The sequence below is a fragment of the Cyanistes caeruleus genome, chromosome 1 (assembly GCF_971803275.1).
Source record: "Cyanistes caeruleus chromosome 1, bCyaCae1.hap1.1, whole genome shotgun sequence".
Lineage (NCBI taxonomy): Eukaryota > Metazoa > Chordata > Aves > Passeriformes > Paridae > Cyanistes > Cyanistes caeruleus.
Genome location: NC_141701.1, coordinates 119,797,955 through 119,870,043, shown reverse-complemented (window position 1 = coordinate 119,870,043; position 72,089 = coordinate 119,797,955). Strand labels below are relative to the sequence as shown.

At 43.6% G+C, this 72,089-nt stretch overlaps 2 long non-coding RNA genes across 5 annotated transcripts; both read left to right on the top strand.

Annotated features, from left to right (window-relative positions):
• Positions 1 to 21,559: 21,559 nt before the first annotated feature.
• On the top strand, positions 21,560 to 26,356 carry LOC111924325 (uncharacterized). Of its 4 annotated transcripts, XR_002861602.2 has the most exons (5): positions 21,574 to 21,841; positions 22,530 to 22,753; positions 22,845 to 22,897; positions 24,688 to 24,865; positions 25,844 to 26,356. It is a non-coding gene; the product is annotated as an uncharacterized LOC111924325 (long non-coding RNA). The 4 variants fall into 4 exon arrangements; XR_002861600.2 differs by lacking the exon at positions 22,845 to 22,897 and having other exon boundaries at positions 21,560 to 21,841; XR_002861601.2 differs by lacking the exons at positions 21,574 to 21,841; positions 22,845 to 22,897 and adding an exon at positions 21,851 to 22,005.
• A 22,377-nt stretch (positions 26,357 to 48,733) lies between these two features.
• Positions 48,734 to 50,245, top strand: LOC111924445 (uncharacterized). The gene is made up of 2 exons (XR_002861649.2): positions 48,734 to 48,909; positions 50,069 to 50,245. It is a non-coding gene; the product is annotated as an uncharacterized LOC111924445 (long non-coding RNA).
• Positions 50,246 to 72,089: the final 21,844 nt, after the last annotated feature.

The following is a 72,089-nucleotide window of genomic DNA, read 5'->3' as shown; positions in this document are numbered from 1 at the left end:
TTTTTCCTGTTGTTATTTTTTGGGGTTGGTTTATTCTTTCCCTCTTGAACACATCAGCACACTCTGGGTCTGTTGATTAGTTTTATTTTGAATCTTACTTTTGGTTTGGTGCTGATTTGAATATTTTCTTCACACTTTGCAAAGACTTTGAACACACGAACAGCATCGCGTTCAATTTTAAAGCTGTGGTTTCCTTCCCCTTTCTAACTGCAAATCATGCTGTGATTTACAGTGGCATATATTCAGAAAACTGGGCCAGGGTTTTTATAACTGGATGCTCCTAAAACCCTCTTTAAATTTTCTGCAGGGGAATGCTGGGGCAGTGAGGGTTTCTTAAAATTAGGATTTATTTAAGAGACTGAGGAGAAACCCAGGAGTTTAACTTTATGCCCTGGTGCTGGAAATCTTAGCCTAGATTTACATTTTAATTCATCTGTCAGCACAAGCTCTGGGTAATGCAGAATTTCACTTTTTCTTTCCCTCCCACCTTCTCATGAAACCTCAACTAGCAATTCCACCTCCTTTTCATTAGGAGCCTGGCACTTCTCAAAGGACTCAAGCTGCATGGAATTGTCCCTGTGAAAGCTGAAACCAGGAGAAAATTCCTGGGCTTTCAGATTTCATTGCAGAGCCAAAAAGTAGAGTTCATTTTGCTGCAATTCAGCATGTCTCAGGAGCCAAGGCGAAGATTTTTTGTGAAACTGCGCTCAATTTAAAGTGAAAGTGGATGGAGGTGGTAACAGGGAGTAGGCACAGGCAATTCTGTTTTCCTGGGAAGTCTCAAAGTTTAACATAAATATGAAGAGAGCTCTAATATAGTTGAACTGTAAGCTGCAAAATGTTGTATGTATCAGCATTTTGAACTGCACCTAAAAATAAGTGGAAGCAAAACAAAATGTTGAACTATGATAAATATTTTCAAGGAAGAATAGATTTTTCTTCTGTCCTGATTGGATGTGCCTTTAGTCTTCATTCAAACTGAGCATTTCTGCTTTATCTTTGCTGGGGAGGAAAAAGCTATTGCATGTGTGAGAATGCAGTGGAAATCATTTGTGTGAAATGCCAGAGATCAACTCATAAAACCTTCTCAAAATAAAATAAACTCAATGTCTCCTTTAGCTCTGGCACCAGAATTGCTGCCTTAAGCCCCAGGAAATTCTGGCTCCCTTCATCAAGGGGTTAAAAGCCACCATGCTGGGAATAATATATATTCTTCTCTTTCTTTCCTTTTCATACTCCCTGATGGTTAACTACATCCAGTCCCATCTGGATCACAAGCACCATAAACAAACATATCCACCAAAAAACGTTGCCCAGATAATTGTCTTTGATGAAAATCCATTTCATGACGTTCACATTACAGGCCTTTTTAAGCGGGTCACTCATTTCTGGAGGTTTAGGCTTCAGTGGTTTGAAGACAAGAGTACATAAACACGCTTGCTGGTGCAACACTTCTGCTACAGTGTCACTGGTGTTTGCCACCTTTCTGACACAATTTCAACAGATGCAAAACCTTTCCAAGCATTGGAAGGCCGGCCACATTCACAGGCCTTTCACAACAGTGCATTCCTTGAGAGTTTTGGATAACAACCAGCCTGTCACTGATGGCACACAAGGATAGAAAATGGTGGGCTGGAGGATGTGGGGACAGCTGGGACAGATGGGAGCTCCACAAACCTTCATTTCTGCCCCAACTCTGGTTATCATATCTTTTTGCATTTTCCTTGATGGAGTCTATACAGGTAAATATTTCTGCATATTTTTTGAGTATTTCCCCTTGAACAAAATACAAATGTACGCAAAAATTATCCTCAAACTGAACCAGTCCTATATCCCTGTTTTCCATCTTCTGTTTCCTTTTTCCTTTCTTTCACTTAACCTTGATATTTGACTGTCCTGACAATACCACCAGGGTATATATGGAATATATCATACATATGAAGGACTCACAGGCCAAAAGCTTTTTTTTTTTCTATGCAAGGATTCAAACATCATCCTGGACCTCCTGCTCAGAGGTTGTTTTTTTGTAGGTTTTGTTTCACTGCAGGAAGAGCTAATGTGTATTTGTGAATGGATTGATTTTTTTTTCTTATTTTACTAAGGTTTGAATGCTTGTGGTATACTGGTGTTGAAAAATCTCTATGCTTGGTCATATTTTGATACTTAAAAGTGCCTACCCTGTGTCTCCTATTTCCCTGTTTGCTTACATCCAAGCCCCCAGTAAGGTTTATACTAAGGCCAAGAAATCAGTAGTCCAGAAGAACCAGCTACTTTACTTCTAAAGTAGCCATCAGGTGGTGTCTGATTCTAGAAATGTTCTTTTTTTTCATATTTGGGAAAAAGTCACTGTGAGTAAAGTAATACAAAATATCAGGAAACTATTATAATTTTCCATATATTTAAACTTCTTATTACAAAAAATACATTTTTATCCAGAATGTGATCACAGTCTGTGATTTCATCAAGGAGAACTAAATCTTCTGTTTTGTAGCATGACTCCCTTATCTCTGCACCATGTATTCTCTGCTCCCAATGGCCAAGTTCCCAGACTGTCCCATGTGACAGCACAGTGCCCAGAGATTCTTGGACTTCCCTTGGACTTCCCTGACCATTCCTATAAGCACCCTGTGGACTTGGTGGCAGCAATTCCATCCAGGCAGAAGACCCAAAAATAAATGACGCTCACAGATCAAGCTGAGTAGGAAGCTTGCATTAGTCAGTGACCAAAAACAATAGCCAAAAGGAAAAAGTATTAAAACCAGATGAATTTTGCTTTTCAGGCCACTGGCTACTGAACAGCATTTTCCCTTCCCATTATTTCCCAGAGTCAGGTGTCAGTGTGGAGAAACTGAGGGCTGGATCTCATTGTGAGGATGTTGAGGGAAGAGTGTAAAAAGCCAGGGTTTCAGCACACTGCTGAAAGGAAAGCAGTAAGAGAAGGGCCACTAATTTTCCATAATGCTCTGGAGACATTTTGAAGGATGTTACATTGAGACTAGTATCAGCACTATATAGATGAAGGCCCTGGGCAGCACCTGGTTAATTTTCATTGTAACTTATATTATTCAAGCCCTCTTTTCTCCTAACATCCATTCCTGCTCAGGAGCCACACATATGGACTTGATTTCTCTTCTCTGGCAAAGAGCAAATTTTTTGTGACTGTCAGGACCATGGACTCAGAGATGAGGCAGGGCTGAAGGAGAACTTCAGGGTATATGGGCAGACAGTGAAAAGATTTAGCAAATGCTAGGCAGTATCAGAGTTCTGTCTTTGGCTCCCTTTGAAACACCTGGACATCTGCAATATTTTCCACTACAAAGCAAATCAGCTTCTGCAAAAACCCACAAGGCTGGAGAGGAACTGAGAATTCCTGAGGTTTTTTTTTGGAAAGATGTGTTGCACAAGGTGAGTCACCTCGTCATATGTTGCACTGGCTCAGAGTTGAAGACATCAAGGAAACTGGGAGCCAGAATAACTCCAGTGCTTGATTCTTTCTATATCTGCCCCTCCAGTTAAAATATCTTCCTAAAATTTTAGTTAGTAACACTTGTGGAGCCACCACTGAGTTAGGCAGTGAGGTAGGGGGAAAGACAGAACTCGGTCAGACAGGGTAGAGAAAATATTCAAGGATGAAATAGGGAAGGACACAGAGTAGAAGCGTCCTTTTGCTCTGGGGTTATGCATTTGAGTGGTGAGATATCCACTTATTGTTTCCAAACTCTCAGGTATACCATTTTGAGCAGTATGATAGAGAGGCATGAGGAGCTACGCTGACATGGCAGCACTTTTCCAGGACCTGGGAAGCTATTTGAAAGCCTGACCATGATGATCTGTACCCAGCTCATGTTTACTTTTGAGTGTTGTTTGGGAAGCAAACAGTCTTCTTGTTCCTCTGTAATGAATTTGTCTCAAGATTCCCATATGCTGAACAGTTCTCAGTGTGCTGATTCAGAAGGCTGTGGAAGAACGTCAGTGTGCTACTTACAACAGAGGACCACTGTAACATGCTCACAGGCCAGTCAGACCTCTGAGGGCCTGGATGAGGTCCATCTGTTTACTCTATCCACCCTGGACTCTCCTAGAAGATCTCTCGTACCACAGTGAAGTACCAGCCTTAACTGTGGGTCAGGCAGGGGAACAGCAGACTTTAACAGAGACACCAAGTCACACTAGGCAGCACAGAAAAAAATTGAATAACCAAGGTCTGGGAAAACAAAGAGCCATTTTTTGGGTGTTGAGAAACACCCCACTCAAGATATTACAGAGCAAGACGTCTCTCACCTTAGCAAGCTCTTGAAGGGGCTGCATCTGGTGGATAGATGATACCAGTTCAACAAACAATAGTGCAAAAGGGAGGGAATGGAATATAATGGCCATGGGTACTGGGACATCTTATCCCAAAAACTGTTGCAGGAACTCTGGCAGCTGAAAAAATCCTTAGTTTTCCAGCGTCCTTCAAAGATCTCCATGAAGCATTTAGTTTGTTACTCTGTTTATCCACACTGGCAAGATGAGAAACTGATTTTACCCTGCTAGAATGTGTAGAAAACCAATATCCTGTGGTAAAGCTTTGGCCTTATGCTTCTCTTTTAATACAAGCTGTCATTACTGAACCCCAGTATTACCCAGATCTGTTTTACATGAGTCCTTGGCAAGACAATGTCAGCTGTACTTAATAAACAAGGCCTGCATTTATCGATTCAACAATATTGTAAAGGGTAAAGTGTCATCTGGTGTTACTAGAACATCAAACCTGCACATCAGATGCAAGACAACCACCAGTTGCTGGAGGGATGCATTACCAGCTAACCCAGAAGGAAAAACAGCATGTAAAATTTCCATGAAAAACCCAGCTCCCAACTTTTAAGTTAGAAATTGATTTCCTCTGTGACCAATCTTCCATCCCCCAGGCTGGAAAGACATCATGGACTTATGCTTCCTTCATGACAGCATCTAGTGTAGGCTGGTTGTCCAATTCTGTCTTGGCTGCAGTTGCCTGGGGCACCCCTCTGCATCCCAGAGCCATTGAATGAAGTGTCTGTTGTTCCCGTGGTGCTTCTGTGCAGGAGTCACAGGAGTGCTTCTCATTGGATTTATTTTATTTCTATCTCCTTTTTCCAGCAAACAATGCTGAAATTCACTTGATATAATACTTTGTTCTTTACTTTTCCTGAAAAATGTATCAGAGACAGAATTCTCTATGGCATCAAGGAAGCATGATGATAGAGCTGATGGGAAATTCCTTCATATTCAGGGTGTTTCATCCAAAGCATCTGTTTGCACTGATGTTCTTCCAAACCAAAGTTCTTTCAGCCTCTCCCTCAATTCCTCAGAATGTTCCTGAAATAGAAGGCTTTTATCTCCAGTCTTACCCAGACAGAAAGTCTGTTCACAAGCAGGGTACAGACAAACCCAGGACAATCCATGAAAATAAATGTCAAAGCAAGTATATGTACCACAGAGCTCACACCAGCTCTCCATAACCAGACACTTAATCCCCAGTGAAACTCCTGAGAACACCTTCAAATAAAGGACATGGGAAACCCCCAGCTTCGAGGAGTGTCCAGTTTCCCCCAAAAATGTTGGTTTGGTTAATGTCTGGTTCAAGATGAAGCCGGTACCCTGCACACACACATACAAATCCCCACGAAAAAGAAATGTCACACTTTTGGCCAGGTATCCTAGTGAGATAAATCAGAAATAAAACAGCACTGATGCTTGACATGGAGAGAGGTGTGTTACTCCTGTAACACCATAAAAGCATCTTGACTTGGAGCTCCATGTCTAGCCTGCCCTGGCATCTTTGGGGAAGAGTCTATTTGTCCTTACATTCCTGACCTACCCTGTTACAGACCTCAGCCTGCTTCTTTTGCAGAGACCTTTTTAAGGGGCTGAGTCAAATTGTCCAGAGATGTCAACAAGTTGTGAGAGGCAGGCTCACACTGGCAGCAATTACCAGAGGGCAATGATCAATGGGGGTCTTTTGTTAGCATTATAGGATCACTATTGACTCAGGAAGGAAGTGCCCCCATGGTTTAGGCTGAGCTGAAATGGACAGACAGCCTTGCCCTTGGCTGCTCACAAGCCACTAACCTACACTTATCTCATTAATTATTCCTGTCCAAATGGCAGCGATCGTTATGATCCACAATCAGCTGAGGAAGAAGAGGTCACAGCAAACACAGAGGCTCCATTTACCAATCCAAGGCATGCATCCTTTCTCTTATTTGCATCCAGAGTGTTGTACGACACCGCTGCTGTTCCTTTGACAAACAGGTAACAACACATGACAGCCACACCAGCTCTCTGCAAAAAAAAAGGGTAGAGCTTACATGTTTTTTCACTTATAGAAGTAAAACTACAAGGCACAGTGACCTTGCTAATTGCATAGATGGGGAGGGGGGAATAGCGCTCACATTCCAGTGCACCCAGATTGCCTTGATCTTCACATACTCTTATCCCATACTATGGCCAGAGCCATCAATGGTTTACAAGGCACTTGATGCACAATCCCATTGCTTCAAAAGTATAGTTTGTGCAAGGGAATTTATAGGAAGAAAATACATTTGACAGGAATAAAAGACATTTGAGGGATGAGGGCTTCTGGATGGAAGGATGGAGTCTCCTATTAAAGTCACCTTGCACTGCTGAGGGATAAATCACTCCCTTGAACATATTGCAGTCTGTTGTAAAGGCAGATGATTAGTATGACTGAGAATGAAACCACGCTCTGTTCTTACCCCCCACTGTGTTATTTTTCTCCCTTGCACTGAATTGTTCAAGCCACAGCATTTTAAATCAAGCTCTGATTTAAGAAAGGGAAGAATATACAAAAGGAGCAGTATATTCCGAACACACCCTGCCCTTCAAGCTTATTGCTCCCCAGCCACTTCAGAAAGAGGAAAATCACGAGTCCCAGAGGAAACCTTACAAATGTGCACTTGCAAAGTGGAGTTTGCCACGTGTACTCAGCTGGGAAGGGAAAAGTCCCCAGCACCTCTGTTCAACACCCTGAGCCCTGGGGGGAAATACATTTGCAGCATTTGGTTGCTGTGCCCCAGTCTATCCTGATAACTAACCAGGGAACAGCAGACAGCCTCAGGAGTTCCAGGACATATAGAAAGGCCTCACCAGGAAGCCATTTCCTTTTCCAAAATGCATTTGTGCAGAAGGGGTTTCTTTCCCCTCTCTTTCTCCCCTCAGGGGGGATAAAATATGGAAAGAAGGGACTTTCAACATCTGCTCTGGATTTTTATTTTAATTCCACTGATTTTTTTCAAGATTCTTATCCAGTGCCTACAGCTTAAGCAGTCTGTATTTTCCTGACAAACAACTGTCAGACTCTGTACTGTCTGTTGAACAGAAATTCCATCAGCCTTTGACTGAAGCATTTGCAGTGAGAAAGATCAAGCATTTACAGACTGGGTTTATGCCAGACTCTACTGCAGCAAAAGCATCTTACAGCCATCTTCCACAGCCTTGAGAAGCGACTGAGAGATGTAAATGGTTCTTTCCTACAGCAGTCTGCAATAGCAATTGGGCAGGAGATGGCAGAAGGAGAGGTGATGACCTCTGAGGAGCTGCATTGGTTTTCAAACACTCCTCACTCTGTGTTCTCCTAGCAAACAGCAAGGGAGTTTAGCAATTGCTGTATCAGTACAAAAACTGGTGCTAAAAACACCACTCGGGGTTTGTATTTGCCTGCAAAATGAGATCCCGTTTTCAAAAGGCACAGATGGGAATTTACCATTCCCTGCTGGGTCAGGGATAATGCTGACCAAACTCTCTTACCTCTGTTTAAGGGACTCATTCTCCCACAGCCCAAATTAGGAGTTTTTGTTCAGGGCACAAGAGATCAGGGATTTGTTAATCATTACATGCACACATGTTCAGCAAGACTCTCCCAGCTATCTTCCAAACACAGACCTCTTTGTGGGGGTCCATCTCTTCTCCCAACGAATGAGCAGAAAGACAAGAGGGAAAAACCTCAAGTCGAGCCAGGTAGGGTTTAGATAGTATATCAGGGAAAATTTCTTCACTGAAAGGGTGGTCAAGCATTGGGATAGGCTGTCTAAGAAAGTGATGGAGTCTCCATCCCCGGAAATGTTCAAAAGGGACATGGTTTAGTGATGGGACTTGACAGTGTTGGGTTAATGGTTGAACCCAATGATCTTACTTAAGGTCTTTTCTAACCTTAATGAAGGGGAGCAGGAATGGGAAGCAGGGAGGGCACTTCCCTGAGACTAAGGATGTCTTCTGCCATGTTGCTTCATCAAGACTTTTCTCAGCCCATTTCCACGGGCTGTGAGTGCCATCATCTCAACAGACAGGGTAAACAGCCACCACTGGGCAGCACTTCAAGCTGATGGTGGCTAAAGGACAAGTTACATGGATGTGTATCCACAGAAATCATGTTAATAATGACAGGCTGGCTGGGGCAGCCATGGGAGCCGTGGGGTGACCATGCTTTCAGTCAGGGCAGCCACCGTGGCTTGGCCAACTCCTCTACCCTGGCAGAGGGCAGCCAGCAGAGCAGGACCACTGCCACAGCTGGGCCAGCCACAGCCCCCACCAAAGCCCTGTCAGCAAGTGGCCACTTCCCCATCAGTGAGAGCCCAGTGGCTGGAGGGGAAAAAGCTCAGCCCTGCTCCCAAAGCCGTGCTGTGCTACACTCCGCACACCGCTGAGCCTGTTTACATAAAGCCATTTCTTGTTTTCCTTTCCAGAAAGAGCACTGCCAATGGCTGGAGGCAGATGTGTTTATCAAGAAGTGTATCTCAAAGCCTGACATGAGATCTGCGGCCTCTGGTGCAGCTGAAAAACTCTGTCAACACCTTGGAGAGAGCAAGCCAGCGGGGCCAGCGGGGGACCAGCCGGGACCACAGTCCTGCCAAAAACTACAAGAGGAGCTCAAGCCAAACAAACCTTTTCCATGCCCTCTGTTCAGTATCTAGTGGGGGCGTCCAAACCACAAATCAGCCAGTTCTTACGTGAAAGGAAAAGCCTTTTTTTATTATTATTTTTTAACCTCTCCCCCTCATTTGGAGACTTGCTCTGCCCTTAAACCTGTGAATATATCACTGTATTAGGTCTGAAAGTTTATGTCAGAGGGATGTTGAAGTCTGACCATGCTGAAGATTGCCTGCTTAGGAAATAAAACACCCTTCTAGGGATCGCTGCACTTGATGATCAGCCTGAATAAAAAAATACTGAGGGGAAGAGTAAATCCTTCAAGCAGAGACCTGCCGGGTAGGGGAAAGGGGTGAGTCACGGGTTAAAGAGACTTTTTGTTAATGCTTTCAGGCTCTGTCTGCTGCCCCTGCACTGCCACTTCAGGGGAAGCAGTTTCTGGGGGAGCAGAGGGTCACAGAAACCCTCATCACAGGATGGGAGTCCCCCACAGTCCTTGGGGTGTCACTGCAGTCTGCACACCGCAGTGGGTTCTTCCACCTCCTTTTCCAGAACCACCGGCTCTGGAAGCAAGAAGGAGAAAGGTAATTTGCAGAAAACTAATTTCACAGATCCATGGAAAGAAAGAGGAAAAAGAAATAAAGAAATCCTGCTTTACAGTGAAATGGAGTTCCTCTGAGTTACATGGAAAATGTTGCCCATATATGTACAGAATTCCATTAGACTTATTGCTTATCTGGTAATCATCAGTCAATTACTTTTGCACTCAGCTAAACTTCCTGAGGCAGAAAAATCTTCAAATCACCTCTTTTGTAAATCACTCTTTCTTCTCCACAACTCTACAACCAGTACCTTCCCCATTCCTCTTCCTTCCTGGGGCTCAGTGACTGGTGCACAACAACAGTCCCTGGACTATGCTTCTTACACTTAATGTAAGCCAATTTGAAGGTGCTCTTCTCTGAAGCGTCCTGTAGCTGTTTAGTTTATAACACGAGTATAACAATAAGCAAATCCTGGTTATTCCTTGTTCATGGGGACATGGAAGAAACTGGGCAGGAGGAAATCTTGTGACATCTGATATCACCAGTGGGACCTAAATAGGCGATAAAGACATGAAAGAAAGATACCTTTTTATGGGCATCCTGTAGAAGTGCAAAGCATAGTGTTTCTCTTTGCATCCACTGGGCTTGCAGGATTCTCACCTTTGGGCCACCAGGTTTTCCTTAGATAAAGGTACACAGCATGGGGCTAAACTTGCTCATTTGCAATATCCTATTCTCAGCAGCAATTTCAAGATGGTTTCCATACTTAGTGTCTACTTAGTGTCTCCCCAAACTACTTAAGTCTTGCCTAAGTCCATTTGGATGGTTCTGACAGGCTCAGAGAGAGCTGCTTCTGAAGTTCAGGCCCATGAGAAAGACAGCTTTCTGGTTTCTCTCATAATGCATGGTTTTAGTTATTTTCCAAACCAAAAACCCCAAATGCAGGGTTTTTTACCCTTCTGCTCCCCCTTCCTGCCGCTCAGAGCTTTTGCATCGACCACGGTACTCATTCTCACGTACCTCCAAGAGCTGCAACTTATAACCTTCACACCAAATGAATTTCTGTTTACAATCTCAGAATTAGCCATAATGAGAGGGGCTTCCCAAATTCAAAAAATCAGCATCTACCTCTTGCCGGTATTTTCCACTCAATATATAGGAAAAATACAGCAACAAGACCATGTTATCAAAAAATATATGAAAACTTTTTTCCAGAGTTTATTCAGAAGCTAAACACTGTACATTAGGTTCCACGACAGGCTTTATCTTGGCAAACAGATAAGGAACACAGTGGGATAGATCTCCCAAATGGGCTAAATCAGCACTGTTCCCTTGACTCCATTCACACAGTACAAGTCTGGCCTGAGATATGTAAGACACAGGCACCATGACCAGGAGTTGAATTAGAGTCTGAAATTCCCATTAGTATTTCCTGTAATAGGAATCTTTGCTGGAACTGCCATATCTTGGTGCTTCCTGAAGGACAAGTAATTATTGGGGATGTCAGGAAAAAATCCTTCGGGATAGAGTCATGCACACACCTACTTGGGCACACCGGGCACACCTCTGACGGGAGCCTGACTTATTTTTCTGGGTAATGAAACACTGAATGTCTGCTTTTCAGGATGATATTTTATGCATGTAGATGACGGCACAGGCAAAATGTCAGAAGAGTCATTTTCTCTGGCTGGTTGACAACGAGGCTTGCAACGTCCAAACTAAAACACATTACCCTGTGGAAAGATCACATTACTGCCAATAGCCAAAACGTTCAAAACTGCTTATCAGCCAGGCTTGGAGTAAGGCCAGAGCACCTCTGGAGCAGAGGCCTTTCTGTGCCCACACATCACATCATCTCTGTTACCAGCCACTTCTCTGCAAGCTCACAGTGAGGCTTCTCACACTCCTTCTGCACCCAGTTCACCAAGGCCCAGAGGAGGAGGATGAGAAAGCATCTCAGCTTCTTTGCTGAGATTTGTTTCCTGTTTCATTCGTTCCTTTGTTTTGAAAAAGAGAAGAAAGGATCTGTCTTGAATGTCATGTATAGAGACTCTGGCTCTGAAACTGCTGCAGTGCTCCCATTCAGCTCCAAGCATCCCCACGCTCAATGGCCTTTTATCCCCCGACCACTGACATGACAGGAACTGCGGTTACCATGTCACCAGCAGCTATTGCAGGCTCAGAGGGATCGGGACCTCCAGCCACAGGTTATGGACTCAATGCATAATCACTGAGTCCCCTGAGCGCCATGATCACTAGGACCTGGCAATTCAACCTTTGGAATGTATCTGCCCTCTCCAGCACACCATTTACATTTTACAGCATGCACAAAATCTAAACATTTTGACCACTTTTTGTACACTGTTGGAAAAAAAAAAAATAATTTCCGCCAATTTGTTTTGTATTTAGCAAGCTACAGTTTTGCAAGAGCACTGTGAAATCACTGAACAAAAAATAGGATCCCTTTTACCTGCTCTGGCACACAAATCACAGTTAAAACAATGCAGATTTTTTTTATTTTTTTTCAATGTGAGAATTGTTTCTTCTAGGGTTGACTACTTGAGCTTCTCACTCCCTTGCGGTTGGATAAGTCAGCTAGTGGTGGCCCCCAAGCAGAGCTTATGAGCAGGTTGCTGGTGAAAGTGCCAACAGGAAGCAAATGGGAAAATTTGCCTTTTGCAGCCATTTGGGGCCTCAAAACTCCATTACATGAGTGATACTGGGAACTCAAAGAAGCATCAGGCTGGATAAAGTGAACTGCGTAGAAAATTCAAATGAAAATTCACAGAAAATACATTCCACTGTGTATCCAGCTTCAACTTGTGTATCTATTGCCTGCTTTGTTTTGAAAGCTCTCTCCTGAATTAAATGCACATGTTTTCCCAGGATTTCATAAGACTCCACAATTGCATTTAGACAACAGCAAGACAGTCCAGCTTTTCCAGAATTGTCTTGCTGTTTTCTATGAGGAAAGCAATGCGAAAATCTTCCCAAACCAGCTGTAACAACTTCAAAAATTTGTCTTGTTTTTTTTTAAGTTGTAAAAATGTGTTGTGTTTGGGTTTTTTGGGTTTTTTTTTAAGGGATTAGTTCCCTTGCCAAGTCCAGAACTATCAGGGCACGGGTATGGAAAACATTGGATGTTTTTCTTTACGGGAACGCGGCTTCTACCAACCCAAATTTTCAGCAGCTTTCCCATTGTATTAAATAAAGCCACTGCCTCGGCGGAAAGGCGTCCGGCAGCCTCGCAGGGAGAAGGAAGGAAAACTGCTGGAATCGGGGCCGCTTCCCGGTGTCTGCTGCCCTCCGGTGGCTGCGCACGGGCGAGCGCAGACGGCTCCTGTTTTTAACATGTATCTACACATAGATGTACATATAAACAGGTACACATATAGACAGACACATACACTGCTATATAGATGTGCATACGCTCATCCATAAATGTGTCTATACCTGTGTTTACGTGTAAATACGTAAGTATATCTGTTTATTTATAAAGATATTTATATATTTATATATTTATATATAAATATATTTATATATTTATATATTTATATATTTATATATTATATTTATATAATAAATATAAATATATATATTTATATATTTATATATTTATATATAGATATATAAATATATAGATATATAAATATATAAATATATAAATATATAAATATATAAATATATAGATATATAAATATATAGAGATATAAATATATAGAGATATAAATATATAAATATATAAATATATAAATATAAATGTATATAATATGACATATCCATATTATGCATAGATATGTTTATGTTTTATATACGTAAAAAGCATCGTGTGTCTCCTAAATAGAAAATTCCCCCTCGATCCCAAACGGCCTCTGCACTTATGGCTTTGGGAACGTAATTCATAAGATTTTGAGACATTATTTAATGGCACTGCATAGTTCTCCCTTCATGAGAGCAAAAAGGTAGCACCTCATAGCAGACAGATACATGCGCAGACTCCCAAGCCAAACAAACACATCTTTGTGGAAGGAAATAATCTGTGGCACAGCAGTAATGGCAAGCCAAAATGTGGGGTGTTTGAAAACGTAATTTTTCTCTTTTTTTCTTTTTTTTTTTCTTTTTTCTGTCAATTACCTGGACGTTTTGTTGTTAGTTTTACACCCCAGTCTCCATACTTCCCCAGGGAATCACTTTCCCTTGTCAAGCTTGCAGACGTGACACTGTGGGAAAGATGCCGAGCTGTACTTTGTCCTGCTTCATTGCCCCCAGCACGGATCTGGCTGTTTTCCGGCCAGCATTCTTCTGCAGTGCCTTAACTTCATGGAAAGGAGAAAGCCGAGGGTTTAGAGGGGGAAGGTTTCAGGGTTTCACCAGTGCAGACAGCCCATGCTATAGAAACAAATAAACTATGCAGTGAAAGCATTTTAAAGTCACAATTCCCTGACTCTGTATGAAAGCAAGACAGACTAGAAAACCACAGGCTCTGTATTCAAAACCTTCAGGGTGCAAAGTGGACTGAATAAAACCAAAAGCAATGGTTGTCCAAGAACAGGCCAGAAAGGAGGTGTGATACTGAAGAAAGACTGGGAGAGGCCTGGGGACAGAGGATTAGTAAGAGGAGGGGAGAAAATGAGTGAGGGGGCCGCAGTCCAGCAGTGACCCTGTAACGAGCTCATCAGCAAACACATCCATTTCACCACAGGGCACGCTTAACTCCCAGTGCGGTTCCTGGGAATGACCACTGCACTGGGAAAAGAGAGGAGGGGAGACCAATTTTGCACAGGGTCAATTATTTCCGATTATTTGGAGATGGGAGAGGAGATTCTTTCCAAGCCCAGTGGGTAATCAGACTTGTGCAATGAAGTGTAGCATTTGTTTCTCCTTGTTACCATAGCAGATATATCCCCTCGGCTGTGCAACCATCTCTATTTCCCTGAGCCCTCCCCAACTCAAGGCCCCTTTCACTTCTCACCAAACTACGCAGTCGTTTCTTGAGGGAGTGAATTACAGCAAGTTATTCCCTAAGGAGCCTTCCTTATTTAGAGAGAAACCACAAGCCAGGGAGATCTGGGAGTGGAGAAAAAGAAATCAGGCTTGTTTAGAAACAGCAGCTAAACAGCTGGGAGATCTTTCAGTTGGTTTATATTTCTAACTCTGTTTGGGTCTTGCTTTACAACCTCGAATGAAAACAAATCAGGATTGTTTCCTCCTTCTTGGAATGTCTGTTTAGGGTTTTAAGGGCGGAACAAGGAGGGGGAGAGGGGGAACAACTCCACATGGGTTCTCAGGAATCACTGCTTTCCCAATGCCTGCAGCCTCTTTATCCCCCTTCTAACCTCTCCTGCACACATGCAGCCTCACTCTCTTCCAGCTATACAATACAGAGACATTTGTAAAAGTGCTTTGTCAAAAAAGGCGGCTTTTCACCCTTCTCTTGCAAAAGGGAAATGTTTTTTCTGTGTTGGGTCACTTCAGAATCCTGGAGCATCACACTGATTTTAATTTTTTTTTTTTTTTTAAGTCGCAAAAGCAGAATACCTTTCCCTCTCAACAACGCCTCCCAACCCCCCAACTCCCCCCCAAAAAAGTAAATAAAAGAAAAATTCCTTTCGTTGCTCCACACAAATATCACATGTAATTCTTTCATGAGATTATTCCTAAATGCTGAGTTCTGAATTCAAAAGCTTTCCCACGTACATAAGCACTTGTGAGCTGTCACAGTCCAGCTCCAAGGGGCTCACACAGCCACGACACGTCCTTCTACTCCGGCGTTCCTGCCACGCCGGGCAGAAGCTTAGCGTGATGTTTCTTGGCCCATTAAAATTTGTTTAAATTACACACTGTACGCTGTGCCTCATCTCTAAACTTAACCGAAGGGACTGCAAGATCCCCTGGAGTTAAAAATGCAAACCCGGCGAAAGCGGGACGAGAAGCGGGGCTGGACCCGCAGGAAGAGCGGCTGTACGCGGGAGCTCGGCGGGCAGCCCTGCCTCGGGGACCGGGCTTGCCGTGACAGTGCGAGGCGGTGGAAGCAGGTCCAGTGAGCTCATCGGCTCGGGGAAGCTCTTTAGAGGATAACTTCCCTTGTTTACACTTAAAACCACACGTATAAAAATAGAAACGCGCCCCCGTGTCAGTGTGTGCATGTGTGTATTTGCAGTCCCGGAGTGGGGACACGAGCATGTAACCTGGATCACACCCGAAATACTTTGCCAGGAGCCGGGCACGCTGGCGGGCTCTCCACGGCACGGGACAGAATCCGCTCTCTGCACCGCGCAGGAGCTGATGGAGATGGCCCGACCCGGGCCGGCCCGCTGAGTGTGTGTCTGCCGGTTCGCTGCTCCAGGCGGTGTCCCCGATCCCACAGCTCCCGGCGCTGGACTCGCCGCCAGCCGAGGCGACCCGGAGCATCCCCAAAGCCGGTTCTGGCAGCGGCGGCTCCGGCGTGAGCCGCTCCGGAGCTGCCGCTGAGACAAGCCGCGAAGCACCTCCGTCCCGTCCCTTCCCGGGGAAAAGAGAACCGGGGTGCTTGGCTTTGTCTAATTAACTTTAATAATAAATGCCACTTCCCGTGGCCGAGGAAAGCGAATTCGCCCTACGCACAATTCGAGGCGGGAAGAACAGTGAAGCCCCCGAGTGGCCGTGGACTTAGCTTTCTTTTTTATTTTATTTTTTTTCCCCTGGGCAGACGTGGAAAAGTGTAAAACTCCTAAAGCATAAAGTCAAGCGGCTCAGCCGGCTGCCCGCTGCGGCTCTGGGTATGTCCTCCTTGCCCAGCAGGGCGAGCAGGGCAGTCCCGCCGCGGCGGCTCGGTGCAGCCCCGGTGCCGCCGGGCCCGGGCCGGTCCCAGTCCCCGCACCCGCCGGGCCCGGCTGCAGCGCCCCGCGCGGCCACGGGGCGGCGCCCGCAGCCTCCCCGGCCCCCCCGCGCCCCCATGATTTGCATGCGCGGTGTGGATTGGTCAGATTTGCCACTACGTCATCTCTGACGCCAATATCCCCCAGCCAATGGCTCTCCGAGAGCCTCGCCATTGGCTGCCCGCGGGGATGTCAATCAGGGTTAATTTGCATGCGGGCGCGCTCCCGCCGTGGGAGCGGAGGTGGGCGGGGCACGGGGGGCGCGCGGGGGCCCGGCGGTCACGTGGAGTCACACGTCACAGCCGTGGCACGCGCTGGCGCCGCCCCGCCCCGTCCCGCGCGTGGCGCTGCGGAGCCCCGCGCTAGCGGCGGCCTTTGGCGTGCGCAAACCCCGCTCCCAAAGCATAACCTACACCTGTAACCCTGCGGGGACGTGCTGGCGGCGTGTGTCTGCGGTGTGTGCAGCTGTGCCGGCAACACCCGTGCGTCCGGCTGCTCCGGCAGCGGCAGGCAGAGGCAAAGCCGTGGGTGCCCCGTCGCCGCCCGGCCGCCGGTCCGCTAGCACGGCACGTTCCCTCGCGTCTCCCCGCAGGATGGGAGTCGGGGGAGCCCCGGGACACGCTCAAGGGAGAGAGGCCGTGTAGCGGCTCCGCAGCGTGCGGGGCAGCGCCGAGCAGCCGATGTGGGGGACGAGCACAGGCGGCAGCCCTTCGCTCGGACAGCGCAGCTCACCGCCGCGCACCGCCCCGCTCGGCTCCCCAGAGCCCTGGCGCTGCCGGACGGGCGCTGCACGTCCCCCCGCCGGTGGCGTAACGGGGAGCGGGCTGGGGGCGCGCTCCGCCGGCCATTTAGGTGCTTCGGGAGGCAGCGCTGCGCGGGTCCCGGAGGGCAGACCGGGACACACGGAAGGGAGCAGCCAGCCCCCTGCTCCCCGCCCGGCCCGCCCGCCTGTCCCAACGCGGCCCGGGATTTTGGGGGTCAGAAATCGGAGCGGGCGCTCCGCAAGGAAGGGCTGCGGCAGCCGCTGAGCCGCGGCCGGGCCGCCTCGCCACCCCCCGGCTATAGGGTACGGCTCGGCCGCCTGCGGCTTCTTGGGCGTGTTTACAGAAAACACCCACAAGGCAAAACAAAACCAGCCCCAGGTACTTCCTGAGGCTCTCGCCGCCCTTATTTAGAAACAGAGGCCGGAGCAGCCCCGAGACGGTCGGGATGACGTCACTAGGGAGGGGCCGTGTCGTCACGGCTGGCGGGTACCAGGGGCTGGAGCCGTCACCCCCCGCGGCAGCACCGGGACCGCCGCTGCCGCCCGGTGTTGGGTTTCCGCCGCCGTGGCAAACTGATGCTTTAATTGCTGAACCAGCTCTATTTTCTCCCTCTTTTTACTCCTTTATTTTTTATTTTTTTTTTCCTTTCTTTCTTTTTTTCCTCCCTTTTTCCTCGCAAATAAAGTAAACACAAGAGGGCGTTTCGAGCCTTTGATCCCGGCTCTGTACAGTAAGGAAAACAAACCATGAACTTCAAAAGGGATGGAGCTTTTCTGGGGTTAATTTCGCTTCCTAAACGGCTGAACACGGCAATAAATCATAGCTTCCCTCCCCTCCAGGAAAGCGCTAATCGGAGGAATATGTCCCAAAAGCACCCTTCCTTCACCATCGGCAGCCTCAGAGCCCGCGTAGGCTGTGATCTGACGGATCAAACTTCATGCGGGAGATACTATAAATCAACAAGTTTCATAAATCTTTGCAGGAGACAGCTCCGCGGAGCCGGGGCGGGAGAAGGGGAGTGCCCGGCGGTAATGTGGGCACCGTGAAAATTCACTTCCTCGCAAGAATTGCATTAAGTAAACCTAATACCGAAATGTTGTCTGGCAATCTGTCTTGAAAAGGTTACAGCGTGTTAAAGATTTGGAAAGCTCCATAAAGCAGTAAAGATTATGAAGTACAGCTTAAAGGTTTATCAAATGACTTCCCGTGCCAGGACAACATTTAAACCGAAGGCAAAACCTGAAGCCTGTGATCTTTGCAGTCTGAGCCCATAAACGTGTTTGAGGAGGGATTCTGGTTTCTGCCGCTTAATAGTATCGCTTCTCTAACACGTAATTGAAATCCACTTTTCAGGAGCCGGTATCTGGTAGTAAAACTAATACCAGGCGATTAGACTCGGTACTTTAAAACCGCGTCGGCGTAGATGCAGTCCTAAGGGGCATATACCCAAAATCAGCAAGCGAACCTGTGGCTAGAAAGTGGGGAAACGATCCTTAAATCCTCTTGTCGGAGCAAGGGGAAGCGAGCGTGTGCTGGAAACAGCATGGAGGAGAAGGGGCACAGCAGCCCCGGGGAGCGGGATAGGGAAGTGGGGGGCGACCAGCCGCGGTGCCGGGAGCCGCGGAGGCGCCTCCGGGCTCTTCCCTCGCTGGTTTCCGTCCAGGGCTGCCCCTCCGTTCCCTGCACACGCATACACCGGCTCTGAATCACACGGTGTTTCTTAAGGGAGTTCTTTGATCTGGCCAAGTGTCAGAGCCCCGAAAGCCAGGACTCAAATAACACGTCGTTACGGCTAACAAATTTCTGCAGTCAGCTTTATGGCGTTATTGTCTATGGCACGAATAAACTCGGGGAAATAGCAGGTTAGGAAAAAAAAAAGGAAAAAGTTTGCCTATAATAAAATACACATCTGTTTCCAGGGAAAATATGGTAAAAAACACACACAGAGTCAAAACCTGGCTTAGTCGCCACTGGCTGTATGGATGGGGAAAAGCACCATCTGTCATTTCTTAAGTGGCCCTTATGTGGATATTTACATTTGCAATAGGCGTTTTAATCACTCATTTTATAATATTTAGTGTTGACTGTATTTTTCAATACACACATTAAAAAAAAAGTAAAGAAAGAAAAAGAAAAAAAAGGAGACCAAGCTCAGTGTGTGTATACAATCATATCAATTCCCTTTCCGTGAACAAGCAGGAGCACTTAAAGTATAGACCACCATAAAATTTATATAGGGGTAGATTTTTATGGGCTTGTGTATTAATAGTCTCTAATAAAATAAAGTTTACTCTGTGTGTGTGTGTGTGTGGTTTGCTTGCATATGGCTATGCTCACCGTCCAGTTCTCAGTGTGCTGGATAACCTGTGCAGGAATTATTAAAGGGGGCATATACATATACCCATTAACACATAGTGATAAATCAGTGAATGTCTGGGTTTGCCTGTGCGCATACCGAGATCTAATTTCCGAGCTGGGAGAACTATATATCATCTCCGATATTTCAACAAGTGGGGTTTTTGTGTGTCTTAAATATTTTGCGAGCCAGACTATGCAACCGGAAATAATGGATTTTCTATGAGATATTAAAGAAAAATCCATCATCTTTTTTTTTTTTTTTTTTTTTTTCTTTTTTCTTCTTGGAAAGTCGTTAAAAGTTTGGGAAATTAGATCCCAGAGATTTGCGAGGATATTAAATCGTTTCATTCCCTCTTTGCACACACGCACCTTTCCACACGCACACACGTGCTGCCCTTTTTTTAGGGATTCCAACCAAACCCATGGAAGGACACCGATGGAAGTTAAACGTTACAGTTTAGAAGCTTTCCATTCACAGGTTTAGTTTTCCCCTAGATATTGCATTCACGTGTACTTTATTTGTATCTTACAGATAATTTTTTTTATACGTCTTTATACATTGTGTATGTGCGTACACATTTCAGCAAGAAATGTAGATTAATTGATTTGAGCCTCGGCTCCGGGGGACCCTGGCAGACCCCCTCGAGGACGGTCTGCAGGGACAATGACGGTGCCGCCCTGCCAGGTAGGGCAGCGCAGTGGGGCGATGGGGTGAAGGCAGTGTGTGCTGGAGGGGTTACAGAGGGAGGCACCCCGGCATGGGCGCGGGCATCTCCCGGGCTTTATTCCCTACCGGAGCTCACATCTTCCAGGCTCTTTAATAAGTCCAAATATTTACCCTCGACAGAAACACTTTATGCGGCTGCATGAGGGCTGGTAACCTTTGACAGGAGCCGTCACAAAACACTCCTCCGTAATGGACCACAGTGCGCGTACATCTAATTTATTGTGCTAAAAGTTATTGCAGGGGCTGCGGGAGGGGGTCTCGGACTACAAATAAGCGTTTTGCCACTGAGCGGAAAACACCGCCCCTGGGTCAGCCGGGCAAAGCCACAGGGTATCCGATTCGGCCCCATCATCCATTCCGTGTGATGCCGCTTTCATGCTTTTTTGGGGGGGAAAAAGAATACAACCAAAAAACCCGCACCGGATACTGCAACGCGATCCCCGGTAATGCAGCAGGCAATGTGTTTCCCGCCTATCTGATGAAGTGCAGCGTTGGAACGAAGGGCAGGAAATCGCGCCCGGTTTAACGGGGAGAAGCAGGGAAAACCCCTCAGCCCCGCGTGGCGGCGGTGTCAGCGTCGGTGCGGAGCCACCGGGAGTCCCGGCCTTGGTGCGGTGCGGATGGAGCCCGCGGCCGCGGCGGGAGCAGCCCGGGAGCCGGTGCGGGCTAATAAGGGGGGACACTTGCAGAGGCAGCAGCACCCGTGGGGGCAGCGGGAGGAAGCCCGATGGGATATTACCCTGTTTGTTTTCCCTTTGATCCGTAGGAAATAGGTCCTGCACTGCGTGACCCATTAAACTAATAAGATTATAAAGATCAGCTAGAGGGGCTAGGGCCGCTAATGGTTCCCATCTGGGCCAGGTTTCGGCGTTATTAAAAACGGCGAGGCAGCGGGCTTGGGTTACAGAGCCGAGGTGAAAGCGGAGAGAGCGGAGAGCCGGGACCACCCATCGCACCAATTAGCGCGGCGGGGCGGAAGGGCCCGGGGAGCCGGAGGGGCCGGCACGCCATAAACCCCGCCGGGCCCCGCGCCCCGCCCGGCCGCGCCCGCCCCTCATGCATATGCAATAGGCGGCGCCTCTATGCAAATCACGCCGCGGGGCCGCCCTGGGCGGTGCGCGCGGTGGGCGGGAGGCGGGGACGGGCCCTGATTGGAATAGCACCGCCCGGAGCGTGACGTAGCCGAGCCCTCCTCCAATGAGGGTGGCCGCCGTCTCGGGTTGCGCTGGCGCGTGCGCCCCGTCCTCCCCGCCCCCCGGGGCACGCCCTCCTCACGTGCCGTGCAGCCAATAGCAATGCTGAATGCAAATATACAAGGGGCGGTGCGTGCCCCGAGGCCGCGGATTGGACACGCAGCGCCGGCCACGGGCGGTCCCGCCCGAAGGGGCGGGGGCGGCCCGCGATTGGCCGGCGGTGTGGGCGGGGCGCGTGACGCTAGGAGGGCGGAGACCGAGGCGGGGCAGGCCCCGGGCTCCTCCTGCCGCCTCCCGGCCCTGCCCGCGGCCTCGTCCCGCCCCGGAGAGCGGGGACCGCCCCTCTGGGCCCTGCGTCCGCCCCGGAGAGCGGGGACCGCCCCTCTGGGCCGTGCATCCGCCCCCCCGTCACGGGCGCTGTGCACCGCCTCCGCCCCCCAGGCCCCAGCGGCTGTTCCCGCTGTGACGGTGCTGCCCCGCCGCCGCTGGGGTCCGTGAGGCAAAAGGGAGGGGGAAGGATAGAAAGCCCTGAAGGAGGGGGGCGGTCCGAACTCCGCCCTTTGCCGCTAATGAGCAGCGTGGAGCGCGGGGCAATTAGCGGGTGTGAGGCCGGGTGAAGGCGGTGCGAGCGAGGGGAGCCAGAGGAGCGCTCAGGTTAAGCCAGGAGGGGCTGGGTTTGCCGTGAGGGTGTGGGGACTCAGCCCCTCTTGGTATCCCTCGCTTCGGGTGCCTCGCCGAAAAACTGTGAATGCCGCCTGCAAGGTTAAATAGAAAAAATTCCGCTAATGGAACGACGCCTCCGAGACGCCGATTTAAACCTTCCCCCAGCCCTCCCCGATGAGGTTTTTAAAGAAGCAAATAACATTGGAACTATTCGCTCTAGGCAGCTTCGTGCTTTTTTAAGTGCCCCAGCTTCACCCAGGCATGATTTAGGTGATCATCTGAAGTGATTTAAGTGATCGTCTTGCCTCGAGCGATCATTTCAGCGTTTTCCTTAAAGTCGCTTTCAGAACAAAATCTCCTGGTGGTCAGTGGGGTCTTAAAGGCACCGCGTTAAAGGGCTTATTTTTAGCTAACAAGGCTAAAGGACGTCTGAAAGTTTACTTGTATATATTTCTATATTCGTGAATAATCATTCTTCACCGTTATTCGTTTTTTGTTTTTTTTTTTTTAAACAGATTGTTCCTCACCATTGGCACGGTACTTAACAAGCTAATCTCTGTATTTCTTGAATACGCACGAATTAGCAGCTGACACAAACACTTGGGGGAAATAATATAGCATAAGTTAAGGGTGTAACTGTGCCTTCAAAACTCACTTCAGAGCTGACCCAGCAAATGCACAAATTATACCGAAGTCTTTCAGAACGGCAGCAAACAGTTTTCAACACAGCGCGCTGCAGGTTGTACATGAGGGTGGTTTGTAATGTATCGCTCTCTCTCCGTGAAGGCTTTTTGCAATATTTGTTCTAAACATAAACTATTAAATCGTAGCCTGTATTTCGTTAATTGAGAGCCTGAGAGCCGTGCCCGGGTCAAGCAGGGAGGTAACTTTGCACTCTGATCCTGTAAACGCTAATGGAGTAATACTTGTTATTTATCAGCTAGGATAAATTGTTCATAACTTTTGCAAAACTAGGAACAAATTCCCTGCTTAAGGATCAAGCAAACGAAGACTGAAAATTCCGTCTAGAGAAATATAAAACTCATCATGAACAATCAGGGAAACTACATGAGATGCTAGGTGTCGATAATTTTCAGGGAGCAGACTTGGGTAGAAAATTGGAAATACACCCAGAAGTAGGAGTTGTATGGATGTGGCATTGAAAATCTGGTCATTCTGAAGTTCGTTGTGTTATTATAATTCATGTATGAAGTTCCCGCAGTACCTGAGAGAGAAACGTGCAAGTCTTCAATGCATATTTTTCTGTGTTTGACAGCAAACCTTCAGGGCAGTTATTTTTAAATTAAAAATATGTGCTTATTTTACTTCAAAATGTGTAAAATGCCTTTGTTTGGAGGTTTTGGGTTTCAACAGAATTCAACAGAAATTGTTTTGGACTTTTTTTTGTTTCAGGTTTTTTCCTTACATTGTTAAATTTTTTTTGTATACTGTATTCCATGGTTTTTGTTGCTCACATAACTTAATAGGGGAATTGTGCATATTTGCTGTATTATTGCTGACATAAATGACATGGTAAACCACTGAAAGCAGAGGTGAAAGCCAGTTGAATTGTTGTACTAAACCCCACAACAAGACTAATTTCTAGCTAAATTGTATATTTTTCTAGGCACCGTGTCTTCTTGTAATTTAGAAATACTTTAATTTAAGAAATACTTATTTGCAAATAAATTGCTGGCTATTCATAAAGATTATTACAGATTCCTCCTGCAGAGGAGCACAGCAGGAGAAGGTGACACAAGTGCATCAGCTTGGTTATTTACCTGATCTAAATTGACATGGGTAGGAACATCTCCTACTAGCTGGGGATCTGTGATATTGACAGTTTATATGCTATTAAGGTCCTGAAATTTCATTTATGTGAACTGCAAAAGAAGTTTTGATGGATAAAGTTACAGGATAGAGCCAATGGAAAAAAAAAAAAAAAAAAAGTCAATTGCTGAACAATTGGTGTCAGCTTGTTTTATTGTGTCTCTAATTCTGGTTTAGTTTAACTTTTTTAATTACTTTGGATATACAGTTCATCAAGATGTCTGAAACGCAAAGGCAGAAAATTCTACAGATCCAAATGGCTTTGTAGGACTTTTAAAATGATTATATAGCTGTATGGATAATAAAAATCCCCAAAGAACAGGTAATACAGGCATGTATAAGGGATAGAAATGCATCAGGGTGTAAAACAAGGACTAGATTTACTCTGTTGCAAATTATGTTTCCTGGTGCAGGCTTTTTCGTAATTCTTTATCATAGAGTTATTCATTGTTCCTTACTCCACATCATCTGGGACTGATATCAGTCTGAATAAACCCCTTTTAATTTTGCCAACACTTATAGGCATTTTCATTTATATATATATAATATCTTAAATCATATTCCCTGCTCCATTCAAGATCTATTCCACCATAAAATGAGTGTTTTACCAATGACTGACAGGCATTGGATTATGCCCTAAAGGAATCATACACTGTATTTCATGCAATGCCAAAGAATGAATAAGCATGAAATCTGATTAGATCTGTTTTTCTTGTATTACAGTTATTATGGTTTGCACAATTGCTGCTTAACACATTTTGCAGATGATGTCCATTTTATGCATGTTAGAGAAACAGATGTTTTCTTCCACACTTATTTATTTCACCCCAATATGTTAAATAGGTAGCTGCTCACTGAAAGAAGGAGCGAAGCAGTTAACTGTGTGGGGAGTCCATCAGTGAAAACTTTTGCAACAGATATTCAAGAGTGGTTTACACCTGAGGCTGTACTCCCTGGTGATGAGGACAGGATAGCAGAGTGTAATTCCTGGTTTCTGTTTCTGGCCCTGGGGACCCACCAGGTGTGTGACTCTCTCTCAATTTATAGGTCTGTAGATAGTAACTCAGAATTTGCCTCACTGAAGAAGGTAAAGAATCTTGTCTTCATTGCTCCAGGATTAACTATGGAAAGACTTTTAGAAATACAAAGCATTGTGTGGAAACAGTAACATAAATCCAGGCAAAAATATTAGAGTTCTTGCCAGAAACATTCAGCCTGTAGATGGAAGAAAAAATATAATAAATAATAATTCATTATATAAAATATAGTAAGTAATTTATTCAATAATTCATATAATAAATAATTCATGGCTACATCAGGAGAACAATTTTCCCTATACCAAGCACAAACTGAAGTCTACTTTAAAGTAAAGTAAATGCAGAAAGTGTGTTTTCCAGACATGGGCGGGGGGGGGGGGGGGGGGGGGCGTGTGGAAAGAAATAAATTTTAAAAAGGGAAAAAAGAAAGCTAATTTAAAGCATACTGTAGTAAGACTTAAGTGATTTTTTTTTTCTCTCTCTTAGGTGTTTTTAGTGGCATAAACACTGCTGTTGGGACAAGCTGAACACTTGAAACTAATATTTTAGTTTGTGTTTTGTGGTTTGCTTTAGGTTTTGTTATTTGTTTGGGGCTTTTTCCAAGCCATGAGTTTCTGAAGTGCAGTAATAGAGATCTTCTGATCATGAACTTTGCCTAGACTAGAATTGCTTTACACTTTGATGCTGTAAGTGAGAGTCAGCTGAGGAATTAATTTCATTTCAGACCATTATAATTGTGAGTTCCAGACTTGCCTCTCTGATTCTGTTTGAATTATTCACTCCTGGTGGAGTCTGTCACACTCAGGTGCCTTGACTGTTCACCGTGGACCCCACGTCACAGGGCTTCTACAAACCTTATCTTGCCTTCTTTAATAATAATAATAATAATAATAATAATAATAATAATAATAATAATAATAATAATAATAATAATAATAATAATAATCCCTATGTTCTCATAGGTCTTTATGATTGTGAATGCCATCCTGTACATTGCTGGACCACAGAATAAAAACCCAGAAGCGTTATGTGATAAAATGATGAAGACACTCAACGCTGCGTTGGTGCGCAAGGTCTCAGGCTTGTCCCGGCGGTAGCAGGAGCTCTGGAGCCCTGCCTCTCTGCTCCGGGAAATGCAAGCGGGCTGGCAGCCCGCCCCTCTCAGGGCAGGAGAGCTGTGCCATCGCCCGTGCAGAAATGCAGGCTCGGAGGTAATTCTGTCATCTGCCGCAGGAGGGTTGCGGACTGCAGCAACACTGAACCGCAGCCCCCAAGTGCTGCCTCAGCACTTTGTTGGAATCACCTGGCAGCAAACCAGAACGGATAAAAGGGAAACAGGGAAAGGGAAGCGCCAGGAATGAATGATATCCTAGAGACACGAGCTGTGTTAGCTCATGGTAGCGCTTCCTCTGAACACAAGGTGAATTTACATCTCCTCCCCAGGTCTATAGTTTAAATATACAGTTATACAAATATTTCGGGTTTGTTTGTGTTTTTTTACTGTGCTAAATCGTTTTGTAGAACCTTTTTTGGTCACTCAGCCCCTTTCCTTACCAGTAAGCCAAAGTACCCATTCCATGGTTTTTTTAACCATCGGAAATCTTGTTCCACATCAACAGAAAAAAGAAAATTGCAAAGAGTTAGATCTTCTTGCCCTTCTCCAGCCCAAACACACACGGCAGCTGGGGGAGCACAGGGAAACCGGTGTGCTTGAGATGCAGAAAGTCAGGGACAAGTGTAAGGCTCAGTCTTTTCCTATGGAGGCAGAAAAGGCGCAGGTTTTGCCGCTTCAGTGGGCATTGCCGGGCACCTGCAGCCCCGTGGAGCCTGGCTGATCTGAGGTGCCCGACACCGCCTCCTCCCAGCCCTGGGCAGTCTCTCTGTGTGGTTTTCTCTACCCAAACCCCTGCCCTCACACCCCCACCTTCCCAAGGGTGCCAGAAAGGGCTTGCTTTGGGGTGATAGGACCCATAATGTTGCCAGCTCAAAACAGAAAAAACTGCTCTTCTTTTCTTTTCTTTTCTTTTCTTTTCTTTTCTTTTCTTTTCTTTTCTTTTCTTTTCTTTTCTTTTCTTTTCTTTTCTTTTCTTTTCTTTTCTTTTCTTTTCTTTTCTTTTCTTTTCTTTTCTTCTTTTCTTCTTATTGTAGAAAGGATAGAACAAATTGCACATTAAGGGCAGCCATTTTCTCCATTGCCATAGCATAACCGTTCTTTTCCTGTTCCCCAGAGCTTTACTAGTACATAATTTCCAGATTATCACTTCCATCTTGTGCATATGGAGATGCTACTCTAGTAGAGTTCATCCTCAGGAGAAAATATTACGCATTTTAAATTGTTCTCCTTGTCTGTTCCCTGCAGATATATTTTATGCTAACAGGGAATGCAATCTTCAGCACAAACTCAGGAACAACATGGTGAACTATAATAATTATTGGACCTGTTAGGTCTATTATGGAAATAAATCTTCTGTGAACCAACATTTTCCCTCTTATGTTTCACAGAGAGACAGTAACCCTTCTGCTGTCAATGAATTAATTTGCTAAAAGAAGCTGGAGTTCATAGATAAATCTTAAGATTATTTCTCATTTACATATTAGCTTAGCATTTATGTGCAGTTCCATTTGTGTGATACTCCTGGGGACAATCCAGGGAACAATATGAATCATCTAATATATTAAAATTAGGCTACAATAGAAGGAGAGAAAACCTATCTTTTTTTTTTATTATTTTGAATTATTTAGAATAGTCTTTGTGATTAATTATCTAGCACTGTATGCATAGTATTCCAGAGTAATTTTTGCATCTGGCTGATGCTGGAGCATACTTGAAAAAAGCTTTCTGTGCTGAGACTCCTTCAAAGTGTGCATTTTCTCAAGGACTGCTGGTTGCAGCTTATGTGATATCCTGGCTCAGACATGGGTTGTTGTTTTTTTTTTCTTATTTACGGTGAAGAAACAAGGTCAGAGGCATAAATGAAAGCAAGACCAGTGTATTTCCTATTTCCTGTGGAGTCCCCAGAGTTCTGGTTTGAAATCATTACTGCTGTTAATTAATGATTTGCCAGCTGTCTGCACTAATTTTATAGCATTTATGTATGCAGAGCCATTGTGCCTCACATTCCTGCTTGAGAATCAAGAAGCAAGACACTAGAATCACACTTTGATGTTCATTTGTTATCTTGAATATGGTCTGCTTGTACAGACCAAATTGTAAGCCTTACTGAAGAGGTTTAGCAGCAGCAGAGATCTATTTTGGGACATTTTAGACATTTTCATTTCAATTTTTGCTTGATTTTGGGTAGTAATACATCAGGAAAAACTCAAAGTGGCCTGTTTATTTTTATTTTAATGGTACACAGAGGTTTAAAATTGGAATGAAAAAGCTGGGCACTATAATGTAGTGTAGACATATTCTTACAGAACACATGATTTCTGTCTGTGTTAGTGGCTGCCCCACTGCCCTGAATGCCTACACTGATCTGCAATGCATGCATGGCTTTGCTTGGCTTCTTCCACCATGCTTTCATAAAACCCTCATTTCTTCTGAAGGTTTGGGGAACCAGACAGTTGTGGTAACACAATTCCCAGTGACCAGCTCCATTTTTCTGTAGCAGCCCTGCAGTTACAGTTGGCTCAATGTTTAGTTCAGTATCTGTTTCCCATTCTCCCCTTTGAGGGCTTCTGTCAATGTGGGTTGTCAAGCAGCGGTGGCATTTCTGACAGAAATGGCAACATCTCAGTGGTGGCTGACTGTACACACCCTATACAGTTTTCAGTGGGAGCCTGCTACTCTGGAACTGATGAATCTGAACAGCTGAGTGTCCTGGTTTCAGTTGGGAGACAGTTAATTTACTTTCCAGTAGCTGGTGCAGTGCTGTGTTTTGGATTTAGAATGAGAATAATGTTGATAACCCACCGATGTTTTAAGTTGTTGCTATGCAATGGTCAAGAACTCTTTAAATTCTCATACTGCCAGGGAGTAGGCTGGGGGCACAAGAAGTTGAGAGGGGACACAGCTGGGACAACTGACCCAAACTGGACAAAGAAAATTCCATACCATATGACAGCATTCTCAGTATGCAAACTGTGGGGACAGCTGGTCAGTGGACACTGCTCAGGAGCTCCCTGGGCATCAGTCAGCGAGTGGTGAGCAGTAATACTGTGCATGGTTATTTTGTATATAACTACTATTATTATTATTATTATTATTATTATTATTATTATTATTATTATTATTATTATTATTATTATTAATTTTTTTTTTTTTTTTATTTTTATTTTTATTTTTATTTTTATTTTTATTTTTATTTTATTTTTTTTTCCCCTTCCTTTTCTGTCTTATTAAACCGTCTTTATCTCAACCCACAAATTTCAGTCTTCCTTTCTGAATCTCTCTCCCATCCTGGTGCAGGGAGAGGGAAAGCAAGTGAGCAAGCTGTGGTATTTAGTTGCCAGCCAGGTAAAACCACAACAGCCATTTTTCTGACACCCAACACAACGTCAAGAGGGTGAAGATAATGACAGATCTGACCAGAGTGTTTTAAACCAAATTTTTATAAACATTCATTATATTGGTTTAATAGTCACTCATCACAGTGTTGATATCTTTGCTCACAGAGTTGTTGCACTTCTCAGAATTGCACTATGTAGTACCTTGCTGTATATGTTCCCTCTTGTGTTTGTCACCTCTGGGGGCTGTGTTAAGGTTTATCATTTTGTTGTTGTTTGTAACACTGGCTTCTGGTATGATCAAATTGCTGGTCACGAGACTAATCTGGTATCTGATATCTCAGTACTCAGGCTGCCCACATCTCCATACTCTGGGAGCCATCACTCAGAAACTAGTAATTATTTATGACCTCTCCTTAGAGGGCCAAGCTATGGGTGAGACAAAGTGGGGGAAGCTGTCCCCCACTCCTTCACCCTTCTTTCCTCCTTTTTGTCTTCCCCTTTTCCTTATTCTCCAGGCTAGTTACAATAGCTTTTGAGAATTTTGAATGTAATTGGGATGTTCAGACTGGCATGTTTCTGTTGATATGTCTTACGTTACTGAATGTGCTCCAGATCTTGTTTAAACTTCTGCTTAAGAATACTACCCAGAGATCTACCTGGAAGCTGGACAGTTGTGAGTGTCAGGGTGTACAGGACAGTACCTAGGACAGTAGGCACCTCCAGAGGTTTGGGCTTCATCCCTGAACAAGAGCAGAACCTTGAAAAACTGAAAAACTGAAAAAGCAAAATATTTGGAAAAAGTGAGCTGTCACCCAGGCAATTCCTGAGAGACACAAATCACTGTGTCTCTCCATGCTGAGGCCTGGCTCCCATCCACCAAGCCCTGTCCAACACCACTCACTACCGTTGATGGCAAGAGAAGGTCTCTTAATCTGACTGCAAAGTGACAGCTATTGCAGCTGCTCCAACCCCCATGACGTGGCTGAACCAGAGAGCCAGGCCATGTCATTACCAGCCACTCATACACATGAAGAAATGTTGGAAGCAAAAGCCAACTCATCCCATAAAGGAAGAAACTCTTCCCTTAGTTAAGGAAAGAAATTGGTGAGGCAGACTACCCCAAATGAAGGCCATGATGAGAAGAGGAGGAAGAAGAGACAGAACTCAAACAAGGTGGCAATCACAAATCTCTGTCCCCATGTTTGCAGCTGGAATTGTGAAGAGATTTCTGCCATCTTCCAGGTGAGCACATTGTCTGTTCCAATGCTGGGATAACTGGGCCAATAGCCTGGAATTAGAGGATAGGGAACCCAAAAAGCTGGGATCTGTTTCTAGGGAAATGGGAATTTACAAAATGATTGGAAAAGAACCATGAAGCCTCAGCCTCTGGAGGTGCCTCCAGTTCAGGAGAGAAGGAAAGGTATCCCTTCCAGGAAGGTATTATATATTACCCAGGCAAGTGGATCAACGTGGATGGAGATGTCTTGTACCTGAAGAAATTAACTGTGCTGGAGGTAATTTATGGTAACCCACACGAAAAGTGTCCTGATTTCAGCTGGGATAATTTTATTTTTTTTTCCCAGTAGCTAGTGGAGTGCTGTGTTTTGGATTGAAGATGAGAATAATGTTAATAACCCACCAATGTTTTAGTTGTTGCTAAGCAGTGGTCAAGGACTCTTTAACTTTTCATATTGCTCCACAAGTGAGCGGGCTGAGAGCACAAGAAACTGGGAGGAGACACAGTCACAACATCTGACCCAAACTGCACAAAGAGTTACTCCATACCATATGCCATATGTACCCCAGTACATAAACTGGGGGGACAGCTGGCCAGAGGGCACTGCTCAGGATTTGTCTGAGCAGTGAGTGGTGAGCAATAACATTGTGCATCATTTGTTTTGTACATTCTAATTATTTTAGAGTTCTTATTGTTGTTATCATTATTACTATTTTCCATTCCTTTTCTGTCCTATTAAACTGTCTATATCCCAACCCACAAAGTTTTGTCCAATTCTCTCCACCACCCCACTGAGGAGGGCAGAAGGGAGTGTGGTGTTTAGCTGCCTGCCAGGTTAAAACACAGCACTGGTTTAGTGTTTAAGCTATTCCTGACCCACTGCTGCTTTGAGCTCCTCAACAAAGTTTATATTTTTCAGATGTTATTTAACTTGTGTATTAGTCCTTGTAGACAAAATACTCCTTTGTAATGTGAGAAAAAAAGAAAAAGCACATGAGTTTATCTAAAGCACCTACAGAAAAAGAAAGCAATGTTACAGTAATTCCTGTTTTCAGTCATGTGAGTAGTGATGAACTATGAACTTGAATTAACAAGGTTTCATCATATTTCAGGTTAAAACATAGCTGCAAGTGCTTCATCTTGGTAAACAGCAAAATTTCTGTGGAAGCCAAGTAATGGTGCAAGGATTTGGAGCCTTTTGAAACAGATGGTTTTACACCAATGTTGGATCACCACAATCACAAAAAATACAGGACAACTGGATGGTTTATAGGTGTTTGTACAGCACAGGAGTGATCTAAAGATTTACAGGTCCCCTCTGAGGCCAGGCTGTGCTTATTTTTACATCACTTTTACACTCCCTTGATTCAGAAGTCTGCAGTTTTTACTGTCTTTATCAGATTTGGTCACTCATGGGGAAATGTCTTTCAAATAAGCACCTTAAAATATTAGATATTGAATTACTAAGACCATAAAGCCAGGTAAAAAAAAATATGCTTAGATACCAGTGGGCACAAAATATGTCAAAGTATTTCTCTTCTCCTCCTCTCTCTCTCCCATCCCAAACAATCTTTTTCAATATTGAACAGGTCTGAGAACAATCCAATCCAGCAGGTCAAGATAGGGTCAGATTTCCTGACCTGCTTGCCCCCACCTCTTGATAATCTAGAAATGAAAATCAATTCTTGTCTTTGAGCTTGTGAGGAGCTCATAATTGCTTTAGACTAAAGCACCGAGTGCTTGCTTTTTCTGCCACCTTTCAATTCTTAGAGATGGGGATGTCATTTTTCAAGTTGAGTGCACTGTCAGAATTAGATTGCGTGGTAACCAAGTAGAAAGATTTCTACTCAGAATGAGATTTCTTCTCATTGCTCTGCCTTTTATTTGGGTCCAAATTCTTCTTTTTGCTCTTATCTACAAGGATATTGTGATACATTTTGAGTGCATTATATATGGAATGTAATTATTTCTTTTAGGTACAAAACTGGAGCTCTTTTGTAGCCACTGAAATTAATTAAGGCTAAATTTGCTTCTTGATCTTTTGTTTACTGTGCTTTCTGCCACAAATCATACCAGCCAAATGTGGGTAGAATTACATCTTATTTTCATGAAGTGTAGTTTTTAGCCAATTAAACCGAATGTAGTATCTATTCAGTTACGACAGACCATTTCTAGGCCATTTTGGATTGCTGTGAATTGCTTTCTTGGAAATAAGTTTGTAGGAGGCTGTGCTGTGCCAGCTATCTGGTGGGGCTTACCCATCACAGTGGGCTCTGACAGGCAGGTTGCTGCCCCTGGAGTCAGGAGAAGGGAGTTGGAAATCCAGTCCCACCCATTAAACTGTCAGCTGGGGAGGAGGGAACTTGCTTGGCCCCAGACTCCCTTCTGATGAGACTTCCTGTGTGAGCCTGAAACCTCAGATGTTTAACACTTTATCTGCATTGATTTCTAAAACAAATAATAAAATAAGAGAGTTCCACCTTTTTAATTTTTTTTCCTTTTTCTTATTTTTTTTTTTTTTTTCTGTGAAGGATCCTGAAGACCACATGGGGAAATTTAAGTGGAAGCGTGATGTACACTTGCTTTTCAGCAGTCTTTTCCTTTTTACATCTCAAGAGTGTATGTATATCTATTTTCATCTATCCTGATCAAAAATATCTCAATTGTGATATTGGTGGGCTTGGCATTCACACTTTGTGTCCATTATGCTTAATGCTATTATCTAATGAAAGACCACCCTCACCTTTGGGGAAGAAGATCAGAAGTTCTTCTTCTGAACAACTCCAGCATTTCTGAAAGCACAGGTATCCTACACACCTGCATTAAAATGAGAGAGAATGTAACTCTTTCCCCACTGCTCTTCTGCTGCTAGAATTTGTGATTTGCCCATAAGAACCATTCAGATAGCAAAGGAAACCATAACTAAGATAATGATTTATTGCTAGAATGATTACCTTTTTCTAATGCATAGGTATTGAACAAACATTTTTATATCTGTTTTAACCTCATTTGGTAACTGAGAGTTTCAGTAAGGACAGCTGCCAAGAATTACAATAAAATAAAACCTAAATAATTGATTCTGCCAGCAAACGATAGTAGGATCTCAATAGCTAAGAACAGTCTAAAAGTTAAGGGGGGAAAAAACATGAGAAAGAGGAAAGACAATCCTTGCTGGGATGACCAAAGTAAGAGCAAGATTAGAGTAATAGAATTTGTTTGTTTGTTTATTTGTTTGTGGGATTTGATGTTGCTGTTGTGGGAGTTTTTTGTTGGGTTTTGTTGTTTTTGTTGTGGTTTGTTTGTTGGTTTGTTTGCTTTTGAGATCCATGGTTGTTCTTGAGTCTCCTTTTCAGAGACTCTGTCACAGCAAGTAAACTCACTGAGTAAACGAAGGCTTGGTGCTGTCAGTCTCTCTTTCCTGATAAGGAAGAGCATCAAAACAGGAGAGCATCCTTCACTAAACAAAGCCCATTTCTCTGCTAATACCAGCTGGCCCAGGGAAGCTGCATCAGGGAATGTCAGTGGAATCTCTCTTTCAATTTTCTCCTCTCTTCATGGATCCAATCCTTCCTTCTCTGTGGCTACTCTCCAGATGGCACAGCCATGGTGTTCATAAAAGGAAGTTTGAAACCAAAAGCCCATCTTTACCCTTCTTGATGTCATGAGAATTCAACACACTGATTTTGAATGTTGCATTTTGAATTGCACTCACTGACATTATGAATTAGCATTGCTCTTGAATGGAGAGTGAAATAATACATACTCAAGTCAGTCAGAACTCAAGCAGATGAGTTTTGTATTCGTGTATTTCCCTGTACTAACATAGTACTGAAAAGCAAGAGTATTTTTCAGTTCAACATGATCAGAAACACCAATAATCCTCTGTTTACATTCCTGTGCTTGTTACACTGAGGCAATTTCTGGTTTCTTGAGCAGATTAGCTCGAGACTAAAGCTCAAGACTCAAAACATTCTGAAGTTTTACTATATCTATGGTATCTGAGAACTTGTTAAAATGTAACTTTAATTCTGAAAATCCTGTGGTTATTAACTGAGTCTGTGCTTCTAGAGAAAAAAGTTTTCATCTTGGTAACTTCTTTTTCCTCACATCTTACTTTCTCTGTGCAGAAAAGTCTGAGGTTCTCAGACAGGCTTGAAAACTGAAAGTGCAGAGGTGCAAACAAAAGACTCTGCTGCTGTTTCTCAAATAAAAAAAGGGGGGGGGGGGGGAGGGAAGGCTTTCTGACCAAATGTAGTTTGAGAGCCAGAATGAATTTTTCTTCATTTATTTGTTTTGCTTTTGATAATTACACCAAATCCCTATAATAATATATTCTACACTGAATTACTGATATGCACTTTCAACCTCAGTCCCCAAGCCCCACTGTTGTTTCTGACTGGGAATAACAAACACACTTCCTCCTTTAACGTGCCCCTTGAGAAGTGACTAAATACAAATATTTATCGCTGCCTTCCCCGCTTTCATGCATCGTCCCAGATGTTGATGTTGAACCCAAATTTTTTCCCCTGTTATTTTTTGTTCCTGAGGGCTGTGCAAAGCTGATTGAGGGCAGGCTGGGACCTGGGGCCTGTCCTGCTGGTAGGAATGGGCTGGCTCCAGGTGGAGGGTGGCCTCAAGATCACTGCTAAGCCTGTAAATGACTGGACATGTAGCACGATGCAAAGTGACATGTTGCCTTCGGAGCCCGCAGGTCCGAGAGAAAGATTGCTGTAACTTCTGGGGAATGGGGTCTCTGAGACCTCACAACACACATGGTCACCCCATTTTTACAGACCTTTTCAGAACTTCTACAATTGCAGCAGGTTCTAATTTGGTTTCCCAGTCTGAATCTTACTTTTCTATATCAGTTTTTCAAAAGCTGGTGATTTTAGTGTCCCTGGTGTTCAACCTGAACCACAAGGAAATCCAAGCAGCTCTCTGGCAGCCAGACAAGGCAAACAAAGCTCATTTTTCGTTTGGTTCATTGGCTGCAGTTTTTTTTTCTGGTGTTTGATTTTGATTTTAAAAGTCACTTCACAGACAAGGAGTGCTTCAGACCTGTAGCACACTGAGGGCTCTTTTAACTCATATGACTCCTGGATATTCATCTAGATCCAAATCACCTAAAAAAAAGAAGCTATCTACCTGTAGACCTTCACTCAACAGGAGCAATATTTACTTTTTTCCTTACTTAATGCACACAGCATTATATACTATATGGGTAGCATGAATGGAAGATAAATCTAGGTCCTGGTTTTGACATTCAATGGTACTGCTAATAAAAGAAATGTGTTTCAAACAACTTTTGTATAAATCATGGTTATTTTTGTAGAAGATTAAACAATGGTTTGGTCCCTCAGGATATTCATGAACAGAGGAAACATTAACCACAGGGTCTTAAATGTTTTATAAATCTGCAGTACATTCCTGCAATGGAAAAATAAAACCCATGATTTATAAGCCAGCAGCCCATGCTAAGATATTTACTTTTGCAGAAACAGAGCTGCACATTAGGCAGAGCTGGTACATTTTGTTTATGAAAATCTAGGATATTCTCTGATGAGTTGCATTTGTGCAACGAGTTGCACCTCATCATGCACGGAAGGTAATTTTGTAGTAAATACATTTTTTATTTGATTGTGTGCAACAGCTGTGTCTCTGGACTTGCAGGTTTTGGGTTGTCAGACAAGCAATGGATGCAATGAACATCCAAGTCCATTATTCATAAACTTTTAATGCAGAACTTCTTATGCAAATATAATATATATCTTATATAATCCAGAGTATCTGGCAATCCTAGAATGAGGCCAAGTCACAGCATTCCTTGAACATGCTGAAAATGCTCTCTATGCAGACAATTTCTGCATAGGCCAGAAGGCCAAAAAAACAATCTTGGGTTCAAAGGCAACATAATCCCATCCCGCCCTGTCAAGGTGGGGAGCGGTTTTGAAGGAGGTTCAATCTCACTGCACTTCATGACACAAGCTTTTCATCCTGCCCACTGACCAGCTGTGTATTTAAGGGTAGGTGAGAGTATTTGGTGTTTGTTCCTTAATAATCTGGATGATGCGGACAGTTTAGCTCCCTCCACTTGCTTTGGCTCCAGATTGCTGTGATATGCTCATGCCCAAACTTTTAGAGTAGGGATATTAGGTCTCAGTTCCCACAGTCAGCTCTGGATAGGTATAAGTTCAGCTGCAGGAATAATTTCCTCTCATCTTTTCAAAATATGCACAATTACAAATCCCTTTCACTTGCTGTGCTGGAGAAATGACAAGAAAACCTGTGAAGCTGTGAGGAAACTTCATTTATATCATTATATATCATAGGCAATGCTGCTATTCACTGCATGCTGTATTCAGTGTCACAGACTCCATACAGTAGAAGGGAATATGCTCTGCTGGGAAACAGGGCCGTAAGGGTCAGACTGCAGAGAGGTGCCCAGAAAACATCATTCTTTCAGTGGAAACACTGGGCTTTAGGTCATCTGGTTTTCAGCCCAAACAGAAAGATGCTTCTACCATGGGGACAGGGAAGTTCCCTGGCCGTGAGGCCCATGGCTCTTCCCTGCCTACAAGAAGGACATCAGGCCAGTCTTTCCCTGGAGCTACTGTAAGATCCCTTGTGCTCATTTCAGACAACAGACTTCTTTTGTGCTTTTGGGAAAATTCCAGCTGCTCAGGTACCTGGGACCTGCTTCCCTCAAAGGCAGGTGTAAGACCTGTCCCAAAGACCTCAGGCACCTGTGCCTCAAGGATCCCAGCCTTCTGTGTCCCAAGAATGACAGGTGTCTGTGTCCTGAGGATGCCGGGTGTCCATGTCCCAGGGTCCCAGCTACCTGTGTCCCGGGTCCCAGGTGTCCCTGTCCCAGGGTCCCAGGTGTCCGTGTCAAAGTATCCCAGATGTCCGTGTCCCAGGGTTTCAGGTGTCCATGTCCTGGTATCCCAGGTGTCCTGGTATCCCAGATGTCTGTGTCCCAGTTTCCCAGGTATCCCATGGTCCCAGGTGTTTATGTCCCAGGTATCCCAGGGTCCCAGGTGTCCATGTCCCAGGGTCCCAGGTGTCCCATGGTCCCAGGTGACCATGTCCCAGGTGTCCCAGGTGTCTGTGTCCCAGTCCCAGGTTTCCCATGGTCCCAGGTATCCCATGGTCCCAGGTGTTTATGTCCCAGGTATCCCAGGGTCCCAGGTGTCCATGTCCCAGGGTCCCAGGTGTCTGTGTCCCAGTCCCAGGTATCCCAGTATCCCAGGTGTCCCCTGGTCCCAGGTGTTTATGTCCCAGGTATCCCAGATGTCCCAGGTGTCTGTGTCCCAGTCCCAGGTATCCCAGTATCCCAGGTGTCCCCTGGTCCCAGGTGTTTATGTCCCAGGTATCCCAGATGTCCCAGGTGTCTGTGTCCCAGTCCCAGGTATCCCAGTATCCCAGGTGTCCCCTGGTCCCAGGTGTTTATGTCCCAGGTATCCCAGGTGTCCCAGGTGTCTGTGTCCCAGTCCCAGGTATCCCAGTATCCCAGGTGTCCCCTGGTCCCAGGTGTTTATGTCCCAGGTATCCCAGATGTCCCAGGTGTCTGTGTCCCAGTCCCAGGTATCCCAGTATCCCAGGTGTCCCCTGGTCCCAGGTGTTTATGTCCCAGGTATCCCAGGTGTCCCAGGTGTCTGTGTCCCAGTCCCAGGTATCCCAGTATCCCAGGTGTCCCCTGGTCCCAGGTGTTTATGTCCCAGGTATCCCAGGGTCCCAGGTGTCCATGTCCCAGGGTCCCAGGTGTCTGTGTCCCAGTCCCAGGTATCCCAGTATCCCAGGTGTCCCCTGGTCCCAGGTGTTTACGTCCCAGGTATCCCCGGTGCCGCAGGTGTCCCGCAGCACTGCGGCGTGGCGGCGGAAGGGCAGCAGGGGGCGCTCCGGGACCGCGCAGCCGCTGGCGCGGCGCTCCCGTTTCCCGGCGGGTTCCCCATCCTCCTGATTCCTGCGGCTGGGAACAAACGTGTGCCCGTGCCTGCTCCTGCGAGTGGCTGTAGGAGCGACACCCTGCTCGTGTGAGTGCCCATACCACATCCCTCTGAGTACAGCTGTCTCCACAGACACGCTATTCCCTCTCCTTCCCATGGAAGAATTCAAAGTATAAAGCCCGACGATGCAAAAAACATCAAAACTCAAACGAAGCCAAAAAAGCCAAACAAAGCGACAAAACTAAACCAAACCAAACGAACAAAAAGCAAAACCGCCCAGCCCGAAGAACCAACAGAAAAATAATGCTGAACAAACCATAAACATCCTTCCCTAAAGCAGGTGGGGAGGATTGGAGGTCAAGCATCAGTGCAAAAATTAAAAAAAAAAGCACAAATTAAATAAGCATATCTAAAAGCTAGACCCTGTTTGATACAGTAAGACTTTAAGACATATAATTGAATTAATTTAAAAGGCTGAGGCCCAAGCCTTAGGAGCAAGAACTATGTGCCACAATTGCACAAACCCTATTCATTTTAGCAAGTGACATCAGCTAGAAATTGAAAACTACTTTTAAAAATACCAAACAGTTGCAATTTCCAAGCTGCTGTGCTTTCCCTGGCTTGCTGTCGTTTAAGATGCCACTTTTAGGTTTTGGGAAATACAGATAAAATTCAGGTGCTCACACTGCTTAAGTCAGCAATTTATGAACTAAGAGTAATATTGAATCAATTAAACATCAAGGTCTGTCTGTCCATTTCTGCTCCACACCCACTGATACTGATTTGTGTGCTTCTGAGAGTGAGAGTTAAAAAACTTTACTGCTGTGCTGCTGGCTGATTGATAACAGAAGGCTGCAGCTAGTGCTTTTTCTTTCCACAATACAGTATTGTTCAGGAATGTTATAATTTAGCGATACTGTGAGGTCAGAGCACTTACAGCTTATTCTCTCACTGGGCAATAATCTGAAGTTTTGCCTGGAATATTTGTGAGCCTTTGTTTTTTAAAAGGCACAAATTAATTTGAAATCCAATTTTTTTCAGGCTGTGGAGCAAAGCCTGATCTTAGCTATGGGCAGGCAACCAGTGCTAGGCAGACAAAGATGCTATTTCAGAATTGCTTCAATACAAACCAAAGCTTTGGCCCCATAAAGAAGCCTTTTAAAATTATGTATATATTTGTTGTGTGTGTTGTGCAGGCATCACCAAAGTAGTCATTGCATTGGTAATGTGACAGCTAAAGTAGCTGGTTTTACATTTCAGGGCTTAGCACTATCAGCAGATGCTGATGGAACAACCCAGAAACACAAAGCACAGCCCAGAGCAGATAAAACACTTTTTATGTTACCTTTAATCTGAGGAAGTGGGAGCAAAAACAAATTATCATTCTGATAGAAAAATAAACTTTCATGTGATGGTGGACATTCATGTAAATAGGTTTTGAGGCTGGCTGCTTTCTCCATGGCCATCAGGAAGATGCTGCCTCCAGGTGTTCTGGTCTAGAGAGGAAAAATAAATGGTAGGAAGGAAAGGAGGAAAAGGACAATCCCACTGAAGAGTTAGCTCTGCCACAGAGCTAGAGGAATTGAGAAATCTGCCCAGTAACCCTGCAAAAGAAACAGAAAACCTGACATTTTGTTCATTTGTTCATTGTTCATTTTTGTGTTGATAAATTCCTCAAGCAAAGGCTGGAAACTGCCAACTGCTGGATTTACCACCAAAGCACAGCAAGCTGAGTGTTAACCCTGTGCTCCTTGACATGGGTTATAGAGAGCACTTTGCTCCTCATCACCAAAAATACCGATCAGAAGTGCTGCCATCACATCACTGGCATGGCCAGCAATGCTCAGACCTCCTCACCCACCTGCTCAACAGCTCATCCAGAAACTTGATAAATAAACCTTTGGAGATCCCACCCCTCACTGGCTGGGTTTGGCAGATGCAGCTCAGCAGGAGTGTTTTTATGGGGCCTCACCTTTGACTGTGCAGTCAAACACACCCCGCTCATATTTGTGTTTTCAGAGCATCTCCCTCACCGCTGGAGCAGCGTGGCTGCTGCCAAGACTTTGTTCCTCAGAAGGAGCTCTAGGAACAACAGTCCCACTATGTGTGGGAGAACATCATCAAGAGTACCTTTGTGGCTGCATTTTCCCTTTCAGAGGAGACAGAGATGTACTAGCAGAAGATCAGAGGCTCCCTTGCCCAAACAGGGGCACACCATGTTGGCTTCTGGAGGTTGGCATGGCTGTTCATCCCAATTTTTTGCCATAAGTGCTTCAAAAAAGCAAGGATGGAGTGTAGAAGCATCTGAATGATCTTTGCTTGTCACAAAAAAAAAAGGTATAATAAAGCCTCAGCTGGCTGGCTGTGAAGGGCACAGAAATCTTTTTCTTTTAACAGAAATCTTTCTCTGTTAAATGCTTCCTTTCAGTTGCAAAAGAAATTGTGGAGTACCATCCGTGGAAGTGCTCAAGGCCAGGATGGACATGTCTTTGAGCATGCTGATACAGTGGCAGATGTCCCTGCCCACGGCAGAGGAATTGGACTAGGTGATCTTTAAAGGTTCCTTCTGAAAGAAACCATTTTCTGATTCTATGAAAACCATTTTCCATGGACCCACTGCATTTTCACTGGCTTAAATTTCCCCAGCACTATTTCCCCCTGGGGCACACCATTCAAGGTACTTTGCATGATAAGGAGGAGAGGACCCTAACAGATGATTCCCACCTCCAGGGATAGAAAGTCCTCTGTGAGGTGCTGGGAGGTGATGTTAAAGCTAACTTAAAGAATTCCCTGATGTCTTTCCCCTGTGTCAGCAGTGTCCGAAAAAATCTGTTGGTGAACTTGGCTGAATGTATTTTAGAGCCCTGACAGTTTCAGGGATAATAATCAAGGGGTCAATTCTGTTGCCATACCTGTGTTTGGTTCATGTTCCCATCATGTCCATGTCTGGACATGACTCTCCAGGTGCTCAGTCTTGATTTTTATAATATTTTTTGGTGTGTGTGTGTGGAGCTGTTGGTATTCTAGGAACTCCATCAGGTTTGAGTGATGATCAGGCAGTAATGAGTCAAGTCCTACAGTACTGGCATTTTCTCCATCAATTTTCACTATAATGCTCTGAACTGTACCCCGTGAATGGTATCTTTTCTCTTAAAAATAGCATTTTTGCTATAGGAAAAGGGCCCACAAGGTGGCTCAGGTGGAAAAGAAATGCAGTTTGGGATCTCTGGCTAGCACATATATATATTCTAACTGGAACAGAACAATGCTACTCTGGAACAGCTGTTTGAGATTGTCCCAAGAGATGTGTTGATTTGAATTCAGCTAAAGATGAAGAGGTACAGAGTACCAAACCAGTGGCAATCAGTGCTGAAGGGACCTCATATTAAGAGACCAAGAGCTGAGACAAAGTAGCCAGGATACACAAAGATTGTATCCCTGTGACCCAGATCTTAGGACTTAGGCCTTCTGACCAATCCCCAGGTAGCTTCTCCAAAAATTAAATGTACCCAAGACTGAAAAGCACACATCTTTCAGCATTTTCTTCAGTCAGTTCTGTTGAGCCAAGAGCTGCCTCTCATGTTTGGCAAATCCTTTTAAAGCCTATGAATTAACTTGTATTATTATAAGATATTTATAAACCGATAATCCAGAAGCACAGAAGCACAGAATGGTTTGGATTGAAAGAAACCTTAAAGATCACCTAGGTCCAAACTCCCTCCTTCAGTTTGAAGCCATTACCCATTGTCCTGTCACCACATGCTCTTATAAAAAGCACCACCAGCTTTCTTGTAGGCCTCCTTTAGGCACTGGTAGGTGCTACAAGGTGTCCCCAGAGACTTTCCCATGCTGAACAGCCCCAGCTGTCAGCCTGTCTTCATAGGAGAGATGCTCCAGCTCCCTGACCATGTCTGTGGCTCTCCACTGGACTTACTCCAGCAAGTGTCTGTATCTTTTCTGTGTTGAGGACCCTGGACCTGGATGCAATACTCCAGGTGTGGTCTCATGAGAGGAAAGAAGAGGAGAATCACATTCCTTGACCTGGTGGCCCGGCTGCTTTTGATGCAGCCCAGGGTACAGGTGGCTTTCTGGGCTGCAAATACATGTTGATGGCTCCTGTTGAGATTCACATCATCCAGCAACCCCACCTGTGAGCCTAACAAACTGCTCATGGCACTAATTCATTATTTTATAATACATCATTAAGCAAGGTGTATTGGTTTTGTTCTCTGAGTGGATGATGGGACATTCAATAGTTGAATAAATGGAGAACAATATTTAAGCCTGCTGATCTCAGCACTGAGTAATTCGGGACTTCTATGCCATAGAATCATAAAATAATTTAGGTTGGAAAATGCCTTTGAGTCCAACCATTAACTCAGGACTGCCAAGTCCACCACTAAACCATGAGCCCCAACAACACTTGATAGCAAGGTTTGAGTTGCCTGGCCGGGGCAGAATAGGAGTACAGCAGTTATCTGACAGTTTGCTTTGTGCTCACATAAAACAGCATCCCAATAGGTAGCTACCCTCTTTGCCAGCAAGTGTGGGTTGAAAGGCCACCAGGTGGAGAGTTTGGTAAAATTAGACGATTCCTTAGCTAGCAAAGACTAACACTTTTGTCCTCTGACCCACATGGTTCCAGCTACAATATGCAAAGCTTTTCAGATGAAGCATCACAGTGCCTCACGTAACTCCCCTGTAAATGGTCCAGGCAATAGCCTTTCTGTCTTAAATGCCTCATTAAATGTCTCCTTTTATAGTTACCAGTGACAAACTCCTTCCAAAGAAGCAGAATAGCAATTCTTGCTGATGTGGAATAACAATTTCTCAAACCTGCTGAAAAGAGAGTGATATCACATCAAGTGCCAAACTTTAGAGACTAATGGCCAGTGTTGTATTTTGGAAAGAGAAGCCTTCAGGATATCAATTTTACTAAAAGGAAACAAGCATCTATGCCTGTTATGCTCAACACATCACTGAAAAGGCCAGCACTAGAAGCAGACAACTTTTTCCCACCCAGCATGCAGACGGTGTGAAGGATGCCTCACTGGGATGCACCAGGAGCACAGCTGTGTGCTCACACACCCATTTTCATCCCCCCAGCAAGAACGGTCATCTGCCTTCACCAGCTTCTCTGCATATGCAAAGAGGCTGCCCAAGGAAAGCTATCTCCCAGCATTGGAGTTCTCTTCCCTACTTGCTAAGTGTTTTTAGGGATGCCTCCTTCAAAATCTCCTCAAGTGCTCGCCTTCCATTCTCACATGTACACCAAGATACTTATTATCAGTGCAACAGGAAAGAGAGGTAAAAGATACAGGGCATTGATTACAAAATATTCCAACAGATACACTCAAGAGACAAGAATGTTTTCATCCGGTTAAGTCTGTAGTATTCCCCTTTGATGGTTCATCCCCTGTTCTTTAAACACTGAGGGCAGTATTGAGGGGGTTCAGCAATTTTCAATCTGGCAGGAAGCCAGGACACCAAGCCTTCACCCCCAAGCATGGTGGTGCCTGAGGGACATGAATCACATCTGCTGGTGCCAGCACTGCTGCTGTGACACCCTCAGTCCTGTTCCAGCCCCTGCTCCCACGGGGCCCCACTGATGCCCCACGAAGTGCCTCAGACTCATGCCCCCCATGAAGTTCTCTTCCCCAACAGAAAACTGTTCTGCTTCATGCCAGCACTCATTACTTTGCATTACTGATTTGTCTTAGGGGGTCATGACAACCTCTTCATTTTATAAACAAGCCAGTTAGCAGAGCTAGATGAAAAATTGGCCACTTACATTATAAAACTGTAGTTTTTTAAGAATTGCTTCAAAGCAAAGCCCTATGCCAAATGCATTTAGATGAGATTAACTAATTTTGCCTAACATTTTCTAGGCAGTATTTCCATAAAAGCAACACTATGAGATAGTAAGGATGCTGAGATCTGATAAATGACCAAAATAAGGGTGGCTTAGAAATTACATTTCCCACAGAGGAAAGAAATTAATCAAGTTGAACTTATTTCAAAAATCAAGCCCCTATTAGATACATAAAAAAGGTCTTCATATGAAGGCAGTAACTACTCTCAATAGCTATGGAGTGTCCCTGAATTGAATTCTGGGGAAAAAAAGAAGATTTTACAGAATATCTGTATTTTTTTTAGTTAAAATTACCCAGACTAGCTCCAGGCACTCATGATCTCTGGTGAGAGCTCTCATCTCCATGCAGACTGATAACCTACTGGGGGATACCTTACCCCAAAATTATTTTTCTTTTCCATACAACTCTTTATGGCTATATATTTTACCCAACTCCAGTCCCAAACCCTGCCATGTCCTCGACAGTCCCAGCCCCATGGGCTAGGGAATGACACCCAGTATGCCGGTGTGGGATATCATTACAGCTTCTTCACCTCTCCCTCTGAGGAGATAGGGGACAGAGGCATTCTACCAAAGCTGTGTGAAACTGATTTTCTACAGCTAACCTCAAAATGAAGCAGCAGTTTGGAATTCTAGAGGGAAGGAGCATGCCAGAGCTCTCCAAACAATGACAGTGGTGTGAGTTCAAGGCAGGGTCTTCACTGCTATAATTTCTTTGGAGACATGGAAAGCAATTGGCCTCATCACTTTGTGGGAGGAAGGTCCCTGACAGGAAAAGGAAGCAGTGACAGCCTCAAGGAATCTGATAGCAGTGATAGCTCTCTGGGGCTGACCTTGGCCACGTGCAGAAAGGTTGTGTGCCATCCATGGGGTGGCTGAAGGGTGCTGAGTGTCCAGAGAGGGACATACACAGTAATAACTCTGCAGATGCTGCTCCAGCCTCCAGGGACCTATGGCCCAAGCTGTGCATGTCCCCAGCTTGTGGCCAAGCATTGAAACTGCTCTGCCAGCAGCTGGAGATGGCTGGTCCCTGCCAGGCTTTCAGACCTGTTAGTGTCTCAAAATACCAAATGTGGTACCAAAAAGTGGACATAAAAATAAAACTATATCTTGCATGTAAGTTTCTTAATTACAGACATTCTTCAGTTACAAATCTTGTGGCAGCTGAGGATCTGCTGCTTTGTATGCAGAAAGGACAGGTTGAGTCTTAAAATATTAACAACGCTTCCAGGTAATGATTAAAAGATGTAAGCGCCACACCTGAGGCATAAACAAATTGAATCATAGTTCACATTTCCTGAAATTTAGCCATTATTTCCAGTTAACAGGTCACTGACTGAAGTCTCCGGATATCCTGAACATATTTGTTTCACTCTTTACAGAATTCATCATTTTTAAACTTAATTTTTTTTGGCATTATTAAAAATAGAGCTGCTTTTCATGTTTTCATGCAATCTTTGTTCACACAGTCCGTAGATTTAAGGCATGTTTCTTGCTCAAGAACGAATGTGTTCTGAGCTCCTCAATGAGTGTCAGGGAATTTTTCCTGATGGGTGCATCCCCAGGACATATGAGGAATGAGTTAATGCAGAGCCACATGCCAACCTGGAACATAGGAAATGACGGATCAGTGTCCTTAATCAGCACACATGATAGCAGTCACATAAACCATGTATGAGTGGGATGATGAATTGTATCATTTACAGTATGCAAAAGGTTGCTTAACTTTTTTTCCCCTCCAAACTGAGAGTTAGCAGTAAATGGTCAAAAGCCAATGCATTGTATTAGCTCTTCTTTAGAAGAATATTAAAATCTTAAATACAAAGTGTCATAGGTAGTAAAGACACCACTAAGTGTTTTGAGCTAATAAATTGTAAGGAAAAGAAAGTAGTGTAGTTATTTAATGTTTCTTCCAAGAAATTCTTCCTTTCCATTTATTAATCATATCTAGGCAATTCCTAGCTTAGCAATACATTCAAAGTAGATTACTTGATGCTAAATTTGAAGTTCATTCAAATTCAGTTCTCCTATACCATAGAAAAGTATAAGGGCTGATCTTTAAATTACATGTTTTCCTCCATGAGGAAAAACCAGTAGTCAGTATATGCAAGAATGCAGTTAAAATACTGGCACTAGCAAAGGATTTCTCAGATTTTTTTTTTTCCCCATATTTCTAGAGTTTCACTGGAAAATATGCTGTCTGACCTCCTGAGGGAGCAAAGCATCTTCTCCACAAATTATGTTGGAGAGCCTGGAAGGAAAGCAGCCATTTGCTTCAGTGTTGTGCTCTGTGGGTTGCTAATTTGAGTTTCTGCAAAATGGAACCAGTTTCAAGTGCCTCAAATGATTCCTATCAGGTGCTGATATTTCCAGATAAGAAGAACATTAACTCCTATGTTGTCTTTCTCTGCAGCTTCAGCAGGCCAGTTCTTAGTCCTCTGCTTACCAATATCACCACATATTTACACTAGCTCTCGTTCTCAGCGCCAAGTGGCTGGAATTACTGGGAGGATTTCTACACCGTAAGGAAGAACATGTTTTTTTATGAGACAGAAGCAGTTCAGTAGAAGAATTGAAAAAGTGTAACTTTTACAGGCCTTGAGGTGAAGAATAGCAAGTGTTACAAGGACTATTTAATGGGGTAAAGCCCCCTCAGGGATCTGAAACCCTCAAGAGCCTGTTGAAAGAAGGAAATTAATCCAAGGATGTCTTTCCACTCAGGTTATATGAAGAGGGTTTTTTTCTAGTGGCTGACTGCGAGGGAGATGTGATGGTACTCTTAGCTACATGAGGTGAGCACGGCTGAGCAGCTGGAGTCCAGTACCCCCATCTACTGATGGATCCTGACAACTATCACGGCCTTTGAAGGTCAATGACTGAAATCAGGCCTGGTCTTTGTCCCACTGATCCTCAAGCCCAGTTGAACCGAGGCATTGAGCCTGCCTGGTCCATAAATCCCAGCTCCTGCTCTGGGGAACAAGTGGATGCCAAACAGAATTAATGCCAAACCCACAAGTTTCACAAATTTCATTATGACTTACTGAAGGATCTTGATCACCTTCTGCAAGAACTGGTGAGGGAGTCAGCATGAAAACTGACAAAGGCCACCCTGGCTTCACATCACTCTTCCCTGAGAAATTCTGCTGGGGTTTCTCAGAGAAAGAAAAGCACCTACAGCATTTTGCCATTGGTAATAAAGTAACACTTCTAATTGAGGTCATTCAGTGCAACAAAAAAAGCAGTCCCTTCCCAATTAATGCGAGGAGAGGTGGCAGTTCATCACTTGTGTAATGAGCTTAATAACAGCTAATGTTCACTTAATACTCTTATTAGTGGTTGACCACGAAATAAAGCCTGGTTGGTTAGGATTAGTGGCTCAATGCCAAGGATATCTGGGTTTGAAGACAGCCACTTTAATTTTAAGAGTTCATTATTATTGCTAGGATCTGGTGGTGTTATTTCCATAGCAGCACTAGGAAGCCTTTGTTACTTACCATTGTATGTAAGTACACAAGTACAAAATTGTGACCATTGCCACAGGCAGTTTGTCACTGTGGGGGGGAACACACCCAACTGGCCTCATGGTACCACTGCTGAAGGACTGGGGTACTACTTATGAGTCTTGTAGATTTTTAAATTATTATTATTATTATTATCATCATCATCATCAACATGGACTGGATTTTTCTCAGTTCAACAGATATCCATCTAAAAGACAAATGAAGCAAGAAGTTACAGAGCAGATTAACAAAAGTAATGGTAATGGACACTCAGTCCTGAGAATTGTCTTTTGAGCTTTGAGTTTCAGCTGTCCTCTGTGGTTCAGTTTATTGTGTTCATCGCTTTGTTACATTTTTAAGGTGAAAAAATAAACAAACCCTCCTCAAAGTAGGATCATACTGTTACATATGTATATAGATCTCATGAGGATGAGCACATTCATCTTGCTTTCTGGTTCAGTTTTGAAAATACATTGTCCACACTGCTTGCTGCTGTTCCTATGCTGCTCCCATTAGCATGACTGTGAGCTCCAAAGGGGGTGCTGCACATCGACAGATCTGGGGCAGAATGAATTTTCAGAGGGGAGCACAGTGTTTGGACATGTGAGAAGGGCCCTGATACAGTGGTGTCATTCACTCACAATGTATATTTTTTCTGATCTGAGCTGCATCAGAAGCACAAGTGAGTCAAAAAGCAGTTTGCTTCTGCGCTTGGATCAGCTTCCTCTCCTGTTTGACTGGCATTTAAACAAAGGCTGGTTTCTCAGGGTGGCCTTTATTACATCATACAAAACCAAGCAGCAAGCTGCCACAACGTCACTTACTGCAGAGCATTGCTGCACAACCTTCACTAATGAACAGAAGCAGCCAAAATCCTCCTAACGCTAAGGAAGGAGATATTTCTCTACATCTGATGTCTTTCACTTCTTCTGTTCTGAGTTATAAATACTCTGGTGCATGAGCTCAGATGAATAATGATCATACTACAAATAACTAAAGCTAAGGATCTTTATATTTAAAGGTGAAGATTCATTTATTTTGGAATGTGCAGTGTGTTTTTTTCTTTTGTTTTGTTTAGCAGCTTTTGAAAGTGAACAAAACCTTCTATGAAGGAATTGAGATTATGGGGTTGTGGTTATAATTTCAAATCTAGAAACTCAGGTATGGATTTATATCCAGTTTAAGTAAAAAAGAAGGGGAGGAGGAGGGATAAACCCTGTAACTCTGAATTATGTCAGCAAAACCCTTCTAACTGATCATTCTGTTTTCTCATCAGTGCTGGGGTTTCTTTTGTCTTCTCTGCAACTCTACCATTAAGAAACTGTTCTGATTGCACAGTTCAAATCCAGACAGGGAATTTGAGATTTTATTGTTCCCCTTTTGCTAGGCTGTGGTTAGTAATGGCTTATGCAACATTTCATAACCCATTTGTAGTCTAGTATCTATCTCCTTGAGAAAGACAAGTTTGACCCTTTTTTTTTTCACAAAATAGCTCCTCAATTCATCTCTTCTTGGCAGAGCTGTACTGATTTAAACACAAGAATAAGAAATTAAGTCAACACAGGGAGGATCAGTTTTGAGTTACTGAACACTTGCAATACAATGCAGACACCTCTTTGTTTTGAAAGTGCTAAAGTAAAAAGATTTTTGCTTTGTTCTCTCATAAAACAACTTTGAGAAGCAATGTTAAGAAAACTATGAGATGCATCAGCAATAAATATTTCTGGCACATCGAGGGATTTCTTCATTAGGGACAGTATGACACACAAATTCAAGACTGATAAGATTCTTGGTGCCAATCTTGCCCATGGCCATGTGCAGGACTGTCTTGTTACTGCAAGTATTTAGCACGGAGCCTTTCTCACCCGCCTTTTAAATTTTTCTCTGCTAAAACACTGCAGGCCAAAACCAGTCATTTTGTATTTGGCTGTTACCTGTTACCATTCCTTTCTTTTCCAGCTAGTGAGCAGCTTAACCCCTGTGGTGCCTTCTCTACTTTTTCCTCTGGTGTTCACATTAAAATAGGTCGTGTTTAATATTCTGCACTTTTGAATGGGGACTATGACTGCTGAAAAGCAAAAATTGTTAACTACTTTAAACAGGCTACAAGACAATATGTAGATTTAACAAGATGCATATCACTTGTTTCACAGTTCCTCATTGAAATGCCTTTCTCCTAGGCACCAACTTTGCCCAGTCACCAACTCCAAAACCCTGTAAGTAGCTCCTGTTGGCATGTTGCACATCGGTGCTTCAGCAAAGTGAAAGGAGCAGAGCCTCTAAAAGACAGGGCTACTGCAACAGTAGGTCTGGCACTTCAGTACAAAGCAGGAATAAAACCAAGCTCTATCAAACGAGTTCTATCAGGAGAAGGCTGGATGATGTTAATTATGAGCCTACACAAACACTTAGGACTATGCATGACTGTTAATACACAATGGACTGTCCACATCTTCAGCGGAAGGCTTGGACACAGATCAAGCATAGAAACTCACTTGTGTTTTCAGCTTGTGCAATCAGTTATTTCTTCATTTCAAGTAAATATAAACTGCCTCCAGCCTTTCTTAGGTTTGTCACCCCCTAAATAACTTTACTCACTCTTCAAGCATTCCTCTAAAATACTTTGGGGATGGCCATTGTAATGGCTTTGAAAGAAATCCCAACAAGTCCAAAGACACCTCCATCTGGAGTGCTGTGGGCAACACACTGCCAGTGCATCCTACTGGTGACAGCTTTATTTATTTGTCATCTGTAAGACCTGCTCCAGGGCTGCAGCCCAGCTTGCTGCCTATGCTCTGTCCCCCCTAAAATACAGGTTATGTGGTCTGAGAGGGAATGGTAAGCATGTAATTTAGGTTCAGATTTACTCCACAGCACTTTTGTTAAATATTCTAGACAGTACATTTGCAACAGTAAATATCTCTCCAGTTATATTCAACCTGCACATCATGTATTTGCCAATTTAAGAAGTAGTATTTTCCAGTTCATTTAAGTGAGCATGAAGAATGAGTTACACCAAACTATAGATAATGTTGGTTCACAAGTAGCCATGAAATTTTCATGCTTATGGATTAAAGCCAAAGTCGCTTTTCTGTTTGAATGCAGCAGCACTTTGTTCCTGTTACCACCTAAACCACCAGGCTCCAGTTTTGACAGTTTTATCACAAAGAACTCCCCGGGCCCTCTGGCTGGGATGCATTTTGTGCTTTTTACCATCATGTACCATAACTGTGTCTTTATTAATAAATGCCTTCAGCTCCTCACTCATTTTATTAAGATCCGGTTCCCACAAATACTTGGCATCTTCACAGGCTTGCTTGGGAATGGATGATTCAAACATCCACATCAGACATGAACTTCCTTACATACTCTTCTCAGTGGCTTTGTATCACCACCCTGAGTGCCCCAAGTCCAACCATCACACTTCCTCTCTGTCTCCATGCCACCCATCTTCTAACCCTTTTGTTTTGGTTGAACAAGACCTTATCATCCTTGAATCTATATCTAGCTGTTATATCCAAACCTGCTCAGAGCCACTACTCATCTCCTGTTGTCCCCCAGTTCTATCATTTAGGATATTCATGCAGCAGTGGTATAGCCCTTCCCTGCAAAAAAAAACCTACTAGATTGGGCCAAATGGAAATACAAATACTCTTTCCAAAACCAGTTCTGTTGGAGACATCACAGCCAAAATGCATCTCCAAAACTCTGATACTCCACACACCCAAAATATTTAGCAGCATGCCTTTCTCCCAAAGTGTCCCTTATGTGTTTGTTCTTCTATATTTAACTTTTACTCCCTATTTGATGAAATTTTTTGTGCAATTTTAAAAAAACCTGCATCAACTAGATGGCAAATCCACCCCTGGGTTTCCCCACTATTCCAGTGGTTCACAGTATTAACCCTGCTTACATCCCAAGTTCCGTAAGCGTTGGTCGTGAGAAGTTTCCCAATGCTTGTGAAAACATCCTTTCATATTTGCCCATTTTCCCCCCTGTTTCTCAAGGGAATACAGTGCCTTGGACTAGATGGATATATTGCTGCAAGTGCTCTCTGCTCTAAAAATTCCCCAAGCTGGCAGAACTGCCATTCTTTGCCCAGTGCTACACACATGTCCCTCCTTCCCTGCATACAACCACTCTTGTTACCTGTAATAAAATCTTATCACAAAAAAGCAGCCATATTAATGTCTGCAGTGAAGTACCTTTAGACTATGCAATATCCATGTTCAAGAGATCTCTTCTCTATATTACACACTTGAAAAAACTTCATAAACATCAAAATCTAAAACCATATATTTTATATCCATATATATGTGTTTATATGCATATATTTAGATAATCATATATCATTCAACTTTTTCTCATCCCAAAATAACAGTTTATGAAGCAGAATAAATAACATCAAATTGGCAAAGTGTGATCCAACAGCAAGTCCTCTCACAAATGTTTTTTATCCATAGTGCAGGGAAATAATTTCAGTCTGGAGACTATAAAATCCATTTGTAGTTCAAAATATTTTATTAGGTTTCTTTTCACATTCAATAACTTTGAATGTGACAAAATGACAACACTTCCTTGGAAGCTTTACATAGCTAGCAGCACTTCTACTTACTGTCTCATACACTGAAACAGTGACTGTCACCAATATATCTGCCTTTGTACATCAGAACTGAGCATAATAGAATAATAGAATCATTTAAATTAGAAAAGACCTTTAAGATCATCCAGTCCAACTGTTAATCCAGCCCTGACAAGTCCACCACTATACCATGTCCCCAAGCACCTCATCTACACATCTTGGCAGCTCTAGCATTTCCCTGGGCAGCCTGTTCCAATGCCTGACAGCCCTCTCAGTGAATTTTTTTTTCCTAATATCCAATCTAAACCTCCCTTGGCAAACTTGAAGCCATTTCCTTTTATCGCATCACTTGTCACTTGGGAGACTGACCCCTACCTTGCTGCAGCCTCTTTTCTGTCAGAGAGAAAATGTGATTACACAAAACTGCATTTTGACGCTATCCTTAAAACAAGATGCCAATTTAGCACAACTTAAACACAAAGATTTCAAAGCACTGAGACAAAGATCAACTTGAGGCTGCAATACAAGTTTTCCCTGCTTTCACTAGCCTTGATGCTGCTTACTAAACATGGCAAGTGGTCCATATAATGCTGAAGTAAGTATCTCATCATTTAATGCTGTGAACAAGACTCTGAGCTATGCTGCCCATGCCCTTTCTTCATTCATATCCAACCACTAAATGTTGCCTCTGCAGCTTCCCATTTTGTTTGCCTCATCCCAATTATGATTATATTTAACACCAAAATTTAAACAGCATGTTTCAGACAAGTGAACCAACCCAGAACTGTATGTTTAACATTAAGCCAAGAACACACAATTTGAGTAATGAAGTATTTTAAAGACAGAATTCAATTTTCATTGTATTTTTATTCTTGCTTCTTAATCAAACCCACACGGAATGCATTGTATTTAATGAAACTACAAGACTAATATTTCAACAAACCAGCCAGTACATAAGCCCACAACTGAGCTTAAGTTGAAGAGGCTATTTTAAAAATTTTGAAAAAGCCTTTTATGAGAGAAGCACCCTCCTGCAGGCTTGGACCTGCTTTCTCTTCTCTTTCAGGACTGATCTCTCCTTAAACACTGAGCTTTGTCTCCATGCATCCATTCCTTGCTTTTCAGTTCTGGTTTGGATTTGACTGGTTAAGAATACATGAGGTTGGAAATCAAAGCAGTTGTCATCCATTTATTTCCTTACAATGCTGTTGCCTGAATCTTTTACTGTGAAGGACTTCCCTCCTTGTTTTAGACACCACTAGTATTGATTCTTCACTGTGCAATGGTTAAGCACAGTTCCTCTTTCTTGGCAGCATGTCCTCCTTCTCTCTAAAGAGATAGCTAATTACAGTTTGCCAGCAATTGTTTATGAGTACTGCAGGTCCTCACTGGATTAGCTAACATATTTGAACTAATGAATTTATATGATATAAGCCATAAGAATCCAGAATTTGAAATCCACTTTTATTTTCAAATTAGTGCACAACACAAATTTAAGGCCCTTGTTATGTAATTAGAGTACTTTATGGACATTATGTTTCAGGTACTTATTAAAATATCTCAAAAGACATGAGCTCCTCACACAGTGTGAGTGTACATAAGGCTCCCAAATTAGTTTGGTCAATGTAGAGTCCAGCAGTATACCATGTAGAAAAGTACTTAACAAATCATGGTCACATGGATGTTAAACTTTAGAGCAGAGCCTAAATCTTGCTCCTTTGGCAATTTCCACAGCCTCTTCCACTCACCACCCTCTGCCTTGTCCTCTCCCCCTTTTTTCTTCTTTCCCCAGATGTGTCTACATCTCCTTGCTCCTCCTGATCCCCCAAGCCATACCTACAGGCGAGTGCAGAAACACAGCTGCAGCAAAGCAAATACTCCCCAGCACTCTTGCTCTTCAAGGCAAGGACTACAAGAGTTTCAAACTCATGTGAAATGCACCTTTTCTCCAAGCCTTGCTCTGCGCTATCAGCTTCTTGCCTTGATGGCTCTGTGGGGGGGTTACAGTGATAAAATTCACTGAAGACTAAACAAGACCTTGAAAAGGAGTCAGGGCAGCCAAGCAGATATTCTTTACTATTTGAAGCCTTCATATCTATCCAACATCTTCCACTCCAAGAAGTGCCCACCACCGATATTTCTGCCCTGGCAAGGTCCTCCCCCTCTGTATGGAATTGTGGTTTGCCACACTTTTCCCCCACCTCAGAACAGCTCCTTTTCCTTGGTGAAGGGGCAGGGAGCAAGTCTCACTGGCATTGGTGCCATCTGGTTAAGAGCTGCTATCATACCAGGAATATTTTATCAGTCTATTAACATCACTGCACTGGGAAGGCCTTATGCAAAAGAAATCTCTGAGCTTCAGTTGCTTCCTCAGGCCCAACCATAACTTAAAAGCAAAACCACACTTTTAGGAGAATAAGAGTCACTAGGAAAATAAGAATCCCTCTGCATTAAACACATATTTAATACTGCACTTGACTACTTATGTAGGTTAAAGCAAGAACATGCTTCTGATGGGATTCAATTTTTTAGAACTCAAGCTAAGTAGCACTGGAGTCAAAGGTGATCACTATGTGCTTTACATTACATTTATGCAGATTAATATTGATCTTCTGTAACCCTTCTCCACCTCTGCTTTATTAATGAAAGGATAATTCATGTGACAGTAAGTAGCAAGAAGAAACTGAGAACAGGGAGAACACAGAAGGAAAGGTAAAACTGTTTTTGGCATATAAAGTGAGGAAAAGAATTACAGAACCACAGAATGGTTCAGGTTGGAAAAGAACTCCAGAGATCATCTGGTTCAACCCCCATGCTCAAGAAGGGCCACTGAGAGCAAGCTGCCCAGAACTGTACCTAGACAGCTTTTGGGTATCTTCAAGTATGGGGACTTTGCAACCTCCCTGGTTACACTGTAAAAGTGCTCGCTCACCATCACAATGAAAAGGTATTTCCTGGTGTTCAGACAGGCCTCCTGCATCTCAGTTTGTGAAAGAAGACATTAAAGGATGGCAGCTGATTGCTGTACATTTCCACAAACTGCGACCATCCTTCCTCTGCCTCTCCCAAGGAAGCAGCACCTGAGGGAACTGCTTCAGATAGTCACAATTTTGGTGTGTCCTATCGGGAGCTACAAGTCAATACAGCAAAAGTGTAGCACCCACTGCAACTGAACTTACTTGCCTTTATGGATTTAGACAGCTCCAAGTCACCCAGTTGCCAAAATTCAGAGTATTAAACAGCTTCTGCTTGCCTAAATGGCACTACTTGCACAGCTTAAATATGCCACTGCCATTATTTTGAGTCTGCCATACTGCTAATGTTCCCAAAACTAGTGCTGCTAGATTTTACTGTCCAAGTGGGTCAACGTTCAGCACTGAGACTTACTTTCATTAAAAAGAAAAATTCATCCTTTGACTACAGCTGGAGAACACTCATAAAAGCTCTGCAACAGATCAAGTATTGGTGCAAGAATGTAGTTTCCAAAACTTTAAAGGTAACAGCCATTAGGGTAAAAAATGTCATTGCACAAATAGGTAGTATTGCCTCACAGCCTAGAAAAACTCAAAATAAAGTGGCAGTCATTCACCAATCATCCCATTCTGCTTTTTACAAGGCTCTGGATTCTGTATGCTCATTTCAACAAGTCACTATATACATATATATAATTCAGCAAGTAATTACTTTGAGTCAGCTACATGAAACCAAGGTTTAGTTCCCTCACTCTGCAACTAATTAGGATGAGGTTTAAGCACACCACTTCTAATACTTTAAATACTTTAAATACAGGCTCAACCACTCCTATAGATTGAAGCTATCTCCAATAATATTAGCACCAGTATTCCAAGAAATAAATCCTGGTCCTAGTAAAGATTATTTGCAGAGTACAGTCAGCACAATGGGTACCTGGCTCATTTCCTGGCTCATTTGCCAGTTACACAACATAAGAAAATAGCCTTATTTGAATGGCATTTGTCAAATCTTTTTAACTTTTACTTCCCTCACAGAATAAAATTTAAAATACACCTTGGATTGCTCTGCAGTTTGTTTCCACTTCTAAAAACTCACTTATTTATAGCTCAATGCCCTGTTCCTACTGGGGACCAGGTTCACCTCCTCTGGCTCCAGCTGCAAGGCAAATTGTTGACTTCATGGTGCCATAAACTCACCTCAAATACTGCAACCCTACTTCCCATTCTGCACCTGGCAGATGCACGTGGCCTTGTGTTGGTAACTTAGGTATCCTGCAAAACATTTCTATCCTGCTGTCCCAAGATTTTGGGAAAAGACCACCGCTACCACCAGAAACAAAATAAACAAGACTCCAGAAGCTGCTGCTCTAGGTGGGCTTTCAGGACACTTCACTTTATGTGGATCTGGAGAAGTTTCCTGATTATAGCTGCCCAGGCAGCAGATAAATATAAATATACCAGGGTTTTTGGTAGTCAGCTCATTACTTCCAATACTTCATTAGTATTTCATTGAACTCTATGGTCTATTTATAAATTGTTTATCATACAGTTGCTAGAAGATAGTAAATCTAGTTCTGTTTCTAATAAAACAACTTAGTTCCACAAAAATACACATGAAAGGCTTGTCCTTTTTATCTCTACTAAGAGCATTTTTTGGTACAAGTTAGATTTTTGCTTAAAACTTCAGTTCAAAATCCAGTCTCTGGAAGCTACTCAAGTTAGCACATTCCTCAACTCTATCAGGTCCCGTGGCATCCTGAGACTAACCAGCTACAGGCTGTGCAGCTTGCCTTTACTCTATATTCCCTATGCTCTTAATTATTCTCCCATCACAAAAAAAAAACCCCAACACTTGAACTTGCACACTTGCTCATCATCCCTCCCAGCAGTGCAAGACATGCCAAAATCTTGGGCATTTAAGGAGATCCCGACCTGGAAGAGAAAAGAAGGCATGAGATAGCACCTTTTCTATTCTAAAATTCTAAGATGTCTCTTTTAAAATTCTGAATTTAAACTTCAGCATCTCTGTACAGATTTCAAGCACGTACATATAGCTGAATCAATACATACAGGGAGTCTGGGCCATGCTCAGATCCATTCAGCTTCAACCTTCAGAGTACTTGACAGCAAACTCCTTTCCTGTTCTCCACTTTGCAGAACAATAAATAGGCTGGTATCATTTCCTTTGCCTCTGCTCCTTCAAATAACAGACTTGTACTATTTTGGAAATTTGTGTAATTTACTCAGCATGCTCATTTGCCACTCTTCCAATGAGGGGAAGACTGTAATTGGAATAGACACTCTGAAGTGTCAAAAAGCACTAAAAAATAAAGCAGCAGTTTAGAGTACGTCTCCAGTGATGCACTGGAAGAGAAGCAGACAATGCCAAGCATGGAAAATAATATGTATGAATGCATCTACACAGTTTGGCATTCGGACTCTATATTAAATAGCAACACCAGTTATTTTTCTGTTTCCATTTCCCACATCATCTTCATCAAACACTACTGTCAATAGGTTAGCCAAAGCTTCACCTCCCATTGAAGGTCCCAAGCACCACAACACACCTCAAGCTTATTTCCAAAGTCTTATACTGCAAAGAAGTGAGAAAGTTCAAATGCCAGGGTACTGTCAGATTACATACATCTCAGTGCAAGAATAAAGCACAAAATCGGAAGTGCTAGAAAATCTTTTCTAGTCCTATCTGAAGGCCACGTGATTTCCTGTATCAAAGCAGAAGTGTCACCAAAAGGTCACTATTCAAGTATTACTTGTAGGACAGGAGGTACAAGCTGCAGACATGTATGTGGCAAGGACAAGAGAGGACTACCAAGAGGCCAAGCAATACTCACCTTACCTTCAGAACTGGTCAGCTTGACCACCAGGGAAGTAAAGCAGGCAAAAAATTGGCTCCAGCTGCAATGTTTTAAAGAGACAGCAGACAATTCTTCATTCCCACTGCAGCTGGACTGAGGTTTGCTATCTGCCATCACACCCAGTCCACTACAAGAGGTTTCAGCATCCTGGCCCTCCCCATTCTGGGCTGAATTTATGCTGCAGTAAGCTGAGATCCAAACACGTTACATTTACCCCAGATGAGTAAGCCTGTGCTCCAGGCTGTGGGTTTCCAGAACCTGAAGAATCTATATGGAGCTTTAACCACCAAATCTGAGTATCTAAGAAGCCTTTGTAAGATCTACTGTGCCACCAAACCCACCTCCCCCCCCACCACCCTACCACTCCAAAAGGCTATTTAGTACAAAAATTGGAAACTGCAATTTGCATTACATATCCTGCTAGGCAGGAACCACCCCTAAATTAAATACAGTGGGACTTCAGCCCTGACAGTACAAGGTGTTTCCCTATAACCACACTGATTAAACAGTTTGCAGACACTAGACCTCCAAGTCCTTTTTAGCAGACGTCACACTGCATAACATAAAGCAGCAGGCAATTGGCCAAAAATGGTTAGCAAAAAGGATTCCTTAAACCTCCAGCATCCAAATATAGCCCTAGCTGGTCACATGGGCTGCCATACAGTAAGTGCTCCTCACTTTACCTACCCTTTGATTAAACGTTTTGAGCTAAAAAGCATGTACTTAGAATAGCATTTCAGTTTCCAGCCCAATTCCATGAACCGTATAATCTTGCTGTACCTTCCACATTCAGACTGGCAGAAAGGAAAAGTTGATTCAGGTTTCTAGTGAGCCCAAGGGGGATGATTAGCTAGAAGAAGCTAACAGCATAGAAGACCTCTAACATATATAACTATACACACACATTTATGTGTGTGTATATACATAAAAATATACAGAAGTATAAAAATAAAAGCAACGTATCTGCTGTACAATGCAGCTTCTGTAAAACATATTATTAACACACTCTACAGCACATACTGATCTTTAAATAAATTGTCATACTTTACTTCATCTGGCCTCTAGCAATATGTTTTTTCTTATTACTCTCACTATGATGAAAGCGCATCAGCTGATTACATCCACCTCACAAGAACTCCACAGCTTAGTTTACACATCAAGAAACTCTGCAAGATTTCTGAAGAAAGGCAGGCCAGCTACTGTACCATTGCCAGGTGTCAACTTGAACCGAAGAAAGTTGAGCTTGGCCCTTCCTTTCTCGGCCCTTAAAGCCACTGTCCAAGTAAGCATTGTGCAGGTGTCAAGTAAGTTTACATTACAAAACCTTTCAACTGCACTAATAAATACAACTCTTACTTTTCCTTCCAAATCCTTCCCCCCCACTATCAGTGAGGATGAAGCCTTGCAGTACTCACTCACAACAAACCTTGTGATCTTTGAATATTCAGAGGCTTGAAGTTGTAGCCATTACTCAACTCAAGTTGGAAGTCTGAGATTCCTAAAGAGAAAAACAGCCCCAGTACCAGAGGCAAGGCCTAAACCCTGAATTAGCACACTTACTGCATTGTGTTACAGCAGGGCTCGGTGGCATAGATTTTTGCTAGAAGCACGGAGCCTTTTATCAAACTCAAGCCCCCAGCGAAGCTGCCATATTCTATTACACACTTAAAAGAAAGCAGAGTCAGGCACAGCATCGAGCACGTTCACATACCCACCACCGGCTCAGCTGCACCGAGCACCACTTAGTTTCACATTTATGCAGAGGCAGCCAGGCCGGCCTGACTGCACTGAAATAACCCTCAGTACCCAGATGTTGCGCTATTTTTACCCAGGAAAAGAAAAAAAAAAAGGACGCTCAACAAAACTTGGGAGCGGGAGGCCACAACAGCACAGACTTTATTCCGAGGCTGCAGCGCAGGTTTCGGCGCTCGGCAGCGCCCGGGCTCGCCATCCCCGCAGTGACGTGTCCACCTGAGGCTCCGGGGCCGCCGCCGCCGCCGGAGACAAAGTTCTGTAGTGCACTGACTGCTATCGTACCCAGAGTCGGAGTGTCACAGAACTTTGCTTCCGGAGGCTCCAGTCCTCCGCCGGTACCGGCGCCGGGGCCGCCCGCCAGCACAAGTTTCCCTGCCTGGGAAGGGAAGGCGCACACGGTTAGAGGTGGGGAAGGGAGCCCCCTCCTCCTCCGCGGCTCGGCGGGATACCCGCTGCCCGAGGAAGAGGGAGAAGGAGGCGAAGAGATTTTGTTTTCCATTTTTTTTTTTTTTTTTAATAAATACCCAAAATGCATCCCCCCCCCCCCCCCGCACACCTCCCCCAACCCGGAGCTAACGGGCCGCCCTGCGAAAGCCGCGGCCGAGCAGCTGCCCGGAGCGCTGCCGCTGCAGCCAGCGGGAGCCGCGGCTGCCGCTGACAGCCCCGGCGCCGCGGCCCTGCGGGACCCCGGGCGGCGCCGGGCATCCCCCCGCGGCCCCGCAGCCCCCCGCGGGAGGGACCCGAGCGGCGCCCCCCGCCCGCCAGCCCTTCCCCCGCCGACGAGCGCAACAGGTCCGGCCCGCCCGGTGCCGCCCGCGGTCCCCGCGGCGGAGGCGGCCCCGTCCGGTCCGGCCGCGTCCCGCCGAGCGGCGGTGGCGGCCGGTGTCGCCCGCCCGCCCGCGCCGCGCGCCCGCCGCTCCATCTTGACTTTTGCCGACGTGGAAATTTTGGGTTCGGGGACGAGCCGCGCTCTTATTGGCCGGCGGCGGGCGGGGTCGGAGGTCACGGCTGCTGTCGCCGCTCCGCGCCAAAGCCGCCTCGCAGGCGGCCCCGCCCCGCCGCCCGCCCCGCCCGCCCGGGGGCGGCGCCGCCCGCGGGGCCCCGGTGCCCGCTGCGGCCGTGTCGGTGCGGGGGGCGGCGCGGAGGGGAGGAGAGGGGACGGGACGGGAGGAGAGGGGCCGGGAGGTGGCGGCGCCCGGTGGGTCCTCGCCCCCGATCGCCTCGGGAAGCCGCGGGACGGAGCCGGGCTGAGGGGCGGGCTGAGGGGCTGCCGCGGGCCCGCTGGGGGCGGGGACGCGGGGCCGGTTCTCCGGGCTCGCCCCCCTCCGCCGGCCGCGGCCCCGCAGCGTTACTGCCCCGTGCGGGTCCCGCCGGCGGTGCCCGGCCCCGGGCCGCCCCCCGCAGCCCCCGCGGGCAGCGCTCGCTGTTACAGTGCCGCGGTACCCGGGCTCCGCGGGCACTTCAGGTGTCCTGGCTGCCCCCCGAGAGGGCTGTGCGGTGGTGGGTGTGAGCAGGAGAATCCTCGGCTGTCTGCAATTCCCGCTTGGCAGTTGAAGGACTTCGGGAAGAATGTAGTAACTTTTACTGAAGAGTGTGTTCTGTCTCCTTGAAGGAATAGCTGAGGGCATCTGTTGTCTGCAAACAGTGTTTCCTGCTCTCTTTGGAAGGTGTCAGGACTTCATTATTTCTCTGTAGAACTCATCGTACACTAACAGCACAAAATTACCTAAACAAAGCTTTGAAAGTAATTCCTGCGATTGCTTTTATCTCTTACACTGAATTGAAGTAGCAGAACTTAAAACTGGTCTTACTGTGCGGCTTGTTCGCTAGGCTCGGATGGAACTGCTAACACCGGCAGCAGTTTGAAACACTGATCCAGCGCTCCTCCAGCCATGGACAGTAAAAATGCTCCTTGTGTACTTGAGGCACTGGAGTAGTTCCAAGAGAGCGAGCTGTGTGTAGATGCAGGTGTTGATGGGAGGAGACGTGCCGGCCCTGTCCTGCTGCAGCAGCATCACTGTGCCCTGAGCTCCGGAGTGTACGTGGTCCTTGTCACCGCAGGATCACGGTGATGCCTGTTAACCCGAACCTACGGCTGTCATTTCAGTATCTGAAAGAGAAATAAACTGGAAAATGCTTTGGAATTAAGATTTTGGAATAAAGATTTTCCTTTAGCTCCTTTGTCTGCAGAAAGGGCAAGCTTTTCCTGAGCCTTTCTGTTCTGTTTAAGAAACACGTTCCTCCCAACTTGTCTGCACCTTCACTGCGCTGTTCAGTCATCAGCCTATTCTGTCTTGCCGCAGCTTGCCATGGGCTGTAATACTTCCCATCCTCCTGCTGCCCCTGTGCCTGCTCCCTCCACATACACCTTCTCTGCTAGGCCATGGAGCAGGCCACGGCTCTGCCTCTGCTGCTCGGCTGTGTGTACGGGAATATTGATTTGACAGTGTGTATGCTCTGTAAGAAAAAAAAAAATCAATATTTCAGTAGATTGAGCAGAGTGTGCGGCAGTGTAATGGAGCCCAGCCTGCTAACGTAATGTGCAGGGGTCCTCATTCAGAGATTGAGGTCAGTCAGAAAATGGAAATGTGTTTTCTTATTTTATTGTGTGCTTCAGGTATAATGTAGGTGTTTATGTTCTAGTGTTTAACTTATAGCACGCAGGTACTTTTAAGTCATATCCAACAGAAGGTCACATATTGCAGGTGACATACACAAAAAAGCACGTTACAGATATACAATCCATTTTTTTAAAGCTCAGTAAGTCCCCCCTTGCCTTTATCCATCATATATGTATGAAACAACAGTTGTAAGGGAAAATGCGTAATTTTTGTTTCTGCAAATAAAAATAATGTTCCATTGTTTGGTGCAAACTTGGCTTTTGATTGTGTAAGGAAATACGTGGTACTTTAATAAACTCCAATACAGTGACATGTATCGAAGAGTATCATAAACCGGACATAAGTGAAAAGAATGAGGGAGGAGAAATAACCAATGTATGACACAAAGCCAGAGTAAAAGCTCCCGTTGATTTTAGTAGACCTGGGATTTCAGCCAGAACGTTCTCCATGATACATTTTCCACTTTTTAAACCATTGCATCATGCCTTAAAATGTAAAAGTAATCCATAAAATGACATGAGAAACCACGGCATTCTCAGGCTCATAGTCAAGATTAGTGTAAGCTTACTATTGTTTCACGGCTCTGGAGACGCTTGATACGATCCTATCTTTACTTAATAATTTTATCTGCTGCTTTTGTCAGAGGCTATTTCTCATCCACCAAAATCCCTCACTGCAGCAGTGAGCACAGATCTGTACAACAGGCAGCAGAGTTTTGTGTTTGTGAATGTTACAATGCTTTGTGCTGAATATAACATACATTTCAAGATGCTACGGGGGCCTTCGTGTTCGGTAAAAAAGGCAAAGCTATTTATTCTTTCGTCATTCACATTCTCTAATTGGAGACTGATTTGGCAGTCGTGGCTGGGGAGGCGCGCAGGGCTAGAGCAGTAACATCTTTCAGTTACAACTCTGGCTTAGGACATGACTCATGGAGAAAGCTTCCAAATGTAAAATACTGCTACCTACAAACGCACATGATGCTGGGATTGCTCAGAAGCCAGCTGATATTCTACAGTCACTGAACACAGATTTCTCATATATGTTTCACTGTTCTGAAGTGCTTGTTTTAGTATTAGCAGCTGCTGGAAACCTATGCACTCACCACTCTTAAAAACATACCTCAAGATATGCAGTGTGTCCTAAAATATTTTATCTATAGTTTAAAAAATAATACTGTAGTAATGTAAAATGTAAAAATATATTAAAAACACTATGATAGAATATTTTACTTGGTCCTAGAACGCTTTTCACAGTACAAGTATGATAAACTGCAATGAAAGTATTATTTTAATTTAAATTAGAAGATAAATCTCATAGCTGAAGATTAAGAAATAATAATTAGTCTTGCACTTTACTTTAAGAGTCCATCTGTTTTGGCAGCATGATTCCAACTAAGAAGATTCAAGGAGGTGGTTACTACGTGACACAGACAAAAGTACGTGATATAGAGGACCAGGCTGTGACATTTTGTAAAGTAAAGCTGAGCAGTATTTCACAGAATGTTAGTTTAAAAGGTGGGAGAGTTTTATGATAGAATTTACTTTTATGAAAACTCTCTTTTTCAAGGGTTTTGCCAGCTTTGTGAAACAGTAAATTGGGGGTGAGTTTTTGTGGGTTTTGATTTGGTTTGGTTCGTTTGATTGGTTGACTTTTTTGGTTTTTGGGGTTTTTTTTCATTTTGAAGAAATTAGTACATTGTAAGAATTATCAAATAGAATTTAAATCTAATTGAAAACTGGAGTTATGCTGGGTGGATAATTAATTTTCTCATTAGGTGGAGAACTTTTATGGAATTCATACAATAAGCACTCAGCCTAAAGCATCAATCAATATTATAGAATGTTTTAAAACAAATGTAAACAATTCATATTATGACAATCTGTGGCATTACTTATTGATAGAAGAAAAATGATACATAGAAAATCAGTGCCTTATAATTCTAATTCTTAGTTGGTTATTATCTGAGATTGCTCTTGATTAAATATGATTTGTGTTGTATCTGTGTAATTCTGGTCTTCATTACTATAATAAATGTGCATTAAAACTGCATTATAATGTCCTAATTGTGAAATTGCCATTGAGTAAATTAAGGTTATGAGTATTGTGATGCAATATTTTACTGAATGTTTTATTTCCTAGTGCTTAAATTTCCTTGCATATTTGAATCATAAAATTAATTGCTAAAGTTAATAAATAATGATAGATAGTCTAAGTCAGTGGTAAGTTGGAGAAGAATCCAGTTTTCCTGAATTTCTATTCTCTCCCTAAAGAATAGACAAAGTAGATACTTCTTTCTAAAATTGTAGAAATGCATGACAGATATAAATATAATTTTAGTAGAACCTGAACATTAGTAAAATAAGACAAGACCAAGCATCAAATCAAAACTTGAGGGAACATAATGTAATGAACTTTCATTCAAGGTCAGTAGAAATCATTCTATTGACTTTAATAAAACTGTTATCAATTCATAATGTGCTGGCATCAAGTGTATGAATAGCTCCATTAGTTAAGTAGCTGAAGCTCATAACAGCTTATATGTTAGAAATTTGCAGAATCAAACCCTAGATGTCTTCTAAAAAACCTGCAAAGAGTTAGAAGGGCTCCATTTACACTATAGATCCCAAACGGAGTGACTCTGTCATCTGCATTTTACAGAAGTTATGAATGGATCTGCAAGGCAATCACTGCTGGGTTAGCGTAACACTATTCTGCAAAACATTAGCATTCTGGAAAACAATGGTCATTCCAAAATGTGCTTTTGTTGAGCATTAAAATGAAATTTGAACCTTCCTGGAAAAAAATGCCAAACAGGCATAAAAAGACAGAAACTAGTAAGAATATTCCCTTTTACCCTGTCTGATGATGTTCAGCTTTGCATGGCTGGCCCAGAAAGAGATTAACACACTGAATCAGTGGGGTTTGAACGTCTCCTGCCCATTTCCTGCAGGGAATGCCTGAGCACTAAGCAGCCATCTACTTTGAGGAACAGAATGGAAAGTCTGTCCTTCTCTCTTTTTTTTTTTCTTTTTTTTTTTCTCCTTCCAGAAATTCATTTCTGAATCTGAGAAGCCTTCTTACTGGAACAAATATTTTCCACTAAAAAGTTCCATTTCATCAAGTTAGCATTTTTGCATACAAACAAATAGACTGTGGGAAAATTCCCACCGAGATTTACTTTGGAGTCTTTCAGAAAAAAATCATGCAAGGGAGAATTATAGGAATGGCATTTGCAAAGGCATACACATACAGTTCTCTGTTGAGTTCAGACACAGCACTATCTAGGACAAAGACTTGAGGGCATTTAACCTTTCATTTTTCGAGCAGTAGAAAGCTCTGATACAAGAAAATCAGCTAGAGATAAATAAACAACCGAATTCTGTACCATCCATCACGAGCCACAATTTATTCAGTCTATAAAAACTTCAGTGGGGATTGTGCTGAAGCTTGTCAGCAGAGTCTGCAGGACCAGGACTGAGAAGGAGCAACCAAGAGGTTATTGATGTAACAGGCCCAAGTGTCTTGAATGGCATGTCCTAGAAATGGGAACCAAGGGCCGTACTGCTCTAACTGGCCGACGGCTGCTTATGTAAGTAGCCTCACTGAATTCAAACCTGCTCTAAAAAGGCACTTAACAGTCTTCTGGCTGCAACAATGTGAAAAGAAGGTAAATGACTGGAATAAGATCTATGCAGGCTGTAGTCAAATGCTTCTTGCAGAAATGGCTGGGATGATCATGAGGTTACCTACTTCTTCCATCTGCCCTACACTGGCAGTTCAAGATAAACCAGTTGCTTTCACAGTGATGGAAAAGCACTTGCATAGGGTATTCCTGTGGTGAAAGCTCTAAAAGCATGCACCATCACTGCCATTTCCCCTGCCTGTGGCCTCAGTGTTTGAGTGCTACATTTTCTCACAGAATCATAGAACGTCCTGAGTTGGAAGGGACTCACAAGGATCATGGAGTCCAACTCCTGGTCCTGGACAGGACACCCCGTGAGCCACAGCATGTGCCTGAGAGCATTGTCCAAATTCTTCTTGAACTTTGTCAGGCTGGGTTGACTGGCTTGTGATCATTTCCCTGGGGAGCCTGCTCCAACTGACCTCTGAAGAACCTTGTCCTAATATCCAACCTCAAGCTCCTCAAGCCTAGCAAATCTCATCTGGTGAACAACTCTGAGGAAAAGAATTCATGCCGCAAAATTTAGTGAATAAATGCTGCTAATGCAACTTGCAACTACAGACTGGCTGAGAGTGCAAAGAACTTTAAAAAACATAACCCAGTCCAGCCTGCACACATATTTTCTCTGGGTAAAACTAATGTCATTTGCAGATACTAGTCTTGTAGGGAAGTTCTGTAAGCATTTGGGAAATGAAAACTATTCTTACATACTGAATAACCAAAGAAGATAGAGGGTGGTGGAAAAAACATATGTGACAGTTGTGTTGTGCGACAGTTTTTCTTATCCTCCTCCAAACCATTTGCCTGGCAAACCCCTTCTTTATTTTTTTTAGTTTTTCCTTAACTTTTAGGTCTTGAGCACAGCTTACCCCACAAGGAACAAGCATTAAAAGTAATATCCAGTGAACACTGAAAATCATAATATCTCTACCACATTAATTTAATTTCTATTATTTACATCAAAGCATGAATTTGGGGAAGGAATGATTATTCAGGGTAAAGAAACTGAATGTTTAGCAGAAGACCCCTTTCCTCAGTCTCCTTGAACACATAAATCACAAATTCTCAAACAATCTTTTGACACAGAGGTATTTGATTAGGAAAAACCTGCTCTAATGGAAAGGTTTTCGTTAGCTTGGGATGAAAGAGCTGCTATGTTTCCCGGTGAATTCGGGAGCTGTGGGTCTTCCTGGGTCATACATTTCTAGCTCCCTTGGAGACTGTCGCAGTGCTGAGCGCTCAGCAGCTTTGGTATTCATCCAAGATGCAGCGTGACTGCTCCAGAAGGTACTCAGCTCCACGATCATATTTAAAACATCAGCTTCTGTCTCTGAGGTAGCAGGCTGGGTATGATGAGTCGGAATCCCACTGAATGAAGCATCATACAACCATCCTTCAGAGGCCATCTGTACCTCCTCCAGAACACTATGGCTTTTCATTAGCAGTCCTGGAAGAAGTGCACTCATCACACCTCCTGGGAATTTCCAAAGAATACAGTTCTAGAGTTCCCTCTTTCACTATTTTCTTATTCTGAAGTAGGGAAAGTATCTTTGTCCTGTCCAGATCTTAAAGAGGTGAAGTGAAGTCTGGCACCTTAATTTCAAAACATTAACAATCACTTATACTTTCACTTCTGCTCAGACTTGATTTATGGCACTCACCTTGCAGGACATATAATTCAAATCACCATCTACTTAGATCCACAGGAGGAATCTTCAGGCAAACCATCACAACAACCCAGTACTCTTCTGGCTTTTCTACACCACCAGGAAATGTTAGTGAATGCCAAACTTTTGCAACTGCAAACAAAGGGAAATGGATATTCATCTCTACCATTACTTTCATAATTAGTTGAACAGGGAAAAAACAATCTTACCAGGAAATCCTCACAAGTCTGAGCTACATCTGTCAGCTTTGTTTGCTTGCCAGTTCTTCTGATGAACCACAGGAAATATATTCCAACTCCAGCACAGATTGTTCAGAGGAGACAAGACAGGCTCATTAGCACTGTAACCTGCAGGCAGGAGGCAGGCACAAAAAACCTTCAGCCTTTGGATAGGGTAGAGCAGATGCAACCACATGGGTTTGCCTGACACAAGTGGATTATATATTCGTGTTTATTTTGACCGTATAACCCCGACTGTGGCTCTTTATCAACGCGCACGTGACATCGATAGAGCAGGCTCTTAGATCCCAAGCTCACATGCATGAGAAGCCTGGGTAGTGCAGGTTCCCCTGCATGCAATTTCCCAAAGAACTGTATTTCTTCCATGCTGGAGGGTAACTGCAGTAAAACTGCTAATTGAGGCAGTCATCAGATATTAATAGAGTTACTTGAAAGAGTGGTGTAGTTGCTGTGCAGGACTTCCTAGGCACAGTAAGTCATGATATGAGTATGTCACTTTTTTGAAAACTATGTGATTTTGTCAAAGCTTGCTGTACAACACACCATGAAATATATTAAAATAAATAATCTGAATAACTGAACAGTGTATTTAAAAGTAAGTACATCAGAAAATAAATGAGATGTATTTCATGGGTCTGGATGTTTCTGTTCCCTCTAGCTAAATTCCATATCATTAAATGAATTTCTCTAGGCTTATTAGTTTGTTGTCTATAAAACATTTAGGAAATTTATATATGCCCCACTCAGCTGCTTTCAAATAAAGGCACTAGAAGCTGTTTGACTAAAGGCTGTTGTTTTTTTTTTTCTCGTTGAAATCCGTAGAAAAATTTCTCTTAGTTTCATCAAGTGAAGGAGGCAATCTTTATAAGTTCCCTTTTGAAACAGATTGCTTGGAGTCCTTTACTGTAAGAAAAATATTTCTCTTTAGATCCCACCGTGGCACTCTCCTAATTTTATGAGATTAGGAATAGCCTGTCAAAATTCTGCAACACAGGGGGATCCTAATCATGAGCAGCTTGTTCCAGCTAGAATCATATTTCCTATGTTGCAGGACAGCAGTGGGCAAAGTGCTTCATTTGCACCTCACAGAAATGTGCTTTTCCTCCCCAATTTCTCAGCAGAATGCAACAAGACACTTCCTCTGGCCCTTAGCAACAGCCCTTAGCAAGGGCCGACAGAGAAGTACAAGCAGCAAAGCCAGGACTAGCAAAGAGCTATTGATTCGTGAATGAAAGAGAACATTTTCTGAAATTAAAAAAAAAAAAAAAAAAAGAAAAATCATCTAGTCACAATAACTCTAGGACAAGTCTAACTTTAGTGACTAGAAGCAAAAAGAGCAGGCAACTTGAATTGGCATTGATCTTGCTGGCATTCCAAGGGTAATATTTTCATTATGATAAAATGTTCTTTAACAATCTCTCCGGTGAATTGGGCACAAACATGCTTTTCTTCTACATTGGTCCTGCCTATCTTCCTGTTCCACCTATTTTTACACTACTAAAAAATATTTGTTTAGGCAATGCAAACAAAATCCCCCCTTCCATGTGTTTAAGTTTCCTGGCCATTTATGCTATACTGTAGTATAGGACCAGCAAGATAGATTATAACTTAGTTTCAAATTAATTTGTTTGTCTTATTTTCAGTCTCCCCTCAGAAAAGGAATAATAAAACTTGTCCAAAATGTTGGTAAACATGTAGGACCTGGATGAAAGTTCTACAGCACCCCTTCCAAACAAACACACCAGCAGAGGAGCATACACACATACATAAATAAAAACACATTTATGGATGTGGACTGGCAAGTGTGTTTTGTCCAGAGAAATATTTTTTGTGTGAGATAATATAGAAAAATCAATACAGAGTCATATACCATATAAAATATATGTATATAAAATTTCTTCAGCCATTTTTAAACTTTGATTCCCAAAGACAACAGGTGAAAAGATGTGATTATAAATAGTCACTATGGATCTTCATCTTTCATAAATTTCCATGGTTTTCTTTGCCCATCTTGATCAGGCGATAATTTGTCTAATTAACATTTTTTCATAGGAGGGAAATAGTCTGTGTGCTTTTCAACACTGCTCCAAAAATATATAGCAGTATTACGTGACAAAATGCATTGGTAGCAGATATATGACTATTGCTTGTTGTTACAAAGCATCAGCTATGCATTCATGGGCTGCACAGAGGACAGTCTCTGACTGAAGTCCTGCAGAGTCTCGGTGAAGATTTATGTGATTTTTTTTTTCTGCAGCTTATGATGTGGCAGAATGACCAATTTATGATGTGGGTGGAACTTGGTTCAGCACATGAAAATGCCTCCGCTCTCCAGATTATGCTCTCCTGTGGTAGGCAGTAATGCTTTCTGCCCTCCATATGGCCACCATGTGCCAGCAGACACCAAACTGGTATGTGGGTTAAATGTAAAATAACCACAAGAGCTCCTGAGCCAATAATTACAAAGCTCCTTTTGATATGGTTAGTGTATCATTATCTGTACTGTGCAATAATAAAACAGAGCTCATGTTGTCCCTCTCTTCTCCTTCAGTAGCTGGGGAGCTCATTGCAGAACTATCACACACAACTGATGTTCACAAAATGCTTTTAGGAATTGTCATAGCAGCAGCAAAGAGCACACCGAAATCGCAGTTCTAATTAGACATTAGCTTGAATAAAATACTGGAGAGAACAAAAAAGGAGGCTTATTCTGTGCATTCACTAAAGACATGTATCTTGCATCCTGGTCTGAGCTGCTCAGGCTCTGGGGTAGATGAGCTGGTTTGGAGGGCATCTCAGGTGTTACAGAAGTTCCCCTGACAATTTAAAGCCTAAATTATCAAGTTCTAGCACTCTGTACTTGTGTGCTCAAGGAACACACAGCTTTGCAAACACTGCTAGTTCCCACTTCTATCCAGGTTCAGTTCAAGGCTTGGATGTGAGTTATTTTATAATTTTGGCCTTGCCACAAGAATTTCAGAAACTAGTCCCTGTGGTTTTACCCAGCAGCTGAGATAAACTGGGATTCAGAAAAAAAATGTTTCCTGGATTTGCTTAGCTCTAGGCTTAGGACAGGTCGTTCTTAAGTAAAGAGCTCATGACTATTGCTCTCCTTTGGTGCACTAAATCCCAACATTTTTTCAAGTGTTTTTTATAGATTTGAGATTTTTGGGAAGGTAGAATTTAGTGGGAGGGATTTGTTTAACAGGGAGTGTTGTTAACTTAAACTGGTTTTTGTCTTACACTTGGCAAATATGGATTATTACTTGTCATAGTTCATAATGGTATTTTATGTGTGATTTTGACTGACCTGCTGTGTTAAATGAAAACAAATAGGACTTGTCACTCACTTGACTTCTGAAAATGTTGTTCTAGCTGTCTGGTGCAGGATGGGCTTCCTGCTCATATTCTTGCAACATCTATAAAGCAATAGATAAGCACAAATCTGTCTCTGAAAATGTACAAATATTCCCATTAATCAGGAATAGAGAAGTTGGTGCACATACAAAATCCAGTTAGAAAGTAACTCACATGAACAGCAAATAGGATTTTTGGGTTTCTTGCCTATTTGTCAATTATAACAACTGACAGTGTTCCAATTAGCTTTAGCAATTTCCTCCATACAGTGTATAGAGTATATTATGTCATTAATTATAGTGTATTAATTATTCATTATGTTTAATTAAATAATAAAGAAAAGTATGTCTGGGGTGTACAAAGGAAAGCTAGGTGTGTATATAGATGTGTACAGGGCAAGCCTCTAAGAGACCAACCCTTAACGCTCTGTAAAGGGCCATCACTTTT